This window comes from Aristolochia californica, unplaced genomic scaffold (genome assembly GCF_029961685.1).
Source record: "Aristolochia californica isolate CCGP_79_NKW_82.1479 unplaced genomic scaffold, dmAriCali1.0.hap1 SCAF_6, whole genome shotgun sequence".
Lineage (NCBI taxonomy): Eukaryota > Viridiplantae > Streptophyta > Magnoliopsida > Piperales > Aristolochiaceae > Aristolochia > Aristolochia californica.
This window is the reverse complement of record NW_027182257.1, coordinates 29,210,506-29,282,594: the sequence shown is the minus strand read 5'-3', so window position 1 is coordinate 29,282,594 and position 72,089 is coordinate 29,210,506. Positions and strand designations below refer to the sequence as shown.

The window sequence follows — 72,089 nt, the reverse complement described above, 5'->3', positions numbered from 1 at the left end:
AGAATTGAAGCCTTCTCTCTCTCTCTGTAAATCTATAGAGAACAATAGATATAAAAAAGGATAGAAGAGAAATCAAATTCAAGAGGGAACTTGAACCTAGAACTCGTCAAGGAAAACTCCAAACCCTAGAGCTCGTCATGGAGAACTCTTCAACCCTGTTTAACTTAAAATCAATACTTGCCTTCTCTTCATTCCTTTACCCTCTACATAGGGTTTGATGCAATTAGAGTTTAGGGTTTCATAATTACATTTCTGCCCCTATGGCATGCAGCCTTAAATACTTAATGAAAATATACTTAAAATAAATATAAAATATGAAAGTAAAAGAAATTAAATCAGTGAGTCAATGGCACCTCCTTTGGGTGACTCAGTTAGCTATTGAGTCCTCAACAAATTTTGCCTTAACCGTGGCATTCAAAAAACCAAAAAGAAGATAAGTGAAGAGTTCAAGACAAAAGATCTTGGACTACTGAAATACTTTTTGGGTATTGAGGTATCCAAGCATGAGATTATACTATCTCAGAGGAAATATGCCCTTGATCTACTAGAGGAGATGGGAATGATGGGGTGTTGACCACAAGATACCCCTATGGATTCAAATACTAAATTATCTACAGGATCTGAAGAAGATGTGGATATAAAAAAATGTAAAAGAGTTGTGGGGAAACTTATTTATCTCTGTGTAACAAGACCAAATATCTCATATGCAATAAGTGTGGTAAGTCAATACTTGCACAAACCACAACTTACTCATTGGCAAGTATTGGAAATAATATTGCGATATTTGAAAGGAGCTCCAGGAAGAGGGCTTCTCTATAAAAACCATGGTGACTTCAATATAGAGGGGTTCTTGGATGCAGACTGGTCTAGATCCCCGGATGATAGAAAATCCACTTTGGGGTACTGTACAATGGTTGGAGGAAACTTGGATACATAGAGAAGTAAGAAGCAAAATGCGGGTGCAAGGTCTAGTGCAAAAACAGAATACATGACCATAGCACACACAGGTAGTGAGCTTCTATGGATAAGATCCCTTCTCACTAAACTGAGATTTTATAAAGGAGTTTCTATGTATCTATATTGTGATAATCATATGGCGATTCATATCCCTTCAAATCCGGTCTTCCATGAAATAACTAAACATATTGAGGTGGACTACCACTTTATAGGAGAAAAATTCCAAGGCATCATATTATCCCTCAGACATATCTCCTCAAGAGGACAAGTTTTAGAAATTGTCACAAAACTAGTCACTCACAAAATCTTGTCCAACATTTGCAGCAAGCTAAGCATTTATGATGTTTTCTCACCCCTAGATTCAGGGGGAGTGTTAGAAGATGGGCTTAAGCTCACACGAGTATGAAGAAGGCCCACACGTCCAAGTGGAGTGGCATGATTGTAAATAAGGTGTCATCTCATAAAGATGGCAGAAGGATGTAATTAGTCAAGGACAACATGTCTACTTATGTCTTTTCTCATGTAAAACTTATAGCCCTAAGGGCATTGTAGGCATTGTAAATTCCTCTCAAAAACTATAAATTAGAGGCCCTTGGCTTGGGGTAGAGAATCAAGCTCACTCCTCTTCTCACAATTCGTTCAAGACTCTCTCTCTCTTAGCCTAAAGGCTTTCTTTCTCTATTTTCCCTTCTCTCTTCTCTACATGAGTTCTCTCTTTGCTCTCCTCATTTCTTCTCTTCCCTTTCCCTTCTCTTCTCCCTCTCTTATTTTTCTCAAGGTTCTAAGCTTAGGGTCCTAAATTCAACATGAAATCAAGTAACCCTTCCTCATTTGATCAAACCTTGGCATGGCAAGGTCGTTCCCCTTCTCAAGAGAATTGAAATAAGTTGTTGTAAATGTGGGAAGAAGTTGACAACCTTTGTTTGTTATTGTTCTGAGCTATTAAGTCCTTGTGAAGGTAGGTGTTGCTGAAAATCCCTTGATTGGGTATAGGCAGGATTGTTTAGTATGTTGTTGTTGAAAATCCCATTGCAGGTCTAGGCCTTATGTGCTCTGCATACTACTTAAAATTCCAAGTGTGGGACTAGGCTCAGTTGCCTAGTGTCCTACTGCAAATATCTTGGCTAGGTCGAGGTTAGAATCCTAGTGAGATGCTATAAAGTAAGTGATGGTATGTTGTTGTGATAAATTAAGTGGTGAAGTCCTTCTGTGGCCACATTGTAATTGACCTTAGAGGTAATTTGTTGTAGTTGTCTTGGGGTGGCATCGAGTCGAGCTAAGCTCGAAACTGTATATGTTTGAGATTGGCTTGATTTAAATATTTCGAACTCGAGCTCGAGCCGAGCCCAACCTCTAGCCTAAAATTTTAATCTAGCTCAAGCCTAAGAATTTTAACTAGGTACGAACTCGAGCAAGGTTCGAGTTCTAACCTACATTTAAAAATTTGCATAAAACACATATCAAATAAACTGTATAATTTTTTTTATCATGAATTTTTATGCACACAATAAAATTATAATTATAAATTTTTTATTTAATTTACTTTATTTTATTTCAGTTTTAAGCCACAAGGGTATTTTTGGAATATTTCATTTATAGGGGTATTTTTGTAATATTTATCTTAAACCTTGTAAGGGTGAAACCTATTTAAGGGGAAAGAGTAATGAGAAAGACATGTATTTATTTAGGTTAAACAGGATTTTGAGTTCTCCTTAACGAGCTCAGGGGTGTGCGTTCTCCTTAATGAACCTAGGGTTTTCAAGATTCCCTTTGGCTTGATTTTTGTCTCCCTCTTCTTCCTCCCTACAAATCCATGTGTCAAATCTGAGACCATAACAACTGGTATCAAAGTGGGAACACAATGAGCTATTCTTCATTCGAAGAAACATGTATTACCATGCTCGATTCATTGGAAAAAATACTTGCAGGACTTATAGAATGGAAAGAATCTTTGCGAGAGGGAATGTGTAGAACTTCCATTGAAATTTCTGCAATTAAGAGGGATCTCGATGCCGCAAAAAATTTCACCGTCTCCGAGCACGAAATAAGCACTGAACGAGTGGCAGCAAAAGCTGTCTCAAACGGGCAGAAAGGTCAAGGGCCAGGAAATTTCAATATTTTCGAGCAGATCATGGAAATCAGACGACAGGGCACGTCCACATCAGAAATCGAAGTCGACATCAAATCCAAAATCGGCCTCAAAACTTCCGAAATCAAATGGCAGGGACCCTGGAAATCCAAAATTGGAGGGGGGTGCTACCAAAACCTCATCAGTAAGGGTTGATTTGGGTTCGACCTCAAAAAATCACTTCTCACAGCCAGCAGAATGTCTCCCAGAATAGCAGACGAAAAAATTCCGATCTGACTCTTTCTCAGCGAATTAGTTCGGTCGTCCCTCCACTGTCTCGGAAAATATACAAGCAGCAAAGTCACAAAGGGCTGCTATTTGTCACCAGAAAAAAAGGAGGCACCGTCGGGAACAAATCCGGTGGGATTTGGCTGTTGGATTCGACTCTCAGTGTCAATCTCGCTCTCGGCAGGCCAGTGCGGAAACAACTTCAACGCAATTGGGGGTAAGCTTCTGAAACACCCTCGATTTTTAGGTCAAATCGGTTGTTCCATAGTGTTGGTGGGGCTCCATGGGCCTGAGCAGTAGCAACGTTGCTCAAAAATTGGGGACGGAACCAGTGTCCAATTGCTGGAATTCCGTCTTGGGTGTATGAATTTCGAGATGAAATTTTTCTAAGGATGTCGGGATTCATAGAAATAATTTTTTGGGAAATTTTTTTTGGAGGGCTTTGTTGTTCTGTTGATGCGCACATTACCTGTGGGTATGTTCATTGCCAAATTGAAAAGGTGGGGCTTAATTTTTTGGGTTCAATCATTTGTGGTTTTCCTGGTGAAGCAATTGTGGCAATTCACGCACAAGATGTTAATGTTGTGCATGCTCCTACAAGTTGTGTTGAATGGGCTCCACAAGTATATGTAATTAATGAGACAACCATGAATTTAGCAGCAGAATTTCAAAGGTTCCATATGCGAGAAGTATCCCTTGAATGGGCTTATAGTGGTGAACGAACTAAGGTTCTTATAACTATAGACTTTCTCTGCAGTCCTTCGGAGTGTTTCTGATATGTGGCTACTTATGAAAACGTAATCAGGTTGAATATTTTCACTTTGAACGACTACAACATCCAATTTGTGTTTTTCTTCATTCATAAAAAATTGCAGATTGCACTTGGGTTTTTGGCTGCGAATGTTTTCTCAAATGTAAAATCTGCTTCAGTTATGGGCTATTTGTGGTTCTTTGGATCTGGACTCTTGGGAGGCTCTCTATTTCATTTTTTTGTTGAAGATACAAGCTTCTCAAGAGACTGGGGTTTAGTGATGGAGATCTTTCTTGGTTTTTCTTTATACTGAGGTGTATATGAGTTTGCACTGTATGCCTTTACTGGAAATTCTATTGGAATTTCTAGAATGCGTTGGAGAGATTTGAATGTCGTGTCCTGGAATGCAATGATTTTGGGACACTGTATTCACGGATGTCCTGTAGATGGTCTCACTTTAGTTGCAGAAATGGTGGGACAAGGTTCCAGCACCAAACTAGGTGCCAAGACAGCATCGAAAGATAAAAGTTTGACCGCTGAAGTTAACTTTATGGGTCTGTTAGGTGTTTGTCCAGGATTAATGTTAGAAGGCCAATAGTATTTTCAAGAAATGTTGCCTAAATATCACATCAGCCCCAAGTTTGCACCGAAAGGGATCCAGGAGTACATCACCATAATCAACTTCCAATCATTTGCTGAATTGGCCGGTCGAAATGTGGATGTTTGGCATGCCATGATAGTCGGATTCTGCCAAACGAGGAATGTCGGGGAAGCACGGAGTGTCTTTAAGGAGATGGAAAAACAGCAGGGGAGGAGACAGGAGGAAGTTGTTGCTATTATGGTGCAGATATGGGCTCCAGTAGATAGTCAAGTTGGAGCTACTTCAGCGGTGATAAGAAAATTGGAAGAGGACGTGCAGTGGTATGGTGATATGCCTTGAAGACAGGGCGAATACTTCAATTTATTGCTTAGCAGTTTGGGTTTTCTGGAGTTGGTCACAGAGGCTATAGATGATGCAAAATTAGATAGTGAGGTTTCAGACTTTGCTGCTATTAGAGAATTGATCACTGCTGATACGAGTTCGGAAATCAACAATACAATTGATTCCCTTGAGTGTGTGGTGACAGTTGTTGATGTAAACACGAGTGGTTCTGTTACAAGTGAGGCCCAAATTGGCAATGCAAATGCAAAATGTTTTGTCAAAAGTGGGGAATTGACTTCTTTGGTTGTGACAATATTTGTATGTCAAACTTCAGATGCTTCTATTATGGAGGCATTGCAAACAAATACAGGAAAATTTTTTTTCGAAGAAGAAAGATTAGATTCTGCTATTAGTGCTGGAACTACTGATGGCTGCTAAGAAAGGTGAATTAGTGCTGAATGATTCTACTATTAGTGCTGAAATTACTGATGGGTCTATTGTCTCTGTTGATGGTTTTGGGTCAAAGGCCAACTTTCAAAAAGACAGTGTGTAATGCAGTGAGTATAAGCCTCTTGCACTTGTTGCCGATGTGAAGGTGGAATTTGACAGTAATGCTACCAGTGTGTTTGCATATGAAGATAGCTTGACCAACAGAAATGGTGATGTAAAACTTATTTCTGAAGTTGTTGGAGGGCTTCAAGAGGATTGTACCGCTGCTTCTTTGGTTGCACAGTGGACATTAAAGTACGAGACAAAAATTACGTTGGGACATTGGATTCGGGCATATCTTGCAGCATTTGGGTTCCTCCATATATCCTTTTGTGCTACTGCCGTGGCACTGTAGCAACCAGTGCTGCCACAAGTGGCACATCTGAAACCAGTGCTACCACCCAGCCAAGCAAACAATGCTGTTGTGGCAATCCAGCATACATTATTGCTAGGCAGCCAAGCCAAGGTGCTTCTTGAGGATGCAGATGGCTATTTTCATGCAATCAAGGCACTAAACCAGAGTGCTGGAAAAGGGAAGTATGATTCAGGACCTCTTACATTAGCAGGTGCTGAAGTTGATCAATCTGTTGAAGATGTTCTGTTGGGTTCTCTCGCCATGGATAGAGTCACCCGACGATCACCTCTAGATTCCAGATTGAATGGCGATGTTGAAGACGATTTGGAATGCTTAGAATGACCTATTGTTGTAATAGTTTGAGCCTTTCGAAGAATGTCAGCCACGACCTCGTTAGAGAGAGAATCCAACCTCCTTTACTCTAATTGATCAATGCTTGATTCATTCATAACCCGATGTCCCCATAAAATGATTAGGGAATGACGCCAACACAGGCCAAACAAGAGGCCATAAGTTTGAAGGAAATTACATCCAAAACCTGCTACTGGAATAAAGCTGGAAATTACATATCCTACCCTCTGCGTCTACTAATTACTCTCGAAGCTATGGAGTCCATAACATCACCCCCTCCTGGAGAAAGAGCTTGTCCTCAAGCTCAAAAGTGGGGTAGAGGGCTTGGAAGGCCTAGAGTGGTTCCCAGGAAGCTTCAACCAGATCTGCATCAGCCCACTGGTCTAAAACCTCCCAAGATCCCTGGACATGGCAAGCATGCAGTACCTGCTTTGGAGTAGGAAGAACCCGTCTATCTTGTACTGGTGGCAAAGGTGTGTACAGCAGCGGAGAGTCGCCCCTGAAGGGCTTCAATAGAGAAACATGGAAGACGTCATGGAGCTTGGCATCTGGTGGAAGTTGCAGGCAATAAGCCACACTGCCAATACGGTTCAATACCGGGAAGGGACCATAAAATTTGGGAGAAAGTTTGCGCCATTTGGATGTTGCAAGGGAAAGTTGGCGGTAGGGTTGAATTTTAAGCCATACATAATCTCCCAGCGCAAAGGAAAGAGCACGATGGCCCTTGTCATAGGTGTGCTTCATAGTGTCTTGAGCTTTCTGCAAAAGAGTTTTGACCTCTGCGAGCATGGTATCCCGTTCCCCAAAAGCCTGGTCGAGCGCAGCTACCCGTGATGACCCAGGTTCATAAGATAAGAGACGAGGGGGGTCTCGCCCATAAACCACCTTGAAAGTTGTGGTGCCCAGTGTTGTGTGGTAAGATGTGTTATAACAATACTCGGCCCAGGCCAGCCATTGGACCCAACTGTGGGGAGTGTCCCCTACAAAACACCACAAATACATCTCTAGAGTACAGTTGACCACTTCAGTTTGCCCATTGGTTTGAGGGTGGTAGGCTGAGGAGAAGGCCAATTTGGTGCCATGTAATTTGAATAATTTGGTCCAGAAGTAACTGGTAAATACTGCATCTCGGTCACTGGTGATGGATTCTGGTAAGCCATGAAGGCGAACAATCTGGTCCATGAAAACTTGAGCGAGATGGGTTGCTGTATAAGGATGTGCCAGGGGCATGAAGTACCCATATTTGGAGAACCGATCCACCACTACCAAAATAATAGATTTGCCTAAAGATTTGGGAAGGCAATCTATAAAGTCCATGGAGATATCTGCCCATACCTATGAAGGAAGCTGAAGAGGTTGCAACAGGCCAGCTGGGTTTAAAGATTTGGCTTTGTTCCATTGGAAAACCTGGCACGTAGCTACATATTCAGCTATCATCCTTTTCATGCCCATCCAATAGAAGTCACGACTAATACGGAAATAGGTCTTCTGTTGGCCTTCATGAGTGTTGTCATGAATGGAAGAGATAATGCTGTTGAGGAGGGCAGAAGTGTGATGGAGATAAATGTGATGCTTATACAATATGAGGCGGTCCTGAATTTCCCAGTTGCTATACATAGTGCATTGCTCGATTTTTTTATACAATTCCAAAAGCTCAGGATGTTGTTGAATGTCATCTCTGATGGAATCGAGCAAAAGTGATCGGGGTTGACTAATGGCGTGCAGCTGTGGTTCCAACATGTCCCGACGGGACAAGGCATCAGCCCCCCGGTTAAGGTGTCCTGGATTGTACTCCATCTGAGAATCAAAACCCATTAGTTTATTCAGCCAATGTTGCTGCGGTGGAGTAGTGATTCATTGCTCCAACAAATATTTCAAACTGCAGTGGTCTATCCAGATCATGAATGGTCGACTCCAAAGATAGGGCCTCCAATGCTTCATATGCAGCTAATTTGTGGTGGTGTGGGGTGAGGTGGCGGCTGAAATAGGCGATGGGCTGGCCCTGTTGCTGTAAGACCGTGCCAATGCACCCTTCGGAAGCATCACATTCAATAACAAATGGTTCTTCAAAGTTGGGAAGGTGGAGAATCGGGGTAGAGGCTACGGTTTGTTTCAATTGCTGAAAAGATGAAGCCGCAATCTCGAACCAATGGAATGCATTACGCTTGAGTAAGTTGGTAAGCGGCGCTGCAATCTAGCCATAATCGCGAATGAACTTCCGATAATACCCGGCCAAGCCTAAAAATCCCCGTAAGGCTGTGACTGAATATGGGGTAGGCCAGTCAATCACTGCCTATATTTTGCTAGTGTCCACTTTAACCCCGAAGGCTGATATAACATGATCCAAATAAGCGACCTTTGAAGTTCCCATAGCGCATTTGGATTGGTTGAGTAGGAGATGATGGGAACGCAGGAGGGTTGGAGATGGTCTTCCCAATTCTTGCTATAAATCAAAATATCATCAAAGAATACCAGGACATATTTTCGTAAGAGTGGACGAAATACCTCGTTCATAAGGCCTGAAAAGTGGAAGGCGCGTTGGAGAGCCCAAATGGCATAACCAAGAACTCAAAATGACCATGATGCGTACGGAATGCAGTTTTTTCCAGATCGACAAGGTGGACACGGATCTGATGGTAGCCTGATTTCAAATCCAACTTGGTAAATAATTCTGCTCTGTACAATTCATCCAAGAGTTCTTCCACTACGGGTGTGGGAAATTTATCCTTGACCGTATGAGCGTTGAGCTCTCTGTAATACACACAAAAGCGCCAAGAGTGGTCATGTTTTTTCACCAACAATACAGGCATAGAAAATGGGGAGTGGTTGGGCTGAATAATGCCTTGTTGTAACATATGCTGACATTGGCGCTCTATCTCATCTTTTTGCAAGTGGGGGTAGCGGTATGGCCTCACCACTGCAAGCTCAGTGCCTAACTTTAACCGTATCCGATGATCACAAGTACATATAGGTGGAAGTACAGTGGGCTCCTGAAATAAATTAGCAAATTCTATCAGGAGTGAATTTAACTTACCGTGATCAGAGCCCATCCCTTGGAGTTGATGTAGAGTGCACAGTAACTGAGCATGAGTCCCATGAAGGGTGAGCTGGTGCTGGTCTTGTGTAAAACTCATGGTGAGGGATTTGAAATCCCACAAAATAGGCCCCGGTTGCTGCTGCCATTTAATACCCAACACTGAGTCAAATCCAGTGAGTGGAATGACTAAAAAGTTTGTCACAAATGTGTGGCCTTCAATTTCAAAAGGTACAGCGGTGCAAACTCCAGCACTGGAAATTTTCTTCCCATTAGCTACCCAGACCGAAATTCCATTGTTCTTTTGGATCGATAAGCCGAGTTGGTGTGCTGCTGGTTGGCTAATAAAGTTGTGGGTACTGCCCAAATCCACTAAGGCCAGCAACTGTAGGTGTTGGAAGGCAGTTCGGACCTGCATATATGTTTGTGTTGTGCAGCCCGGTCATAGCATGGAGGGAAATTTTAGGTTCTTCCGGCTCAGTTGGACAACCTCTTCCAATGGTGTAGGCTCGTCTGAATTATCCACGTCTAACTAGAACAGGCGTTTGCATATATGACCCTGTGTGTATGTCTCATCACAATTATAACAGAGGCCTTTGGCCCTCCGTTGTTCCATCTCTGGTCTGGACAGGCGATGAATGTATTGTGGTGGGAGTGCCTTGTCCGCCTCCGATATGGAAGAAGTAGTAGTGCTTGGCGCTGTGGTGATGCAAGGGTGGGTGGGGCAGCAGGGGCCACCCGGCCTGGCCATGGAGGCCTACGCCCCAAGGACTCTTTTAAGACCTGTTGTTTAGCATCTAAAGTGTGGGCCAAATTCATGGCATGTGCTAGTATCTGGTGGGTCATGTAATTCCACTTCAAGACGAAGGGCCTCAACTAATCCAGCAGTGAATAAATGCACATATTGAGTAGGATGCACATACCTACTGGCGTGGGCCAGCCGTTCCTGAAATTGTTTTTTATACGCCTCGATGGAACCGGTCTGTTTTAAGTTGACCAAATCGCTCAAGGGATTGCTACGAGCGGGGGGGACCGAATCTTACCATACAATAATCGTTGAAAATCTCCCAATTGTGGATATGATGCTCTGAATCAAACTGATGGTACCATAGCTGCGTTTCGTCAAGCATGTCAAAGGCAGCTAAAGGTACCCTATCCTCTACTTGTGTTCGTTGGTTCCAAAAAAATTGGTCACATCTATGTAACCAGACCAGAGGATCGGATGAGCCATCATATGTGGGAAAATCTAACGTGGTGGGGCTGGGGCCATGGCCACCCCCGGCGGTTGGGTGTGGTGGATGCCTGGGCATATGAGGAAGGGGTGGATGAAGAGGTGGTTGTTCAGTGGCTCCGTTAGAGCTTCCTGGCAGAGCAACCTCTCTATTATGAAAAACTGATGACGATAAAGAGACAGTTAATCACACGACACAAAATTTTACGTGGTTCGGCAAATTGCCTACGTCCACAGGAGCTGCAGAGGATTTTTATTTCTTCAATTAGAGGAATCACAATGCAAATGGGACCAGTATATTTCTTTTCACCTTTTAGACAGCGTCGACCAGCAGAGACCCTTCTCTGTAGTGTCGACTAGCAGAGCTCGTCGGAACCGTCGACCAACAGAGCTCGTCGGACCGTCAACCAGCAGAGCTCATCGGAACTGTCAACCAGCAGAGACCCTTCTCTGCAATGTCGACCAATAGAGCCCATCAGAACCGCCAACCAGAAACATCGGCAATGGCGTTGTCCAGCAGTACCGGCAATGGCGTTGTCCAGCAGTACCGGCAACGACGTCGTTCTTCTCGAGCCTCGCTCTCTACCGAGAGCTTCTCTCTTCCGACAAAACCCTTCTCTGCTCTGATACGCACTCTCTATTTTTTGTTTTTCGCTGTTGCTCACTGTTTGTCCCAATGATTAAAGAAAAACAACATAGAGGGAAAATTTATGTTTCCCTTGTGTGCAGTACACGCATTGAAGATGGGAATGGGAATTGTCCTCCACGCCTCCCCCCCCCCCCCCCCCCCCCCCCCCCCCCCCCCCCCCCCCATGGACCAGACTCCACATTACTCAACAATTCTCCCACTTGGAGACTGGTAGATCCACTGCATCACCTTCTTCCTCAAACATGATATCCTCCACCTCTGCAACTCATTGCCCCTGTCTTTATCTAGAAGACCAACTGAAGTTACGTACAACTTCAGTTTCTCAAGTGTAACACCCTTTGTCAACATATCAGTAGGGTTCTTACTTCCACAAATTTTCTCAAGTACCAATTGTCCATCATCTAACAGTGATCGTATAAAATGATACCTAATCTGAACGTGTTTTGTCCTGAAATGAAGTGTTGGGTTCTTGGCAAGGAATATGGCACTCTGACTATCGCTGTAGACAGTGCCCTTCTGATTTTTCTTGCCCAATTTCTCCAAGAAGCCCTCTAGCTAGATCATCTCCTTTGTAGCTTCTGATACTGTAATGTACTCAGCTTCTGTGGTAGACAAAGAAACTGTTTTCTGTAGATTTGAACCCCATGAAATTGTAGTACCACCCAGAGTGTAAACAAACCCTGTTGTACTTTTTCTGCTATCAATATCTCTAGCTAGATCAGCATCAACATAGCCCCTCACCTCTAAGCTCTTTCTTGAGAAACACAAGCATGTATCTGAGGAGCCTTTTAAGTTACTCATGTATCTACTCACAACTCCCACTGCATGGGCAATATCCGGTCTAGTGCAAACCATAGTATACATAAGTGAACCAATGGCTGAGGCATAAGGAACCTTACTCATGTAATCTAGTTCCTCCTCTGACTTAGGTGACTGATCCTTGTTGAGTCTGAAGTGACTGCCCAAGGGTGTGCCAACTGGTTTGGCCTTATCCATATTGAACCTGTTGAGTATCTTTTTGACATACTCAGCCTGCGAAAGTCTCAACGTGCCTCTGAATCTGTCTCTGACAATTCTCATACCAAGGATTTGCTTCGCAACTCTCAAATCCTTCATTGCAAAGTGCTCTGACATCTGCTTCTTCAGATTATTGACCTCATCAATACTAGCCCCTGCAATAAGCATGTCATCCACATACAGTAACAGAATGATGTAAGAATTGTCAAAATACCTGACATAGCAACAGTGATCTGCCTGACATCTGATGTAACCTGCACTAGACATAAAGCTGTCAAATTTCTTGTACCACTATCTAGGAGCTTGCTTCAGGCCATACAAGCTCTTCTTCAATCTGCAAACTGAACCTTCCTTTCCATGTACTGTAAACCCCTCAGGTTGGTGCATGTAGATGTTTTCTTCAAGGTCTCCATGAAGAAAAGCTATTTTCACATCTAACTGCTCAAGAAATAAATCTTTAGTAGCAACCATGGACAATACTAACCTAATGGTTGTGATCTTCCCCACAGGAGAGAAAATCTTAGAGTAATCAATACCCTACTTCTACTGAAAGTCCTTTACAACAAGTCTAGCCTTGTACCTCTTACTGCCATCATGCTTAGTTTTCACCCGGTACACCCACTTGTTGTGCAATGCCTTCTTCCCTGGTGGAAGTTCTGTCAACTCCCATGTCTGATTTTCTAACAAGGAATCCATCTCTTCCTTCATTGCCAACTCCCACTTGCTAGAATTTTCATCTTGCAAGGTTTCTTCATAACTCTGCGGTTCTCCACCATCTGTCAACAGAATATAATTCAAAATAGGTGAGAAACGCTATGGAGGCCGAAGAGTCCGAACTGACCTGTGAACTGCAGCTACAGGAGTGGACGGCTTTGGATCTGACTGAGGAATAATAGGAGTGGGTGCACTGGACCCACTCTCCCCATCACTCACATCTCTGCACTGCACTGTGGCCTCTGGTAGGTCATCCAATCTCACGAACTTGGACTCCTGAGGAGCTGCTTCAGCAACTATACTGGACTTGTCCTTGTATACAATCTTTTCATTGAAAATCACATTCCTGCTTCTTGTAATCTTCTGACCCTGATCATCCCAGAAATGATAGCCAAATGCCTCGTCTCCTTAGCCAATAAAATAACATTTCTTTGACTTGGCCTCAAGTTTACTACGAGCATCAGAATCAACAAGAACATAAGAAAGACAACCAAAAAGTTTAAGATGAGAAAATTTGACCTCTTTCCCGCTCCAGGCCTCCTCTGGCAATCCACAATCCAGCAGAACTGATGGTCATCTGTTGATCAAGTAAACTACAATACTGACTGCATCAGCCCAGAAAGTAGGTGGTAATCCAGCGTGCAACCTCATGCTTCTAGCACGCTCATTGGTGGTTCTGTTCATACGTTCAGCAACTCCATTTTGTTGTGGTGTCCCAAGAATGGTCTTCTCCATTCTGATACCTTGAGCTGCACAATATTCTTTGAACCCGCCATCAATATACTCATCACCATTATCAGACCTCAAAATTTTCAGTTTCAAGCTTGTCTCTGTTTCAACCATGGCCTTCCAAATTTTGAACACATTGAATACCTCAGATTTATGCTTCAAAAAATAAACCCATACCTTCCTACTATGATCATAAAAAAACATGACATAGTAACGAGAACCTCCAAGGGATGCCACTGGGGAAGGTCCCCACACATCTGTGTGCACAAGGTCCAGTTTTTCTTTCTTCAGTGTTCTGCCACCCTTAAAAAAACTGACTTTCTTCATTTTCCCCATAATGCAACTCTCGCACATACTGAGATCAACTGATTTCAGTTCTGGTAGCTTGCCTCTGGACAGCAGTTCTATCGTGCCCCTCTGACTCATATGGCCAAGCCTGCAATGCCATAAATCTGTTGTGCTTTCTGCAATGGTAGTAGCAATAGTATTAATCAAACCAGTAGTCGAATAGAGTGTACCAATTTTCTTACCCCGAGCCAGTACCAATGCTCCTTTGGTGACTTTCCAGGTGTTATCTGATAACACCACTGAATGACCATAGTCATCAAGTTGCCCAACAAAAATGAGGTTCTTATTCAATTCAGGAATGTGCCTAACCTTTTGCAAGGTCCATTTGTTCTTGTTAGGGAGTGCAATGTCAATGTCTCCCATCCCCACCACATTCAAGGCCTCTCCATCAACCAGATATACCTTTCCAAAGTCACCTGCAATATAGTTTTGCATTATCTCTTGATGGTAGGACATATGGAATGAAGCCCCTGAATCCAGTATCCAGTCATCAATTGGACTATGAACTGCATGCAATAGTGCATCTTGTACTTCTTCAGTTACTGCATTTGCACTATCATTCTCAGTTTTCTTAGGGCTTTTACAACTTCTCTTTAAGTGGCCAGCTTTGCCACAGTTCCAGCAAGTTGCCTACTGACTAGGCCTTGACTTACTCTTGCCCCGGTACTTTGACTTTGATCTGTTTCTGTTTGAGTTCCTGTCATGTGATCTCCCCCGAGAATTAACATTCAATGCGGAACTCAAACCCGAAGTCTCGCCTGAATCCCTCCTGCATACCTCCTTAGCCAAAATCAAATCACGAATGTCATCATATTTCAACTTTGATTTATCGGCAGAATTACTCACAACCATTCTCATGGTTTCCCAACTATTTGGCAATGAAGCCAATAGTATCAATGCATGTATCTCATCATCAAATTCAATTTCAACAAATGACAATTGATTTGTGATAGTATTAAAAGCATTCAGATGTTGTGCAACAGATGTACCTTCTACCATCTTCAAATTGAATAACTTTTTTATCAAATAAACTTTGTTATTCATTGAAGGCTTTTTGTACATACCTGACAAGACCTCTAAGAGACCCATAGTCGTCTTCACCTTACTGATGTTGTGTGCAACGGATCTCGACAAGGTTAGCCGAATAATCCTTAGAACCTGTCGATCCAACTGATTCCAATCGTCTTCCTCCATTTTTTCCTGTTTCTTCCCCAACAGTGGAAGATGGAGTTTCCTCCCATGGAGGTAGTCCTCTATCTGCATCATCTAGAATCCATAGTCCTTGCCATCGAACTTCTCGATCCCCAATACCTTCACTTCGTCTCCAGCCAGTCGTTATGAAAAATCGATGACAATAAAGAGACAGGTAATCACACGGAACAAAATTTTACATGGTTCAGAAAAATGTCTACGTCGTCGGGAGCTACAGAGGATTTTTATTTCTTCAATCAGAGGAATCACAATACAAATGGGACCAATATCTTTCTTTGCACCTTTTACACAGCGTAAACATGCAGAGACCCTTCTCTACATTGTCGACAGTAGAGACCATCGACCAGCAAAGACCCTTCTTTGCAGCATTGACCAGTAGAGACCCTTCTCTACAGTGTCAACCAGCAGAGCCCGTCGGAACCGTAGACCAGAAACACCGGCAACGGCGTCGTTCAACAGTACCGACAACGACATCATCCAGCAATACTGGCAACAACGTCGTTCTTCTCAAGCCTCGCTCTCTGCGAGAGCTTCTCTCTTCCAGCAAAACCCTTCTCTGCTCTGATACGCACTCTCTATTTTTCATTTTTCGCTGCTGCTCACTGTTCGTCTCGATGATTAAAGAAAAACAGCATAGAGGGAAAATTTATGTTTCCCTTGTGTGCAGTACACGCATTGAAGATGGGAATGGAAAATTTCCTCCATGCCCCCCCCCCCCCCCCCGTGGACCAGATCCACATTACTCAACACCTCTCAAGCAAAACATTCCCCAATCCAAAGATTTATCTGCATGATTGCATCTTTGAGTTCCATCATTTCATTTCGGAGGGCGTCTGTGCGAGTTTGGCCTTCTAGCCGAACTTCTTCAATGAGATTTTGGAAATCAGTGGGAGAAGATGAATCTCCGATAGTGGTCCTATCTGATACCAAGTTGTTGGGTTCTCTCGCCATGGATTGAGTCACCCGGCGATCACCTCTAGATTCTAGATTGAATGGTGACGTTGAAGACGATTTGGAATGCTTAGAACGACCTATTGCTGTAATAGTTTGAACCTTTCGAAGGAGCTCAGCCTTGGACCTCGTCAGAGAGAGAATCCGACCTCATTTATTCTAATTGGTCAATGCTTGATTCATTCATAACCCGACGTCCCTATAAAAGGATTAGGGAACGACGCCAACATGGGCCAAACAACAGGCCATAAGTTTGGAGGAAATTACATCAAAACTTGCTAATGGAATAAAGCTGGAAATTACATATTCTACCCTCTGCGTCTACTAATTACTCTCAATGCTATGGAGTCCATAACATGTTCCTTGTGGAAAAACAATTGCTTATGTTGAATTGGATCAGTTCATTAGCAGAAATGCTACTTCGACTGGAGAGAAAGATGTTGATGCTCACCCAATTCGAGCCATGAAGTTCTCTGTGTCCCCTGTTGTGTGTGTTGTTGTACAATGCAAAGTTACTTCAGATCTTCCCAAGGTTGTTGAAGGTTTGAAACGGCTGGCCAAGTTAGATTCTTTGGTTGTTTCTACAATTGAAGAGAGTGGTGAAGAGCTGGAGAACTCCATCTTGAGATCTGCTTTAAGGATTGCTAGATGCCTTCATGAGTGGAGCTGAAATCATTGTTTCTCCTCCTGTTGTTTCATTTTGTGAGACTATTCTTGACAAGTCCTATCGTCCTGTAATGAGCAATTCTCCTGACACACACAATCGACTTTATATGGAAGCTAGGCCAATGAAGCTCTGCACTCTTCCTTTGGATCCAAATATTGGAAAGATGCTTCTCATGGGATGTATTTTTCAGGCATTGATCCTGCATTGACAATTGTTGTCACCATGTCAAAAAAGTGGGGGCAGTACCACCTAGCAAAAAAAAAAAAATTTGCTTCTCTGGTTGGATGCTCTAGTTTTGTAGTCCAGAGGGTTGACACAGATACCTCGGTTGATACTAGAGAACAGATGGAGACGTCAGCACGGGCAAACAGACCTACCTTCGAGCTTGAGGACAAACTCTTTCTTCCAAGGGGTGTAATGTTATACACACAATAAAATTATTATTTTAATTGTTTTTCTTTAATTTACTTTATTTTTTTCAGTTTTAAGTCATAGAGGTATTTTTGAAATATTTTATTTATAGGGGTATTTTTGTAATATTTTATCTTAAACCTTGTAAGGGTGAACCCTATTAAGGGGTAAGAGTAATGAGAAAGACAAACAATGATTTAGGTTAAATAGGGTTTTGAGTTCTCCTCAACGAGCTCAGGGGTGTGTGTTCTCCTTAACGAACCTAGGGTTTTCAATCTTCCCTTTGGCTTGATTTTCGTCTCCCTCTTCTTCCTCCCTTCGAATCCATGTGTCAGATCTGGGACTATAACAGGATTAAGTCCAAAAGATGGTCCTATGAAAGCTAAATATGATGAGAAGATACTTGTTCTACCTTTTTCACATTTATGCTTGAACAAGTATATCTTCTAAAAAATGTTCAACTACAAAGCAAAAGGCACGAAAAGGTAAGCATAGTGAATAAACCTATTCAGGACAATTTATGCACAAAATAAACATATCCAACACAAAATAATTTAGAATTAAAAAATAAAAGCAACCCTTGCATAATAATCTTTCCAGACCTTGTGAGCAATCTGGTGTCCTCCCAAATCAAAGGTCTGAAACTTGATTTTCCAATGCTCAATTCCTCGGACGTAGGATATTGTATAGTTTGATGCTAAAATAATCTCTAATGAAAACCAGTAAAAAGAAAAGGAAAAGAAAAAATCAAATGCAATATAGAGATTAAGGAAAGCATAAGAATAAAAATCAAATTCTAGAAAAAAAGGAAAAAAACCAAGAAAAGAAGAGAAATTAATCAAAAGAGGAAATAAAAGATACAAACCTCGTCTTTAATTATGTGAAGCAACGTCGTCTTTCCAACATTATCAAGCCCTAAAAACAAGATCTTGACCTATTTCTGCCACAGACCATGAAAAGCGTGAACACCGTAGAGCCAATTGAGAAGAAACATGATTTAACGGCGGAAGTCCACTTTTGATCCTATTGAAAGATATGGAGGACTGCCATTTTATACGAGAAGATCCTATACATCATTTGCAGCAAGCTGGGAGTTCATGATGTTCTCTCACCCCCACCATACGGGGGAGTGTTGGAAAATGGGCCCAAGCCCACACGACGAGGAAGGCCCACATATCCAAATGTGTTGGAAGATGGACCCAAGCCCATAAGATATGGACCCACCATGATAACACAAGCTGGTGGGACCCACCATGATCACGTGAGGTGTCATTACAAGTCTTACACAATAAGAATTCTTACAGAGCCACAATTATTATGGCAGGAGGTCTCACAGAAGAGTTTTAGTTTAAAGGTGTTTTAGTCATGTTAGCCTTCTATTTATATTTTGTTATTTAATTATGCTAGGATTTATCTTTAAGTGTTAGATTTTGGGTGTAATTGGGACAAAGATTGTTTAATTGTAATTGGACTCTACTACCTTCCTCTATTATAAATAGAGGTTCATGTACTCCAATTGCATTAAGTCAATGAAGTATTTATCTTTTCCATAAATTCAACATGGTGTCAGAGTAGGTTCTATGAGTTGACTCGGTCAACCCATAGAGGCAATGTGATCCAATTCTGATTTATTATCTTTAGTAGTTTAGGTTCGTATTTTTCTTTTTTTCAGTCCCTATACCCATTATTTTCTTTAAATTTTCACCTCTATAATGAGCTTTTCATATTGCATATTATATATTTACGAAAATATATTTGAGTCTACTTTCCAATAAAAAAATAATTTTAGAAATTGGAGTTCTCTACAAAGAGAAATTGATATTTGAAGCAACAAAGGTCAGATCGCAAAAGAAGTTCGTGTAGTAGCAGAAAGCTTCAACTTCCAAGCTATTTTATGCTATCAAGAATGAGACTTTATATGGAGAATTATATATAAAAATTAATATCTATAAGTTTATTTTCTTAACTATTCAACCAATTCTAGATCTGAGTTTTTTATGGAGATATTGATCTTGGAAGAGTCATAGTCATGCTAGAAGAAGGGGAAAGAGTACTTAGTTCAGCAAAGACTGAAATCTATCAGATTATATATCTCAATAGAAGTATATTTTTTGAAGAGAAATTATACTTGGATGAAAGGTACTTAAGTCTAGTTTCATAAGGAGAAAATTTCATGTCAATATGATCTATATTTAAGGATATATTCGTATTGGAAGAATCAAATGTCATATTGGTATCCTGTTGCATTGAAAAATCCGAATTTAAGCCGATTGTTTTGCATCATTTTTTGAGTTGCTATTATTGATCAACTATATCAAAAAAATATCTCACTTACCCCTTTTTTGGTTACTACGTCTATATTATTTGGTTCAAGCTGGGAACATTGTCATTACCTCCCAACTTGAGAGGGAGAAGTAGAAGAAGTACAAGAAAGAGGTATTTTATTCCATATGTTGTGGTAAGTTTTATGTGACCATAATATTCAGGAAAGGGGGAGCATAAAAGATGAAGTTTTTTCAACTAAGAATAAATTTTTTGCAACAAATAAAATTGAAGATCAAGAATCCTGACTCACAGTAATAATTGTGATAATTATTGGTGATACTTGACTCGGCTCGACTCAATTCTATTTCTCTGGCTGGATTGTTATTTTGATCTATTCACAACATATTCCTTGGTCAATATATTATTTGGTGCAGATACTCACATCAGATTACTTCATGGGTCATTTTACAAGGATTTTAATATTTTGGTTAGTGTTATATGAGCCTAGGCCCATTTTAACTGTTGTTATTGTGTCTCTTTGGATGAGACATTATTATTGAAGAAGTGGTGGCCTCAACATCTTATCTTCCTCTTTACCCACTACCTATTGGTTATTTGGCAGCCTTTCTCCTACCAACCTTTATTTGACTCTCACATATCTTTGGGCCAACTTTTTTAGTGTTGCTTCGGTTGGGAGTTTAAGTCCATTGCGTATATGGGTGTTTTAAGTCCATTGAGTCTTTTTTATATATGTTGGAAAGATAGGGCCCAAGCCCACATGACCAAGGAAGGCCCACATATCCATGTGTATTATAAGGTGAAGCCCAGCCCATAAGACCAAGGAAGACCCATGCATCCAAGAGATATAGAAGACGGGCTCAAGGCCCACAAATCAAAGAGAAGGGCCATAGGCCCACATACATTGATGGCATGATGGTAAATAAAGAGTTATCTCATAGAATTGGCAATGATGTAATTAAATTAAAGTTCTAGGGTTAAAACTCTAAACCCTAAACCCTATGTTCAGAGGTATTATTATAATACAATAGTTTCATTAATCTATAAATAGAGCTTCAGGAGGAGGGTTAGGACATAACCTCTTCTTCCTCTGGTTTTGTCCCAATAGGTCTCTCTCCCTTTTTCTCTATGAGCTAAATCCATGGAGTCCTGAAAATCAAGAGCTTTGATTTTTCAGGATTCCTACTATGGTTTTTTTCCCAGGTTTCATTCATTTAATTTTTTTTCATAGTTGTTGAATATTAGTTTTTTGTTTTGTTGATTATTTTCTCTTATTGCCCAGCATATCTATTATCTTTGAGCCTCTGCTAATCGATGTTAATGCTTCAACTGAAAAATGGAGCATCACTACGCTGTAGTGTTGGGCATCGACTAGAGACCGATATGCTCTATTTTTTTGTGTTTCTGGTGTTTCTAATATTGGATGATCTTGTTTCTAGGAGTTTTAGTATGTGGTGATACGCCTACTACTCCTTTCTGGTTTCTGGATATTCGCTTTATAATCTCTGCAATGATATCACCCTTCACTTCACAAATCCGTATCTCGACTCCTCTCTTGATCCGGTCACCGTAATCTCTTCACAGAATCATACTCAATTGTAAAGCCAGAGCCTCTGTCTACTAATCTCGGTGTTGTATTCTCGACATGGGGGGCAGAAGTCTTTTTAGCAATCTGGTATGTGGTGGTCTTGGCACCACTTTGAATTATGATTGTTGTCCCTGCTGATCGTCGTCTCACACTGGAGGTTGGCTTGTCTCTGTGGCATTATCATTCAGCTGATTTTTGCCTTGTATCTTTGCTGGAAGTTTGCTGAATGACGACTCTGCTCTGTTCCAATTCTGGCCGAACCGTATTTCCAGTTTCGTGAGATCTTTTCTCCAACACTGTTTCTGGAGTTGTTTCTTATTTCGGACACTCTTTTCATTGCCGGCTACGCCTCTTTGGTTTTCCGCTCTGTTCGAAAGCCAACCTTAGCGAAGATAGAATCTTATTCTTCATTGGCCTTTCCTGCGCCAGATGGGTTTCCGTTTTGGGAGGATGAAGATGACAACAAGATTGATTTTCCATTTCTTTGGTGATGAACCAGCACCCTAGCAAGTCTCGTAGCTATCTGGAAAGTTGCCTTCCAAATAGCTCTGATTTTTCGCTCTTCGGGGAAGAAGGCACTGTTGCAAGAATTAATGTTTACTAAGTTAGGAAACGTATTAAATCCGGGTTGAGGGCTTGCTCCAACCCATACTGGACCAAGTTCCCAACTGACCCGAGGGCACTTATTGCTTCAGTACCATCCAGTCCGAGTTAACTCAGACCGAATCAACTCGGTCTGGGTCAATCACTTATTTTTTTGCCTCAGTATACGTGTCTAGACCAAAGCTTATACATATTTTTGTCACGGCTCAGATATATCGATCTACTATTTGACTCAGTGTAACTCGATAAATTTTTCTTTGGATGGATTATTATTTTTGAAAAATTGACAGATTATTTCTTGGTCAGCATATTATTTGGTACAGATATTTGCATTGGATTATTTCTTGGGTCATTTTACAAGGATTATTTTGTTTTGTGTTAAATGGGCCCAAACCCATTTCAGCTATTGCTATTGTATCTCTTTGGTTTAGACATTATTATTGAAGAAGAGGTGGCCTCATACCGACAAAAATATAAAAAATATTTGGGGTTGGGATTCCATGATGGAGGAACTTAATACCCCATCAAAAAGATCAAATATGTCAATGGTTTGGATTCCATGATGGAGGAACTTAATAACCCATCAAAAATATCAAATGTCAAAGGTTGGGACACCATGACAGAGGAATTTATTCTTACATTTATGTTACTACCCCCCATTAATGTCATATATTACTCTACCACTTGAGAGTCGTTGTCCTGTGGAGGGACACGGTGGTAGAGGTGGATACTTCAAAGCAATGCCGATAGATACACTACCTACAGAAGATGGAGTGTGACCAACATCCAGCATGAGTTAAAACTGGAGTATGGAGCAATGTCTTAGTGGCTAGGAGTGATTTACTCTCACTGATATTATGCCAGTTGGGCCTCATGAACGAGAGCACCAGCGTGAGGGGGAGTGTTAGAAGATGAAGGCATATTGGAAGATGTGTCATTTTATACAAAAAAGATTTTATACATTATTTGCAGCAAGATGGGAGTTCGTGTTGTTCTCTCACCCCCAACTTGAGGGGGAGTGTTGGAAGATAGGGCCCAAGCCCACACGACCAAGGAGGACCCATATCCAAGTGTATTAGAAGATGAGCCCAAGCCCATAAGACCAAGGAAGCTCATACATCCAAGAGATATAAAAGATGGGCTCAAGGCCCACAAATCAAAGAATAGGCCCATAGGCCCACATACAATGATGGCAGGATGGTAAATAAAGAGTCATCTCATAGAGATGGCATTGATGTAATCAGATTAAAGTTCAAGGGTTAAAATACTAAATCCTAAACCATAAGTTCAGGGGTATTATTATAATACAATAGTTTCATTAATCTATAAATAGAGCTTCAGAGAGAGGGTTAAGACATCAAGTCCATAACCTCTTCTTCCTTTGGTTTTCTCCCAATGGATCTCTCTCCCTTTTTCTCCATGAGCTAAATCCACGGAGTCCTGAAAATCAACAATATATATATACCCGTGGGTCTTTTATCACAATCTTGTGAATGACAGGCATTATGTTATGGTCCCAGATCTGACACGGCGATTCGTAGGGAGGAAGAAGAGAAAGACGAAATCAAGCTTAAGGGAAGCTTGAAAACCCTAGGTTCTTTGAGGAGAATGCACACCCCTGAGCTCGTTGAGGAGAACTCAAAACCCTTGTTTACGCTAATTCAATACTTGCTTCTTGTCATTACTCTTATCCCTTAAATAGGGTTCACCCTTACAAGGTTTAAGATAAAAAATTACAAAAATACCCTTATAGATAAAATATTACATAAAGGCCCATGTGGTTTATCAATTCTTTAACTGAATTAATAAATTAACTTAAAGAAAAAAATAATTTAATAATGTTATTGCGTGCATAACATTACACCCCCCCGGGAGAAAGAGCTTGTCCTCAAGCTCGAAGGTAGAGTCTGTTTGCCGACATCTCCACTTGTTCGCAAGTAGCATATGCGGTATCTATGTTTGCCCTCTGGACAACCAAAACTGGAACATTCCACCTGAGTAGCAAATTCTTTTTTTGACCCTGCCAGCATCACTTGTTGTAACACACCCCAATACTGATAAGCAACCAAACAACAAGTTGAACTATCACCTACGCCAAATTGGCAACTTCTGCTTTGACATTAACAGCCTTTGTGTGATCTGCCCCAATGGTTGCCTCATTGGAAAAATACCTCATGTCCCTGGTAACCTTAGTCTTTGAACCTAGTCCATGTTCAGCAAATTGCCCAGCATTCTTGACTAAAGTACAATTAGCGTAAGCACGAAGCAGACGTATGTAAGTGACCTCATCTAGTCCAACTCCATGAGGTTCCATTGTACCAAATTGTTCTAGTGAAGTTGTGCATAACCCATGTGCAGCAAAACCAGCAGCTTCATCTATGGATCCCTTACTCTCCATTACAATGGATTCATTCACATGTATGAGGCTTAACTTAATAAAATCGTGTCCAAAGCTTCCATACCTGATGAAGTTTGCACAAACAGCAACATACTTTTGTTGTTGAAGCCTTTGCTGCAGCCGCAGCCAAATATGGTGTAGGCCTGTGTTGGTAGCAGCAACGTTGAGGTAAATCTGCTGAAAGGACTCACGAAGAGCAAGTAGTGCACTCTGGTGAATTTCTGTAGCAACAGCGTGGAAGTTGGCATTCCTTGCCATGTATGTCATTGCTATTGCTGTCAAATGAACAACAAGGATTGCTTCAGCTGCCTCAGCTGCCCCAAGGTGATGACCAGTAGCTTCCTTTATTGAAGACAATGAATAAGCCACTGAAGTTGAGAAGTTCTACTCAGTTGTATCCTTTCTACCAGTGTGTATTTTCTGTTGTGGTTCCCCATTCTGCACTGCTACAGCAGCAGCAATTTGAAAAGTCATCATCAGCTCAGTTGTCATGTATCTTGTTGAGCATGCCAACATGTATTGGCACTACAACAATAGCAGCAAGAAAAAAAAATTGACTGGATCCATCCCACTCGTTTCATATACATCCAATAACATTCCCCATTATCCTGGTGAGCAGCATCTAATGGTCCACCGACATCACCCATTTTTTCCACCAATGAAATAAAGTCACTTTCCAAAAAGAAGAACACGTGCTACCTCAAAAACCTTTCTCTCAGGTTGCATATTCTGATGTTTGGCACCTTTATTCACTGCAACACCACCACCACCACCGAATAGCAGAATTGGTATATCATGTTGAAAAATGTGGTGCAGTACTATTTTTGTGCACTAGTTTCTGCACTGTCACAACAACTCTGCTTTCTTGGTTGTTTGGCAGTACTGTTTTCAGTAGTGCCACTATTGTTGGCACTGGTTTCTACAATGCCACAACAACAGCACAAAAAAATTTGGTGAAGAACTCGTGTGCTACTTCAGGTGGCCTGTTATGTGCATACCCTACTGTACTGAGAACAGCCACCCTACAGTCGCAATTTTCATTCGTTGGAGCCAGTCCAAGTGCCTCACATTGGCTAGTACCCAGATTATGTATTATGACAACAAATGGTACAGAAGAGAATTCCAGTTGTGTGTCCAATGCAGTAGGCTTGACATTTGAAGGTCCTTCTACTTGGATCGATGATTCATGTTGCTGTGATACCTCAATTCTATCAATGCCATTGATGGAATGCTCACCAGGCACTTTAGTAGTGTGAGAAGTTACAACAATCGATTAATTGCAAGCATTGCCCTTAACTTCTGCAAATACAGTTTGTGAGGTGACCACGGAAGACTCCCTAATATCACAATCTACCAGTTGTGTACAGTTTTCAGCAAACTTGTATTGAAGCTCACTGGAAATAGTGTCCCCACCCCTTGACTCCTTTCTTTTTTTACCTGGAATAGTATCCAAAACTGAAGCACTTATATGCTGTCTAGGCGCCTAGAATTTAATTTTTTTCCCTTCAACAATCATAAAAATCATTCTCCACAATATATTTTCCACCATTTCCAGAAAAACCAAACTACTAAGCATAAAAATCACTATTTTCAGCAGTGGTTTCTAGTTGTCTAGTAGCACTATGGTCTGTACTGTTAAAATAGCTCTGTAAAAACCAGCAATGCATTGGATTGAGCTGGAACAATAGGTGGAACTTTTGCATAATCCATGCGCTGGTGCAAGCTGTCCTAGTTGTTCTTTTAATCTTGGGGCAGTAGCATGCATAACCTGCTGAGACAAGATTCTTTGTCTGAGATCCATCAGGTTCATTCTAGCTCCATCATTTTCATTAATACTATGATTGCCTCCATAAACATAACCAAATGCCCCCTTTGTTGGTATACACATGAAGAACATTCCAAACCAAGCTATTTTCTGAGTTTCAAGTGCATTGCCATCAATAAATGGAGCTGCAAGACTTATAAATGAAGCTTCTCCAAAGCCAACCAGCATGCAGCATATTGCAATGGACCAAAAGTCAAATGAACAACTACAACCAATATAAGTAGCAACATGTTTTATTTTTTCTGTTGAGCCCATTTCTGCATTGCCATAGTAGCAACAAATTAAAAAATTGGAAGTGTCTCTCCTGTCCAACCCAAGATTGCAACAGCAGCAGAAAATTGGAATTTAATCAGATTGTTCAACCTAGCCACAGAAAAATAATGCATCACCACAGAAAAAAAACCATCTCCAGAACTCCCATCTGGTTGACGAATTTTGATAAACAGTGGACGAGCATTATACATATCATCCAAAAAATTAAACACAACATTCTGAAATGGACTGTTACTACTGGAAAAATGACCATAAACAGACACACTGTTGCTGTGTTCATCCACAACAATAGAATGCGTCCCATAAAAAATGATATAATTCATCGACAAGATCATTACCGGCACACCCAAAAACATTTTATCTTTAGTTTTTCCCAGGTTGGCTACCTTCTCATATTTAGAACTCCCACTGAAATGAAAAAATTCCACGAACAGTGCCCGAGCAACAAATATGGAACCCAAAAACATTAAGCCCAATGTTGCAAAATTGATAAGGAACAAGCTTACTGCTACTGTTCTCAAAAATAGAAAAATCATTCATCCCCCATAGAATTTTTATTATCAGTCCCGGAATCCCCAAAAAAATCCCAACTCGCATTTCAAACACAAAAACAGGAATTCCATCAAAATGGTTTTGTTTGTCTGTGTAGAAGTTAACCCCATCAGAATGACTCTAGGTTAACGTGGAACAAGAAGGAGAGAAGAGGGAGAAGAGGGAGAAAGGAGAAGGACGTTAGAGAGGAGAGTTTGGATTAAGGGAAGGAGAGAATGCGTCAAGGGAGAAGAGAGGGTGGTTGGATGTTTTCTCAAAGAGAGGAAAAGGCTTGAATGCTTTACCTCTTAGCCAATGCTCTTATTTATAGTGTTACAAAACCCTTAGGGTTACAACTCAATAGATTAAAAGATATATTAAGACAAAATATTTACATCTTCATGCCATCCTTATGGAACATACCATAAATAACCACTTTGCCACTCCTTTGACATGTGGGCTTCTATCCTTGAGTTTGTGGGCTTGAACCCATCTTCCAACACTCCCCCTCAAGCTGGAGGAGAAAATACATCATAAATACCCAGCTTGCCACCTATATAAGATAGAATTTGGGATGTTACTGGTTTGGTGAGGATATCAGCTAATTTCTCTTGAGATGAAACACACTTAAGAGAAATTATTCCTGTTTGAAACTTTTCCCGTATAAAATGACAATCCACTTAAATATGTTTAGTTCTTTCATGGAAGACTAGATTTGACGTAATGTGAATAGTTATTTGATTATCACAATGTAGGCCCATAAAGCCTCCTTTAAAAAATCCCAATTTGGTAAGAAGAGTCTTCATCCATAAAATTTCAGTTACAGTGGGAGCCATAGCTCAGTATTCTGCTTCAGCACTAGATCTTTTAATCACATTTTTCTTTTTACTTTTCCATGTGACCAAGTTCCCCCCAACAAGGGTACATTACCTAGACGTAGATTTTTTATCATCGGGTGATCTAGCCCAATCTGCATGCAAGAAGCCTTCTATATTGAAGTGACCATGTTGTTTATATAGCAATCCTCTTCCTGGAGCACCTTTTTAAGTATCGTAGTATTCTCTCTAACGCTTGCCAGTGAGTAATTTGTGGTTTGTGCATGAGTTGGCTTACCACACTCACAACATATGATATATCTGGCCTGGTTACCGTGAGATAGATCAATTTTTCTACAAGTTTTTGATATTTTCCAGTGTCAACATCTTCTCCAGTTGTGGCACACAATTTTTCATTCGCATCCATAGGTGTATCAACTGGTCTACAACCCTTCAGTCCTATTTCTTCAAGAATATCCAAGACATATTTTCTTTGAGATAATACTATTCCATGATTTGATTGCAGGACTTCTATACCCAGAAAATATTTGAGCTTACCCAAATCTTTAGTCTTGAACTCTTTACATATCATATTCTTCACTTCTTGTATACTATGAGCATCATTTCTAGTCAAGATAATATCATCAACATACACGGCCAATAATATCTTCCATTTGATAGTATCTTTAACATATACTGAGTGACCAACCGAGCACCTATGAAAGCCAAATCGTAGAAGCGCTTGACTGAATTTATCAAACCAGGCTAGAGGGGACTGTTTAGACCCATATAAATATTTCTTTAACCGACATACGGACTCCCCCTCAACCACATATCCTGGTGTTTGGACCATATAAGTTTCTTCCCGTATATCACCATTTAAAAATGCATTTTTTACATCGAGCTGATATACTGGGCAAGATGAGTTAGTAGCAATAGAGAGGATGATACGTACCAAGTTCAATTTTGTAACTGGAGAGAAAGTCTCTTCATAATCTATCCCATAGCACTGAGTATAACCTTTTGCAACTAGGCGTGCTTTAAGGTGAGCAACCGACCCATCTAGGTTGTGTTTCACTAAAAAAAATCATCTGCAACCAATCGGTTTTTTCCCTTTTGGGAGCGATGCCAATGTCCATGTTTGATTTTCATATAATGCATGTATTTCTTCATCCATAGCTGCCTTCTATACTAGATGCTTCAGAGCCTCTTGATAGGATTGTCGTATGGAAACAGATGAAAGAGAAGTAAGAAACTGAACACACTCAAAAGATAAGCGATTAGAAGACATAAAATTGGTAATTGGATGAGAAGTAGTACAAGAATGGGTTTCCTTTCGTAATGAAATAGGTCGAGTATCAAATTTAGGCCCAAACATAGGAGGAGGAGAATGGCTTACCTCAGGTGGATTGGACAACTCCACAGGTGAGGGGACGACTGGTGCTTAAGGGGGTCGAGTAATATCTTTATTAAATGGCACAAGCGGGCATGGAGTGGTAGGAGGAAATGTAAACCCTGGAGGAGCCTCATGTGAAGAGTAGAAGGAAGCGCTTTCAAAGAAAGTCACATCCCAAGATACCATCAACCTCCGAAGTGTAGGATTATAACAAATATATCCTTTCTGAGTTCGAGAATACCCCAAAAAAATACACCTCAGAGACCGAGGATCAAGTTTACTTTTATGTGGTGAAGTATCATGAACAAAACATGTGCAACCAAATACTTTAAGAGGAAGAGAAAATGGATCTTCACCATGAAACAAAACAGAATACGGAGTTTGATTTCTAAGTACTGATAAAGGTAACCTATTGATAAGAAAGCATGTTGTAAGAATAGCATGAGGCCAATAAAAGTAGGGTACCTTCATGGAGTAGAGGAGGCCCTGAGCAACTTCAAGGAGGTGACGATTCTTTCTTTCAGCAACACCATTTTTTTGAAGGGTATAGGTACATGATGTTTGACGAAGAAGCTCATTACCCTCACAAAAGGATTTAAACTCATTAGACAAATATTCCTTAGCATTATCGGACCGAAGAATTTGAATTTTTTTTCCAAATTGTGTTAGGACCATTGCATGAAAATTTTTAAAAATAGAAAGAATTTTTTATCTTTCTTTAAACAAAAACAACCAAGTCACTCGAGTAAAATCGCCATCAAAAGTAAAAAAATATTGAACCTGAGAAATGTTAGAGACCTTTAAAGGGCCCCATACATTAGAATTTATTAATGCAAATGGAGCAGTACTAGTAGTTGTAAGACGAGGAGAATATGTACTCCTAACACGTTTACTTAATTGACATGCCTCACAATTAAAATTAGACAAAGATTTGAAGAGATGGAACTAAAGAACGAAGTGATGAGGTAGATGGATGACCACGCTGGTTGTGCCACAGTTAAGCCTTGGATGTAGTGGATGAAATAGCAGCTACTGGTGGAAGAGTAAAATAGTATAAATCCCATTTTTCATGGCTGCCACCAATCACCTGTTTCGTAGTTAGATCCTAAAATATTCACGAAGATGGTGAGAAAGTGATAGAACAATTCAATTGTTTGGTTAATTGACCAACAGAGAGAAAATTTAACGGAAATTGAGGAACAAATAATACATCTTGGAGAGGAATAGATGCGGTAAGAGAGGAGGAACCCTTGCCAAGCATCTTGGTTTAGGAACCATTAGCAATGGTGACCAATTTATGAGGAAGACATGGAGACAATGAATGAAGCATGTGTTTGTTACCTGACAAGTGTTCGAAAGCCCTGGAGTCAATGACCCAAGAGGAAGGGGTTGAAGCAGAAGAAAGCATACCTGAGGCAATGGTATTGGCAGCAGTAGGGCCTGGTGGAGTAGAGGACAGATCCAATAAGGATTTCAGCTTCTAAATTACAGCATAGTCTTCCGCAGAAATAGTCACATTCCCGGAATGAGAATCAGTCCTATTCTCCTTTTTCTCAACATTAACTGAGGTTGAATTGGATGTTGCCCAATCAGGCTTACCATGGAGTTTCCAATATGAATCCACAAGGTAGTTCTGACTACCACAGTAAGTGCACAATCGAGGCTCAGTGCGGGAATGGGTCGGACCCGTTCGACCACCTCTATTGCGGCCTCCTCTTGTATTTCTATTGCGTCATCGAAATGTGGGATGATGTACCCTGATTACTAGATAACATAACTGATGGAGCATCAATTGGAGAAGGAGGAGATGGATCAAGAATCTGTAACAATGTAGCATCGATGTCATCAAAAAAGGGAAGGGCAGAGGAACTAAGAAGATGAGTCTTAGCCACCTCTAGATACGGCTTAATATTGGTAAGGCAAATAGCCACTGCCAGATCCTCGTGCTGTTTTTCTTGGACAACAAACAACAATGTCAGTAGAGTATGGTTCAGAAATTTTCCATTCTTGGAGAAGGCCACGAAATCGGGCCAAAAATTCATGAATATTATCTCCTTGTTTGGTAGCCAACATACTTTGGAAAACATCATATACTCTTTGTAAGGAGGTGGTACTAGAATAGAGCTTAACACATGTGTCCCAAATATCCCTGGAAGTTTCCAAGTGGACCACATTATTAACGACGTGTTCTTCAATGCTTTTAATAAGCCAACTGATAACCATGTTATCATTTTTGACCCATTTACAGTAGATTTCATCTTCTTCATCAATCAGAGGAGGGATTTTGATAACATGACTGAGAAGATTAGGAGTAATGAGAACCTTCCGTACCGATTGTGACCAAGTAAGGTAATTGGAAAGACCTCTTAGTGTGATTATAGTAATTCGGAGTATGTCACTCTTATTACTCATATGTCCACTCTCCATGTTGACGCAAATCAACTAGTAAGATCAATTGTCAAAAGGGCTCAAATAACAATTACACAACGTAATTTGAAGCACCCGTTGACCAAATTAGCCACCAAAACTAAGTAGAGAATATTTTCATGAGAATAAACACCAAATCATGGAAAAATTGGTGCTTTTGTCAAGTGATAACAAGAACCAGCTACTACTCAACTTCTCATATATTTATAAAAAAATATATAGAGAAGAGAATAGATGCAACTTTTATCTTTAATCCAAACTCAACCACAAAACTGAGAGCAACTTTAGACAAGGCCTTTCTTGGCAAACCGAGACCAATTTCTTAGTAAAATAAATTTCAATTCATGGGAATACTTCAACACAAATAAAAAATTCAATTGCTGAAGTTCAAATGCAAAAAAATAATAGGGATCAGTGAGTTCTGGAATTTCATCAAACATATAACGGGCATCTAACAACACAACACACTCCCATGAGTAACGTTAGATTATAGAATTGACAATAATATATGCTGGAATCCCATATCAACAAAGTTAGATTCCCGTCACATAAAGGTAACTGAATCCAAATAACAAACCAAAAAAAACAATCATTGATCAATCATGTAATTTTGCTACAAGATGATCAAGACTACAAATCCTTTTAGTCATACAAGATATCTTCACAATGTTTATGAAGATTATCTTGCCTTGACGTGAATCAAGAATTCAAGAAGAGGGAAAGAAAAAAAATTGAAACTATAAAGAGAGAATATGCAAGCAAAAAAAAAAAAAAAAACAGATTTTACCTATCTCTTCATGGCAGAACTCCTTCTTCTATACACAACTTCTTGAATGGATGACATAACTACTTGAATAGGGATCCCAACCTCCAATCTCTGATACCAACCCCATGAGAATGACTCTAGGTTAACATGGAAGAAGAAGAGAAAAGAGAGAAGGGGGAGAAAGGAGAAGGACATTAGAGAGGAGAGTTTGGATTAAGGGAAGGAGAGAATGGGTCAAGGGAGAAGAGAGGGTGGCTGAACGTTTTCTTAAAGAGAGGAAAAGGCTTGAATGCCTTACCTCTTAGCCAATGCTCTTATTTATAGTGTTACAAAGCCCATAGGGTTACAACTCAATAGATTAAAAGACATACTAAGATAATGTATTTACATCTTCATGCCATCCTTATGGAAAATACCATAAATAACCACTTTGCCACTCATTTGACATGTGGGCTTCTATCCTTGAGTTTGTGGGCTTGAGCCCATCTTCCAATACTGTTTCATGGAATAGAAAACCACTAGGCCAAATATTCGAGCAGTGTCGCTACTGCTAGCCCCTTGGAGCCCCTTCACCCCCATGGAAGAATCGTTTGAGCCCCTTGGGACACCATGATGGAGGAGCTTATTACTACATATATGTTACCCTCCTTAATTGGCATTTATTACTCCTACCACTTGATAGTCGTTGTCCTGTGGAGGGAGACGGTAATGGAGGAGTTTTTACTACATTTCTGAGCGCTGTATATAGACCCACTGTCTGCGAAAGATAGGAGTGCCACTACCTGCGAATGATAGGAATGTGCCCTACATCCAGCATGGGTTATGACTGGAGTATAGAGCGATGTCATAGGACTTGGAGTGATTTTACTCTCATTTATCTTATGTCAGCTGGGCCTCATGGAAGAGAGCACCAGCATGAGGGGGAGTGTTGAAAGATATGGAGGACAACCATTTTATACAAGAAGATCCTATACTTCATTTGCAACAACTTGGGAGTTCATGATATTCTCTCATCCCCAGCTTAAGGGGGAGTGTTGGAAGAGGGGCCCAAGCACACGACCAACGAAGATCCACATATCCAAGTGTGTTTGAAGATGGACCCAAGCCCATAAGATATAGACCCACCATGATCACACAAGCTGGTGGGATCCACTGTTGGAAGACAGGGCCCAAGCCCACACAACCAAGGAAGGCTCACATATCCAAGTGTATTAGAAGATAGGCCCAAGGCCATAAGACCAAGGAAGAACAATGGATCCAAGAGAAATAGAAGATGGGCTCAAGGCCCACAAATAAAGGACAAGGCCCATAGGCCCATATAGATTCATGGCAGGATGGTAAATAAAAGGTCATCTCATAGAGATGGCAATGATGTAATTAAGTTAAAGTTCCAGGGTTAAAACCCTAAACCCTAAACACTAAGTTCAGGGGTATTATTATAATATTGTAGGTTCATAAATCTATAAATAGAGTTTCAAGGGGAGGGTAAGGAAGAATCAATTCCATAACCCTTCTTCCTCCAGTTTTCTCCCAATGGGTTTCTTTCCCTTTTTCTGCATGATGTTGATTTTTAGGACTCCGACTATGGTTTCTCAGGTTCATTCTCCATTGTGTTCCTTTTTTTAGTTGATATTTTTTTTTTATGTTTGATTTTTTTTCTACTGCTATTCTCTTTGTGAACAAGTGCTAGTTCGTTAATATTTTTTTCCTTCCTGCTCGTTATTATTTTTGTCTTCCGTCCTTGAAAACTTGTTTGAATTGCTCTACGGCCATGGCTTCCACCTTGGTGTAGATGCCTGCGACTTTCCAGTACGCCACACAATTCTCTATGACTTTTTCGGAGTACTATTGACCGGTGAGAGGCAGAATTATTGTCACTCTCGTAATTTCTCAAATGGCCCAGTAACGATGTCTCGGAAGAAGTCATTGCTGGAGTTGAGGTCGTTCGCCATCTTCTTTTTCTTCTTCTCCTTCGACCATTTTCATATGCGTGTTCTCTTTGCTTTTGCTTTCGGCCAGAGACTTCGGCATCGACATACTATCAGAAGAAACGCTGGGGGATATATGAGACGCACTCCTACACCGTCTCCTTGGCGTCCTTGGATATCTTCGCGTTCACTAGCAGCGCCTTCTTCATGATCCGACTCACGTTAGCGATCGGAAGGAACCTGTCCACCCTCGACGAGAACTCGCTGTTAACGTTGCAATTATTCTATCCTCCAGATTCGTTGTCTGAGTCTGCCATTTGGAAACATTACGGCAAAAGAGTCTCTATTGGATTTTCCAAGCCGTCTCTGTTGTCGTTGTGATCTCGTGCTATTAGGGAGTGTACTGCGGGGAAGATGATATTTTTCGGAAAGTCCTCTCAGTTCGAAATTGCTGTTGGAAAGTTTCCTCCCAAGCCCAGCTTTGTTGCCACCGAGCTTCCCGAGTGCCAGCTATGCGTTGTTGTTTTTGGAAGTTGCCGTTGTCGATGTTCGGCTTAAGTCCCGGTGATGTCTCTTATTTTGGAAAGGTTCTGTTTCGATTTTGTCATCGAGATTTCTCTGCGGGATCCTCCGTCCGAACACTACTGCTATTCAGAAAGGAAAGTTTCCTTGTTTCAAGCTGTTCGCGGGAGGAAGAAGATGATTAAATATTTCCTAAGTTAAGAAATATTATTTCAACGCCCAAGTTCAGAAAGGTTAATTGAGCGCAATCTTGACTCGCCCGAGTCAACTCAGCGAGCCCAAGTCCAGCCAGGGCGAGTTAACCCAACCAACCACTCTTTTGTTCTAGACCGAGTCAAGTCGGACCAACCCGGACCGGGTCAACTCGGGTCTGAGTCAACCTGACACTGGCCCCTTAATTTATGCCTCGATATGTGTGCCCAAGATTTGAATTGAATATGGCTGGATTATTATTTTTGAAGAATTGACAGATGATTCCTTGGTCAACATATTATTTGGTCTAGATATGTGCATTGGATTATTTTATGGGTGATATTACAAGGATTATTTTGGGTCGTGTTAAATGGGCCCAAGCCAATCCCATTTAAGCTGATGTTATTATCTCTTTTAATGAGACATTATTATTTAAGAAGAGGTAGTCTCATACCATTATTTATTGTCAACCCCGTCAAAAATATCAAATTTATTTGTGGTTGGTTATGGTTGGAAGTACATGACAGAGGAACTTCATCACCGTAAAAAAATATCAATTTTTTGTGGTTGAAAGTCCATGACAGAAGAACTTATTGTAATATTTATGTTACCACCCCCCATTAATATCATATATTACTCTACCACTTGAGAGTCGTTGTCCTATAGAGGGACATGGTAGTGGAGGTGGACACTTCAAAGCAATGTAGTAACAGCTAGGAGTGATTTTCTCTCACTGATATTATACCAATTGGGCCTCATGAACGAGAGCACCAGCATGAGGGGGAGTGTTGGAAGATGAAGACATATTATACAAAAAAATATTTATACATCATTTGCAGCAAGCTGGGAGTTCTTGTTGTTCTCTCACCCCTAGCTTGAGGGGGAGTGTTGGAAGACAGGGTCCAAGCCCACACGACCAAAGAAGGCTCATATATCCAAGTGTATTAGAAGAAGGGCCCAAGCCCATAAGACCAAGGAAGAACCATAGATCCAAGAGAAATAGAAGACGGGCTCAAGGCCCACAGATCAAGGACAAGGCCCATAGGCGCATATAGATTCATGGCAGGATGGTAAATAAAGGGTCATCTCATAGAGATGGCAATGATGTAATTATGTTAAAGTTCCAGGGTTAAAACCCTAAATCCTAAACACTAAGGTCAGGGTTATTATTGTAATATTGTAGGCTCATAAATCTATAAATAGAGCTTCGGGGGGAGGGTAAGGAAGAATCAATTCCATAACCCTTCTTCCTCCAGTTTTCTCCCAATGGGTTTCTTTCCCTTTTTCTCCATGAGCTAAATTCACAGAGTCTTGAAAATCAACATCCACCATGATCACGTGAGGTGTCATTATGAGTCTTACATAATAAGAAGTATTACATAGCCACAATTATTATGGAAGGAGGTCTCACAGAAGAGTTTTAGTTTAAAGGTGTTTCAGTCATGTTAGCCTTCTATTTGTATTGGGTTATTTAATTATGCTAGGACTTGTCTTTAAGTGTTAGAGTTCAAGTGTAATTGGGACAAATGTAGTTTAATTGTAATTGGACTCGACTACCTTCCTCTATTATAAATAGAGGTTCATGTATTCTGATTATATTAATTCAATGAAGTATTTCTCTTTTCCATAAATTCAATAGATCCGAACAGGTAACTCGGAATTGAATTGGATTGGAGAATGAATTTGCAAAATTCAGTTGGAGAAAGGTACCATATCAAGGATCAAAGGTCTCACTTGCTCCTCCACTCAAACATAATGCCTGTAAGCCTTACCAAGATCGTGCAAAGACAAAAATTGGAGGAGATAGATCGGAGAGAAAAATTGAAACCCTAGGAAAGGCAGAGAATAAAAAACTCTTGGGCCAGAGAGAAGACGTATCCGGGTGATTCGAGCATTGGGTAACCGATTTAGCAGGGAGCTCTAGTGTTCGAATGTTTCCCATTGGGTTTGTATGTCGCCAAATTGGCAGAAGAAGATTTAAAGTTGCAAGAGATGCGACTCCCCATGTGGACGATCTCTCTCCTTTTGCTGCCCTCCGGGCTCCAGTAGTTGCCAAAGTCCAAAAGGCGAAAGGAAAGAGGATTTATCTAGCAACCCAGTCGGCTCACGTGCTCACGAATTGAACCGCTACTCCCTGGAGTTCAACTCGGTTACTTAAACGAGCATGAACCACAACTCAAACTCGATTTGAAATACTCTCGAATCGAGTCGAACCAAGCCGAGTTCGAGCTATTTGCGAACCGGCTCAATTCGATGCCACCGCTAGTTGTCATAGGGAAACTCCAAAATGCAAAAAACACTTGAAATGGATTAGAAATCCAAGATTGGATTTTGAACCACTATACGTTCTATGTATAATTTATTTTATTGTTTCCACATGTACTTTGATTATATGTGTTTGTATCTTGATTGTAAAATCACATGTGCACATTGCCTAAATTAAATTAAGAGATACACACTAAAAGATAACAAACCTGTTCAAACCACAACTCAAACTCGATTTGAAATACTCTCGAATCGAGCCGAACCAAGCCGAGTTCGAGCTATTTGCGAACCGGCTCAATTCGATGCCACCGCTAGTTGTCATAGGGAAACTCCAAAATGCAAAAAAACACTTGAAATGGATTAGAAATCCAAGATTGGATTTTGAACCACTATACGTTCTATGTATAATTTATTTTATTGTTTCCACATGTACTTTGATTATATGTGTTTGTATCTTGATTGTAAAATCACATGTGCACATTGCCTAAATTAAATTAAGAGATACACACTAAAAGATAACAAACCTGTTCAAACCCCTACCCTCCCCTCTTGTTTTTTTTCCACACAGGAGCTAATAGAGTCAACTACATCCCCTCAATAGAAGTTGGCAAGAATGAAAAAGGATTTGAGGGCATTCAATATAGTCAACCAAATGGTTTAGAAAATTCAAATTCTCATCTTTGCTATCTCAAATCTGAGGGTTGTAGCCTCTAAAAATTGTATGTACTAGAGTGTTCAATAGCAAAAATAAAATTTACTGCATAAATTAAGAATTTTTAGATATATGTAGTTTTGCTAAATGACAAAAATGTTAGACCTATCTATTTATTTTTGTAGATTTTTCATACTTTCTTTATGTTAATATACATATATGGATCATATATATTTTTATTTTTTGATAATATAACTTTATCTAAACTTTCTATGTGTAATTCATTTTTTCCCAATATTCTATGTTATTACACAACTTACAAGGTCAAATGCACTTTTGCCATTATGTTAAAACAAAGAGTTTTCTACCATGGATTCTAAGGCTACAAATGACCTTCTAATGTTAAAATCCAGATAAGGTCCTTTTGTAGAGATATCTAGATATTAGAATATCCAAAAAAATTATCCAAAGATAGAAATGTGATTCATCAAATAGTATCCATATCCGAAATTATAAATTAATAAGTAAATTAAATTAAGAAGTTGTTATAAGAAATCCTAAAAAAATAAAAATTGGAAAAAATGAAAAGCTAACGTGTAAAACTGACTAAATTTTGGGGAAAAAACTTAAAAAGTGACAAAAGCATTACAAAAGGAAAATTAGGGCTTAATATAAGGTGACTTAGGTTGGGTTGCCCCATTTGAATAAAGACTCACAAGTCTGGTAAGACTCAAACGACTAACTTTAAATAAGTCGGACCCTAACCCTGACCCTTACCAAATCCTCAGCCCCGCCCGCCAAGTCGCCTGGGCAAGTTAATAAAAAACCGGTTAAAACTTGTGGAGCTAGGTGCTACATGACATGTCTCGGCTCTCACGGCGTTTGTGGAAAATCATACGCGGTTTGGCTGTTCCCGCGGGGCGCCCGATCCGTTTTTCCGGATGAAACGGGGTGGACTCTCATTTGATAGCTGAGCTGGCACCCTCCACCAATTGTCTTCAACAACCAAGTTCTACTCTTGCCGTCGTGGACTTCAACGCTTTCCTTCCGCCTTCCTTCCTTTCTGGTGATATCTTCCCTTCCCGGACTACCGTCAACATTTCTCTCCAATTTTCTTTCCGACGGACTAAAGTAGGCTTCCGGAAGTTTTAGTGTGATTTCTCGGTAGCTGGCAGAGGAGAGCTGTACGCCATGGCGTCGTCGCAGGAATCTTTGGAAAAGATGAAGCTCCGACAGAACTACCGGAATTTGTGGCACACCGATCTCATCAGCACTATGAAGGCTGATTTTCCTTGTAATTTTTTTCATTGACTTCTTCCTATGCCTTCTATCCGTTCGTGTCTTGAATTTGTCCCTTTTTCTCTTTGATTTGTTTACAGAGGACTTGAGTTTGTGATTTAAGTGACATTTGGTTTGCTTCTTTGCAGACTGCTGTTTCGCCTTTTGGTGGTAAGCACTCGGATCTGATGTATTAATTCACTGATGACGACTTTTTTTAATTATTTGCTCATTTTAATGTATTAGTGATGAATGCTTGTTTTCCTTGCACAGATATTTTGAGCCAATTATTGTAATCTTATTTGCCTGCGAAAAGAGAATATACTTGACAGAAAATTATTCGTCTTTCCATGTGTGTCGCTCAGATCCATGGATCCAGAAAATGCAGTATAGAAAGAACTTTGTCCACTTCTTTGACTTATATAAATAATCAGCATTTGAAGTGCTGCTAGTCGTATTGTGGTTTTTGGAACCATGTACTTTAATGCCGGTGACTGCACAGTGGAAGTTGCGAAAGAGTTAATTTTCTCTAGGAAATTGGAAATATGAAAAGTGTCAGGGGAATTCAGTTTACCCAAAATGGTCTGTTTCATGCCTGAATGAGAGAAAGTGAAGCACCCTACAAAATAGTTTGAAATGGCTTTCTTCAGCAAAATTAAGTAAGATATGGTGCCGGGTATTTTTATAAAATATACAAAGTAAGCTCTGGTGCAGTGTTTTTTCTTTTTTCTTTTTATTTTTTGAAATGATTTTTTATTTTTTCTTTTAAAAAAATCCAGATTGATAAATTTATCAAAGAAAGAGCTACAAAAGCAGATTGCATGCTGCAAAACCCACTGTAAACATACCAATTTTTGCAGTGGGTTTTGCATCACGGAATCTACTTTGTGGTTCTTCTTTGACAATTTCTATCGATGTAGAGTTTTTTTTTTTTTTTTGAAATAGTTCAAAATTTTATTAAACAACAAAAGGCGATATAAGGAAGACGGGGCCGAGGTCTACAAGCATAGAATTTACAAGTCACTACATATGATCAAACTAGACTAAGATGACCAAATCAGGCATAGTGATGCACCAAAGAGTTGGCTTCATGGGGAATATGGGCCCAGGTGATGTTCAGTGTTGCTGATTATTCCCTAACTTGAACAAAATTTTGGTCAAATCTCCAGTTGTGAGAGGAGGATAATTGGCCAGGCAATGACTGTCTTAGAGTCACCCTCAACAATCACTAGATGGGAGAAACACGTAGAGCAGATCTAGGCCATAGAGGGATGGCTCCAAGTGGCACTGTGCTTTGGCTTGAAGTTGATGAGAGAGGAGACCATGTGATACCAGTTTTTCCTATTGTAGGCAACAAGGAGCTCTTGAAAGTCGGACCATTGGAGGATGTCATGCATAGATTTCTCAATCACTCTTTTTAGCAAATAGACTTCAGAGGAGAAGGTGCAAGCGGAAGCTGTTTGAGCCAATAGGTGCTAGGCTCTCACATTAGTGGACATGTGCTAGCGAAGTTTTCCCATTTTGAGGAGAGGGAAGAGAAGTTGTCGAAGATGAATTCAGATATGCTTCCCAAAAAAACAAAAGGACATGCCGAAGCACCTCAAGTAGGAATTTCATACCTTGCAAAGGTTATCAATACGCTTGACTTCAGAATTGTAGAACTTACAGTTAGGGTTAGGGATGATAATACCTCTGCATTTAAGTTGATCACAAGTGGGGATTCTTCTTTTCAAGAGGCACCAAATGAAAAACCTTACCTTTTGGGGAGCCGGGAACTTCTAGGCCAGTAAGGGAGTTTCGGTGGTCATTGTCAGCTGCTCTCGAGGAGGTGATAGTAGGAGGCCACCGTTAAGAGGTCCAATGTTGTACCGGGCCAGGCAGGCTGGTCCATGCCAGTGCCAAATATGTGGATGTTTTCATGCCTGTTGAAAAGGTTGTCCATCTAGGAGAGCCCCCTATCTAAGAGAGGGTGACAAAGATTGAAGTTCCAAGATCCACCATAAGCAGCAGTGTACATCTGGTAGATCCGGGTTTGCTTTTGTTGGACTATCCTGTAGATTGATGGGAATTCATTGACTAGGAGGCTGTTTCTAGTCCAGAAATCTTTCCATTAATGAATTGTTGCTCGCGAATGGTGTCCGAATTTAGAATGCTGTTTAATGAATTTTGTGAAGGAGCAAATAGATTTCCACAGGGCTGAGGAGGAGTTAGTTCTATTGGTGAAGGGATTGGTGCTGTTAGCAGGGATATTGTATTTTGCATGGACAATTTGTCTCTAGGCAGCATTATGATTGTTTCTAAATTGCTAAGTCCATTTCATAAAAAAAAGCCTTATTAATTTGATTTATCTTATGAATGCAATGCAACCACACTTTTTAGCCACACAAACCTCACTCCAATTTACAAGATTGTATCTGAAGCTGCTCGAATCGCCACGCTAGAGGAACTTGTGTTATAAGGAAGGCTTCAATGTTTTGAGACATCGAGACTGGGTAGGAGAGGATAGAATGAAGGTACATGGGGATGTCACAGATAAGTGTGATAAGTTTGAGTCTACCGACTTGGGTGGGGAATCCGCCCTTCCAAGTAGAAAGGCGCCATTCAACTTATTTGATGGCCTGGGTCCTAGTGACTCGCGATAGTTTGACTTCTGGAAAGGGGAGTACCAAGATAGGTTAGGTGAAAGGTACTTACCAAGCAACCGAGGAGTTTAGCTAGTGAATTGGGCAAGATAGTCAGGAATATTGATCCCAACAAGCATGGATTTGCTCTAGTGAACATATTGGCCTGAGAGTAGCTCATGGATGGCAAGAATTACTTTGACATTCAGAATCTTATCTTTGTTGCCATCATAAAAGCAGATGATGTCATTTGCATTTTGGAAAATGGGAATGTTTAGAGGACAATCTTTTGTATCGTTGGAGATCCAACCTTTTTCATGAATAGTAATGAAGAGATGGTTCAGGGCTTTGCTGATGAGGTTCAGGGAGATTTGGTCTCCTTGATGGAGTCCCATTTTAGTCCCGAAGTAGCGATGGGCAATGCCATTAATTAGAATGGAGTATCATGGAGAAGCAACGCAGCTGGTGTTCTAGTGGTTCCAAGTAGTACTAAAGCTCATCTTGTTGATAATCTTGTGTAAAAATGCCCAATTGACCTGACCAAAAACTTTTCTGAGATAAAGTTTGAGGACGATCTTGGGTGATGAGGCATAGGAGAAGTGGTGAATGAGCTTGTATGTAAGTAATGCAGAATCAAGAATTTTTCGTCCTTTGATGAAGGCCATTTGCTACATTGAGTAGCTCGTTGATGACAATGCACAGACGGTTGGCCATAACTTTGGTGATTAACTTGAAAGTACTGGAGATTTACGCTGATTGGTAGGTAGTCAGTAGGCTTGGAGGCACCCCCTCAAGTTTCGGGACAAGGCAGGTGAAGGAGGCTTCAGTGGAACTATTGATGAGGCCAAACTTGCAAAAGTCATATAACATGGCCAGCACATCACTCGTGATCATCTCCCAGTTAGACCTGTAAAATTCAGTGCAAAAGCCATTTGGGCTGGGCACCTTGTCATTCAATAAGGATTTTCGAGCAACCTCAATCTCTTTGATAGAGAAGGGGGTCTCAAGGGAGTTTGCTAGATGGGGAAGGAGAGAGCAGAAAGCTAGGTTGACAACAGTGGGTTTGAAAGGAGGTCTTCTTTGTATATATTGAAAATGTGGTTGATGAGAGCACTAGTGATTTGAGGGGGTTGTGAGATGTGCTGGCCATTAATGTTTAGTGATTTGATGAAGTTTCCTTTCTTCCTTAGAGAAGCGACAGCATGGAAAAAGGATGTGTGTTAGAAAATCTGTATATGTTAAAGATTTCCATGTCATCTTACTTTACATGTTTTGTTATGTCTATATTTTGAATTTTATGTATTCTGGATATGTTGAATGGGAGATACAAGGAGTTAAGTGGTTAAGTGTAAGTAGGGCTATTTTTGTAATTTGGCTAATCAACTTATTAAATAGAGATTTCAGATTTCTCTTTTCTCCTATCTCTCTTCTCATTCTCTCTCTATTTTCTCTTCAATCTTTACATCTTTTCATGGTACCAGAGCAGTAGATTGCATCTAGGAGGCCTTATTCATCATAAATTTGCTCTCTTGAAGGGTGAGAACTCCTAGAAGATGGATTCCTCAAGTCTTGTGCCTGATTGGTTGGTAAAAAAATTGGTCTTTCTTGTTCTTTCTCTGCCATAACCTTAGGTTCAATGGTTCTACTATCTATTTAGGTGTTTTAAGGTATACTATTTCCTCATGAGGGTTTATTAGGGTCACATTGCATATTTCTTGGAATGTGCACCACCTTACACTGTCCCCTTGCCTGTGCCTTCCTGCAATATGCTGATGTCAGCCGTAATTGGGTTGTATTTGGATTAATTGCTTGTAGATTGCAGTAGTTGAAGTTTTTGAGATACTTTGAAGTGAACACATCAGGTTATGACCTTTACCCTAATTTTTTGAAGTGGCGCCCACATACTTGGTCCACGCATATTGATTTTGGAAGTGAAATTAGGGTTATTTAGAGCATTATTCTACTGATATGGACGATTCAGGTGAGGTTTATACTCCATTAAGGGAAGTTAGTAGTTTTGATGGAAAAGATATAGTTGTCATTACTTCTACGAAGTTGTATGGTCTAAATTATCTGAATTGGGCCAAGTCAGTTAGAATGTACTTGAAGCCCAAGAGGAGTCTAAATATATACGGGATAGTCCTCCAGTTCCTATGAATGATGATTGGGAAGCTGAAGACAGTCAGTTTATGACTTGGATTGTCAATAGTGTAAATTCCAAATTCAGGAATCAAGTCATGAATTTGAGACTACAAAGGCCATGTGCTTGTCGTTAGAATCATTTTATGCACAAGATAGTAACTTGTCTTGAGTGTATGAGTTGTATACAGACTTCTTTGGTCTTAAGAGGGGTAATAGATCTATTACCAAGTACCACAACGAGTTTCTGGAAGTTTGGCAAGAAGTTAATGTTTATCATCCATTCACTATGAACTCACTAAGTCATCCCTAGGGCGACGATGCGAGAGGAGCGACAATGTGGCGATGCGAGAGGAGCGACAATGTGACGATATGAGGGAGCAAAGACGCAACGGCGAGCGACGACGCGACAATGCAAGCGCAAGGGACGAGTGTGCGTACGAGCAAGGAGAACTGAGTTCCAGAGAAAAAAATCGAGATTTCGCAAACGATGGAAAAAGGGCGAGGGTCTCCCCGGGTGTTGATCGCGGAAAGGGGATATATGACGTGCATGCCCATGCTATCTGGTGGAAAAAACATGAAAAACAAAAACGAAACGAGCATGGGGACTAGAGGCTCTCCGATGGCAGCTCCCATTCTACTTTGCGACAGGAAGAGGAAGAAAAAGAAATTTCTTCTTTCTACGGTGGCAAAAGGCTTTCCCCGACAATCCTTGCCATCGGCGATGACGATGCTAAAGTTCACGGAAATGAAAGAGGTAGCAGAGACAACTTCTCAGACAGATGGACTGTAATACAACGAAATCAGAAAGGTACGAGAAAATCTTCGTCGATGGTCACCCTCTCTTTCGGTGACTCGGAAATCTCACTGAGGCGACTCCGAGAAAGGACTGGAGTTTCGATTCTAATCACAATAAGAAATAAATTGAAACACGCTTTCATCTTGATTCCAGAGGCGGCTAAAATCGACTTCCTTCAATGTTTCAACTCTATCACCACCAAAGGGCCCTCCTCTCCTCGTCAAAGTGAGTTTCGATCCAACTCCATAACCTATTCCCTTTCGGTTTTTAAATACCATGGAGCCAGAGAATGTAAAATCACCCAAAGAGGATGATTGATCATGGCACAGATCTACATATCTGAGAAATCAGGTCCCTCTTTCAATTGGACAATCTTCCGAATTCCCTTTCCTCCCTATTCCAGAACACCCACGTAAACACCCCCCCCCCCCCCCCCCCCCCCCCGCGCAAAAAAAAAAAAAAACAACTTTTTTCGTCACCACCCCCCAAAATCACAAACTGAAATTTCCCCCCTCCCCTCCCTCCCTCCCAAAAACTGGAACAGTCCCCCTGTCAACCACAACACCACCACCACCACCGTCACCTCCCTCCAACCTTCCTCTCCCCACTCTCAAAACCCTCCAAAACAGCATTACAAACCTTCCATTTGACTCTCTCTTGGAGGGCCAAAAATTTCTAAAAGCGGCGGTGATTATGGATGAACTATCCCTGTACTGGAACGGTGAAGACTTATGTCACTATGTTGGCGAAAAACTCAAAACTAAACTACCGTCCAGCCACCTCCTATTTGGGCCATTCGAAGTGGCTAATCTCCTTTCAATCTTTGATGGACATGGAGGCTGCCCTTCACCTCTCGCCAACTCATCAGCTCAACTTCTTGGCGATAAGAGTCTGGCCCTCAACCCCTCCCGGAAGCCACTACGGCCAATGGATTTCCTTTCTCGAAATCCCGGTGGAGTTCTGGTTAGAAATGACCCTAAATCAGCTGGCCAGAAAAGTAGGAGAGCTGATCAAATGGGTGAAGGAAACAACCAGCCGTGCTAGATTAGACATCGCAAAGGTGTTCGTGGCCCCTTCATCTCCATGAATGGAAGATTTCTTCATCAAACTCACGGTCAGAGAGTTTTTTTTTCTGGATTAAGGTGGTGATCGGAGAATTATCCACGATAGACTCGCTAGAGCTCCCCTCCCCGACTGAGTTATTCCTCGGCCGAGTCGAACAAACCAAACCACAAAATCAGATTCACCTGAGTCAGCCAGAAATATATTGAATTTGAATTCAAATTCAAATTTCAAAAACTTGATCATTCCAGCTTTTTCTGACACGTTGGAAACCCAAATTGCTCTTCCCAATGCCACGACCTTCTCAAGCAGCCACATCAGCCCCCCCTTTCCCTTTTCCCACACGCCACCTCTAGTCCTGACCTCGAAACACCCACCCCCCCTTTCGAAATACACACCTCCTCCCTCAGATCTCGACTGGTGCGCTGGCTTCAGCGATGATAGCCAATCCTATCAATAGCCCCACTCAGCCTCGCCAAAACCACCCTCAACCCTCGATCTCCCCCTCGGCCAGTGTTATCCCCAAACAAATCTCGAAAACCAACTTCCTCCTCGCATACCACACCCTCGGTCTTCGTGCGTGCCTGCTGAACTCTACCTAGATTACCCCACCATCAGCATCCTGCTTCACCCTCAGACCTCGAGCACCTCAAGCCCAGAAAATGATCTCAGAAGCCCCGCCCCTTATCCCCATATGCCCGCCACCCTCTAGAAAAACCCTTGTCTCTTATCACCATTAGATAACCACAATTCACTCAAACAAGTCCCTGCCTTCCAAAATCCCCTTTTCAGCTACCATGAGGACAACAACTCCGATGGTTTCAGCCCTTGCCCAAAGACGATCTATCTCGAACCATGGCGAAATCAACCCCCCCCCAGAAAGGCCCTCGGCTCCACAAATTCTTCAAAACACCACCGTAGCAAAACAACGCCTAACCTCAACCCCAAGACTCAGAAATCAGCTGAAATGCCTCCCCCAATCTCTTTTCAAGATCCATAAAATACGTTGGAACCCGAGCCCAATTCTAGAACCACGCTCAGCTTGGATCTTCTATCACCTCCAATTCTTGCTACCTACCAAAGAAGGAAAAAGATTGGCCCCGCACGTTACCAATCAGGGGCTGCTTCAGTCAGCAGAACATCCCCCTCGACCATTTTAACCTTCCCCTTCCACCTCCAACCAAGAAGATGGCAGCAAAGCTACAATCTGAACAAAATCAGTACGACAAGGAAACATAGCAAAACATGATGAATCTGGCTTGTATCTTGAGAGAGGTTTTCCATGGCCAGAATCTAGGAAGGAAAGATGATGCAAGAGTCCAACAAATTAGTTCCACATGATTCTGATCTCTTGGAATGTTCTGGGAGTAGGGTCTTCGCGGAAGCAAGAAATAATCTGCCGCCTCCTATCACAATTCAAACCTTCTATTGTAGTGCTCCAAGAAACTAAATGCCAAAGTCAGGACGACAATCTCGCCTGAGATCTCTGGAGTTGCCCCTCCTTGCAATGGTCAGTTGTAAATTCGATTGGCCACTCTGGAGGAATAATGGTGTTATGGGATGCCTCTCTCTTCAATGCGATTAGCACCCATCACGGGACCTACTCGGTAGGGTTTCATTTTCGTGATCGCTGCTTTGGCTTTCAGTGGTGCCTCGCTGGAGTTTACGGGCCTAACCGCTATCTCGAGAGAACGAATTTTTGGGATGAGCTCTTTGACCTCCAACTCTAGTGGACCTTGCCATGGATTTTTAGGGGGAATTTCAATGCAATTCTTTACTGCGACAAAAAGCAACCTCCAGCTATCCACATCTCATCCTCCATGAGAGGCTTTGCTGACTTCATTCGTAGTGGGGAGTTGGAAGAGATTACCTTCTCTGGAAAGACCTTCACTTGGTCCTATGGATAGCAACATCCAATTCTCTCTAAGTTGGAACATTTTCTTGCCGATTCAAATTGGCTTCATCTTTATGATGATGTATCCGGAAGACTCCTCAATCGGGTAGGATCCGATCATTGGCCCATCCTATTATCCACCTCGAGTATGAGCAGAAGATGCAACCCCCCCCCCCCCCCCCCCCCCCCCCAACCACTTTCAGATTCAAAAATATCATGCTCACTGATGCTGATTTTGATGTGCTATTGAAGAATTTGTGGACTGGCTCCCAGGCTTGGGGTAGAACAGAATGGTCTCTTCCAATAAAGCTCAAACTCCTTAAAAAGAATCTTAAGGATTGGTCTTTTGTTAGGCTCTCTAGCCATGGATCGAGTCACCCGGCGATCTCCTCTAGCTTCCAGATTGAATGATGAGGAAGGGAAGGATTTGGGGTTCTTGGAACGCCCAATGGTGAAGGACGTGAGCCTTGAAAGGAGCTCTCACGTTAGGCCTCTTTTGAGAGAGAACCTGATCTCATTTAGACTAATACTCAATGCTTGTCTTCATTACTTCACTTGACGCCCTAAATAGGTCAAGGAAAACATCAAAGGTTCTATAATTACAATTAGACCCTTATGGAACTTCAAATTACAATTAAACCCCTAAGATATTGAAATACAAGTTTACTCCATCTATTCTCTTCTCCGGTTAGCCACTCTTGATGCTATGGAGTCCATAACATCACCCCCCTCCTGAAGAAAGAGCTTGTCCTCAAGCTCGAAAGTGGGAAATAGAGTCTGGAAGGACTCGAGGGTCTCCCAAGAGGCTTCTATCAATTCCTTGTCAGTCCACCGAACCAACACTTCCCAAGCGTTGTTAACTCGCCTGGCTTGAAGGATCTGAGCAGGCGTGGGCATGGACCTGCCATCTTTGAGAGGAGGCAAAGGGGTATGCAGCAGTGGTGAGTCTCCCTTGAAGGGCTTGAGAAGGGAGACGTGGAAGACGTCATGGAGCTTGGCGTCTGGTGGTAGTTTCAAACGATACGCCACAGTGCCAATACATTGCGTGATCTGGAATGGCCCATAAAATTTTGGAGAGAGCTTATGGCGTTTGATGGCTGCTAGAGAAAGTTGGCGATATGGCTGAAGTTTGAGCCAAACAAATTCTCCAGGTGCAAAGGTAAGGGGACGGTGTCCTTTGTCATAAGTATGCTTCATAGTTGCTTGTGCACGTTGTAACTGAAGGCGGACTTGAGCAAGCATTGCATCTCTGTCGGCCAAGGCCTGGTCCAATGCTTCTACCCGAGAAGACCCCATTTCATAAGAAAGTAGTCGCGGAGGTTCGCGTCCATAAACAACTTGAAAAGGGGTAGTACCCAAGGCGGTGTGGTATGAGGTATTATAACAATACTCCGCCCATGCTAACCAACGAACCCACAGTCGGGGCGTGTCCCCCACAAAGCACCGCAAATACATACCCAAGGTGCGGTTAACCACCTCTGTCTGGCCGTCTGTTTGAGGGTGGTATGCTGAAGAAAAAGCTAACTTAGAACCATGGAGCTTAAAGAGTTCCCCCCAGAATTTACTGGTGAAGATAGCATCACGGTCGCTGGTGATGGTCTCCGGAAGGCCATGGAGACGGACAATATTATCCATGAAGAGCTGAGCGACCTGTGTGGCTGTATACGGATGGCTGAGGGCCATAAAGTGGGCATATTTGGAGAACCGGTCTACCACAACAAAAATAACAGATTTCCCTGCAGAAGGAGGAAGACCATCGATAAAATCCATTGATAGATCTGCCCATACCTGTGAAGGAAGTGGAAGTGGCTGGAGCAAGCCGGCTGGTTGTAAGGATTCTGACTTATTCCTCTGACAGATCTGGCACGCTGCAACATACTCCACAATGACCCGCTTCATACCGCTCCAATAAAATTCCCGACTGAGGCGGAAGTATGTTTTCTGCTGGCCCTCATGTGTACTATCATGAAAGGAGGCAATAATGGCAGGAATGAGTACCGACGAAGGATGAAGATATATGCGTCCTTTATACAGAATGAGACCGTCCTGTAGTGTCCAGTTCTTGTCCTTGGAATGGTTTGCGATTTGAGCTTGTAACTCAAGGAGATCTGGATGATGGCTAGTATCCTGACGGATTGTGTCCAGCAAGGGCGACTTGGGGTGGCTCAATGCGTGCAAGTGTGACTCCTCTAGTTCCCGGCGTGACAAAGCGTCTGCTGCCCTGTTGAGATAACCCGGTTTGTATTCCACCTGAAAATCGAATCCCATTAATTTGCTGAGCCAATGTTGTTGTGGGGAGGTAGTAAGGCGCTGCTCCAATAAATATTTGAGGCTACAGTGGTCTGTCCGGATCACAAAAGGTCTGCCCCACAGATACGGCCTCCAATGCTGCACCGCTTTGGCCAAACCGATAAGTTCCCTTTCATACGTGGCTAACTTGTGATGGTGAGGAGCGAGATGGCGGCTGAAATAGGCAATAGGGTGACCCTGTTGCTGCAAGACGGCACCAATCCCTCCCCCGGATGCATCGCATTCTATAATGAAATGTTCGGCAAAGTTGGGCAATTGGAGAACTGGTGCTGACGCTAATGCCTGTTTTAAGTTGTTAAATGAGGAGTCTGCCAACTGAGACCACTGAAAGGCATGTTTCTTCAGTAAATTATGCAATGGTGCTGCCAGGTGACCGTAGTCTTTGATAAATTTTCTATAATACCCTGCGAGACCAAGGAACCCTTTCAAAGCAGTAACGGTGTGAGGTGTGGGCCAATCCATCACCGATTGTATCTTGCTGAAGTCTGGTTTCACCCCGGATGCTGATATCACATGCCCCAAATAAGCTACTTCGGATGTGGCAAAGTCACATTTGGCACGATTGAGAAATAAATGGTGTGCTCGGAGAATGGTGAAAACCTGTCTCAATTGATGCAAGTGTGCTGCCCAAGTTTTGCTATAGACCAGTATATCGTCAAAAAAAACTAAGACATGCTTCCGTAAGAAAGGGCGAAATACCTGGTTCATAAGCGCTTGAAAGGTGGACGGGGCATTGGATAGCCCAAATGGCATCACCAAGAACTCGTAGTGACCATGGTGGGTGCGGAAGGCAGTTTTTTCGATATCCTCTGAATAAACCCGAATCTGATGGTAGCCTGATTTTAAGTCCAACTTTGTAAATAATTGAGAGCCGTGTAACTCATCCAATAATTCATCGACCACTGGAATTGGAAATTTATCTTTGATGGTGCGAGCATTGAGGTCACGGTAATCCACACAAAAGCGCCAAGATTTATCTGATTTCTTTACCAGTAATACCGGGGATGAAAAAGGAGAACGACTAGGCTGAATAATACCTTGTTGTAGCATTTGTTGACATTGACGTTCTATCTCATCTTTTTGCACATGGGGATAGCGGTAGGGACGCACTACCACTGGTTCTGTGCCCATCTTCAAACGAATTCTGTGATCACACACTCTGATAGGAGGAAGGTCGGCAGGTGCCTGAAATAAATCAGCATATTCGGCCAACAATGAAGCTAAGTTATCCCCTTTTGAAGTATCCACCGAAAGTGTGTGGAGGCTGCATGGCCTCTGGGCGCTATTGCCATGGAGGGTGATCGGATGGGTGTCCTGGTTAAAACTCATGGTCAGGGATTGGAAATCCCATAAGATCGGACCCAAGCGCTGTAGCCATTTAATGCCCAAGACAAGGTCAAACCCAGCCAACGGTATGACCAAAAAATCTGCTACAAAGGAGTGACCTTCAATAGTAAAGGGCACTGCTGAACCGAACCCCACGGTGGTGACCTTGTCACCATTAGCCACTGAGACTGATATGCCTGATTTCTGCTGTAGTGATAAACCCAACTGTTGTGCTGCCTGGCTGCTTATAAAATTATGTGTGCTGCCTGAGTCCACGAGTGCTAGCAGAATATGATGTTTCAAGGTGGCATGGACCTGCATGGTATTTGTGCTATGCAGGCCGGTCATGGCATGGAGGGAGATTTCTGGTGTTTCCTCCTCGGTTTGGTCCATATCCTCCTGAAAGTCATCCTCTGAGGGGTCTTCTATTTCTACCCAAAATAGTCTTTTGCATAGATGGCCCTTGACGAATTTCTCATCACAATTGAAACATAGGCCTTGAGCCCTCCTCTGATCAATTTCGGCTTTTGTCAGACGTTTGATAAAACCAGGTGGGGGTGTAAAGGCTGGTGGTGGTGGTGATGGTTGGGTGGGAGGAGGCCTGGGGTGAGTGGGATAAGGGCCATGGGGCTGTGGGCGAGGTTGCCAAGGAGGACGTTTGTTTAAGGACTCACGGAAGAGGCGCTGTTTGGTGTCCAATGCTCTTGCCAAATTCATTGCGTGGGCTAGGGAGGTGGGGGCTGCCAATTCCACTTCTAGGCGAAGGGGTTCTACCAGGCCAGCCGTGAACAAATTGACATAAAGTTCAGGTCGGACCAAATGACTTGCACGAGCAAGTTTTTCTTGGAACAATTTCTGATATTGTTCTATAGTTCCACTCTGTTTTAGATTGACCAAATCCCCAACTGGGTTGCTGCGAAGCGGAGGACCAAACCGTAGCATACAATTTTCTTTGAAAAATTCCCAATCATAGACCATGAATTCGTTTTTGAATTGATGAAACCACATAAGCGCTTCATCGAGCATGTGGAAGGCAGCCAATTGAACCTTGCCTTCGGGCAGAGTTCCTTGATTGGAAAAGAAATGATCACACCTGTGCAACCACATTAAAGGGTCGGAGGACCCATCATACGTTGGAAAATCAAGCTTTGTGTACCTTGGCACGGTAGGAGGGGCTGGATTGAGGCCCCCACGAGGTTGAGGTGTTTGGCGCAGGGGAGGAGGTGGAGGTGTTGGAAGAGGGTTGAGGGGATCTGCTGGACGTGAGGAGGATGCCATCTGGACTGAGAGCTGGGTGAAGCCTTCCTCCATGCGTGACAGCAACATCTGGAATTTTCCCTCCAAGCCATTGATTTGAGATTGTAGACCAGCATGGTTTTCTTCCACAAAATTTCGAATTTCTGCAGGTGAAGAGGAATCACCAAGGGTGGTCCTGTCTGATACCACGTTGTTAGGCTCTCTAGCCATGGATCGAGTCACCCGGCGATCTCCTCTAGCTTCCAGATTGAATGATGAGGAAGGGAAGGATTTGGGGTTCTTGGAACGCCCAATGGTGAAGGACGTGAGCCTTGAAAGGAGCTCTCACGTTAGGCCTCTTTTGAGAGAGAACCTGATCTCATTTAGACTAATACTCAATGCTTGTCTTCATTACTTCACTTGACGCCCTAAATAGGTCAAGGAAAACATCAAAGGTTCTATAATTACAATTAGACCCTTATGGAACTTCAAATTACAATTAAACCCCTAAGATATTGAAATACAAGTTTACTCCATCTATTCTCTTCTCCGGTTAGCCACTCTTGATGCTATGGAGTCCATAACATCTTTCCGGCATTGTCAATCAGCTAGAGCTAAGAAATCCTCTCCTCAATCGCATTGCCGATCTGGACTCATCAGAAGAGCAAAGGTATCTAACCCAATCTGAAATTTCCACTCGCCTTTCGCTTCAAAAGGATTTGCAGCTTATCCTAGTCTAGGAAAGAATTAGTTGGAAGCAAAGAGCTTGTTTTAAATGGCTGATTGATGGAGATACCAATACAAAAATTTTCCTCTCCATCGTCTCGACAAGGAAGAGATCCAACCGAATTACCTCTTTATGCATCAATAACGAGGTAACATCAGATAGGATCCAAATTACTAATGAGCTGCTCAGTTTTTTCACAGATTTATACACAGATGATTATCTTAATCGGCCCAAAATCCAGCAGCTTCACTTTGGCCGCCTCCCACACTCTGTTCATCTCTTCTTGAAGTTCCCTTCTCCCCGAAAGAAATTGAAAGGGCAGTCCTAGGCATGGCCTTGTGACCGGGCACTGGGTCCAGATGGATTCAATAGTGAATTCTACCATCGTGCTTGACCAATTATTAAGGGAGATATTTCTCTGATGGTTGAGGCGTTCTTCAAGAATGGCATCTCCTGCCGCAGTATGGGAGCCTCTTTCATTTCCCTGATCCCCAAGAAGAGAAATGTTGAAACCCCTGGTGACTTCCGTCCTATCTGTTTGATCTCGAGCACTTACAAGATTATTGCCAGACTCCTTGCAAACCAGTTCAAGACAATGCTCCCTCTAGTTATCAATCATGGTCAGCGTGCATTCTTGAAAGGCAAAAACATTTTGGACTCTACAATGGCGGCTCATTAGTTGATTGATCATTTTACCCGTTCGAAGAAATCTATGTTTGCACTAAAGTTGGATTTAGAAAAAGCTTTCGACCGGGTAAAATGGACCCTTTTGGACTATCTCATGACTCGCATGGGTTTCAGATATCGTTGGAGATACTGGATCATGAGCTGCCTGTCCTTTGCAACTTATTCTCTTATCCTAAATGGCACTGCTTGCAGGTGTTTTAATGGTTCGAGGGGATTGAGACAGGAAGACCCCCCTCTCCCCTCTCCTTTTCAACATTGTGGCGGAATTTCTCTTTGCTATGTTATTCTCAGCCAAAGAATGTGGATGGCTAAACCCAATCAACAACTCCTTGGCTTTCAATATCCCTATCCTCCAATATGCGGATGACACTCTGATATTCGAAGCCGGAACTATGGACAACATCAGAAGAATTAAGGCAGTTGTGGGACTCTTCAAAATTTGCTCAGGTCAGAAAGTAAATTGGGGGAAAACCTCCTTGATTGGGTTCAATATAAACCCAAACTCCCTCTCGGAAATAGCTGAAGTCCTTGGTTTCTCAATCTCATCCATCCCCTGCACCTACCTCGGTCTCCCTCTGTTTTCGGGCCTCATTTGCAAAGACCTTTGGACTCCAATTATTGAAAAGATGGAGATGCGTCTTGCCTCCTTGAAGGGTTGATTACTTAGCAAGGCAGGAAGGCTAACCCTTTTAAAATCATGCATTGCTAGCATCCCAAATCATTATCTATTCTTCTTGCCTTGCCCGACTTCTGTTTGCCTACAGTTGGAAAAGATGAAGAAGAGTTTATTTTGGAGAGGAACCAACTCAGAATTCAAGTACCATTTGGTCATTTGGGAGGATGTCTGCCTCCCAAAGACCTTTGGAGGCCTCAGAATCCGACTTACCAGAGACATGAATCATGCCTTGCTCCTAAAATGGATTTGGAGACTCAACTCATCTGCTCCAAACCCTTGGAAAGATACGATGCTATCAAAGCTCGGCATTACTTCGATTTGGTGAACCGAAGGGGGAAACAAAAGGCTTTTATCTCCTTTTTGGAGATCTCTATATCTCCTTATTCCTTTTTTTCCTTGGTTGTCCGATTCTCTATGGGAAATGGCCAAAATATTAGATTCTGGGAAGACTGGTGGTCAGGTGATATGCCTCTTCAGAACTCTTTTCTCAACCTCTTCAGAATTTCAAGATTGAGGAGAATTACCATTGCTAAAGTCACCAATAATGGGGGATGGAATATTCCACCTTGTCGTGGTCTATCGGAACTTGAAGCTCTAGAAGCCAGTCGCCTTTTGGAAGCCTTACAGCCGACCATAATGCAAGCAAACAAATCAGATAAATTAATTGGGTGGCTGGATAAGAGTCTCTTTCTCAGTCTTCTCCACCTATCTTGTCATTCAAGGTTGCACCGTGCATAATCCCAAGCATGTAGTGGAGTTCACATGGCATCTCAGCGCTCCCCCCAAAGTAAGATTCTTCATGTGGAGTGCTTGCCTCAACAAAATTCTCTCTGCTGACAATCTCAGATGGATTCAATGGGGAATTTGATCGCCGTTGCTAGCCCTTCATCAGAGACGACATCTCTGGCATGGCACACTCCTTTTATCACAATGGCATCAAATATAGGAGTATTGGAGCCTCTTTCATCGCCCTCATCCCTAAAAATGATGGGGCAGAGCTTCCATCCGGCTTCCGGCCGACCAGTCTCACCACCAGTGCATATAAGGTGATTCGCCTCCTTGCTAGCCGACTTAGAGCAGTCCTCCCTATTGCCATTCACCATGGCCAGAGTGTTTTTATTAAGGGAAGAAACATTCTTGATTCGGCCATGGCATGTCATGAACTTAGTCATCATTTCTAGGTCCGCAAGCTCCCCAAATTCATCTTCAAGCTTGACTTCGAAAAGGCATTTGACAAAATTAACTAGGAGTTTCGGACACCCTCCTGGGGAAGCTTGGATTCAGGGAAAAATGGCTCTTCTGGATCTAAAGTTGCATCTTCTCTACAAGCTACTTCGTCCTTCTCAATGGAACAGTTTGTGGGTATTTTAAGGGAACCAAGGGAATCAGACAGGGAGACCCCCTCTCCCCCTTTATCTTCAACGTGGTAGCAAAATATCTATCCTCCTTGATCTACTCGGCCAAGAACATGGGATGGCTCCTCCCCACGACAGATTGCACAACCTTTGATATTCCGATTCTCCAATTTGCGGATGATACTATTTGCTTCTGGGTTGGTACTATGGATCAGATCAGAAAACTGCGTGCTGTTCTAGGATGATTTGAATTGGCTTCCGGTCAGGACATAAATTGGGGAAAAACCACTCTTCTTGGCTACCACATTGATCCAACTGGGCTTGGGGATGTGGTGGACTACTTGGGATGCTCTATGGGAAATATGCCAACTACATATCTTGGGCTCCCACTTTTTGATTCTTGGCTTTTGGCGTCACTATGGTCCCCCCTCATTGAGAAATTTGAAGAGGCTAGCCACTTGGAGGGGTAAATTCTTATCTACAGCGGGGCGTCTCACTCTCCTCAAGTCTAGTCTGGCTGGGCTGCCAAATTATTTGTTATCATTTGTGCACTGTCCGACCTCCGTTTGCTCCAAAATCAATGCCATCCGTCGGCGATTTCTCTGGAGAGGTTCAGAAGACACCTTCAGATACCATTTGGTTAGTTGGAAGGATATTTGCATGCCTCATAATAGAGGAGTGGACATCCGCCCTACAAGAGAAATGAACAAAACTCTTATGCTCAAGTGGATTTGGAACTTCAACAACAAGCATAACAGTTTATGGAGGAATATGGTGAAATTCTACCTTCAGTTTTCGGGTGTCTAGTGGCGAGAGGGTGGCACCGCTCGCCTCCTTTCGCCGATATGGAAATCAATTTTCAAGCTCCTTCCAATATTCAGAGATGCTACCTCGTTTCACACGGGCAATGGAAAGACCCTTCTCTTGTGGTTGGATGAATGGTGTGGTCCCTGATCCCACTCGGAGGACTTCCTGGGGCTACATAGGGTGGCTAGCGACCTCTCATGCTCTGTGGTTGATTCATGGAGTGATCAGTCGTGGAGTCTCCCGTTCCATCGGGGACTAAATGATGAAGAATCGTTGGCTTTTTGCTGTCTCCTTACCAGAATCAGTAGTACTATTATCCAGGAGCATTAAGTTGATAAACTAATTTGGAAGCCCAACAATAATGGTCGATTCACTGTTACTTCTGCTTACTCCCATATCAGAAAGCAAGACTACATTATTCATGAGCACAAGGGGAATCTAGCTTGGAAACTCTTAGCGCCAAACAAAATCAAATTTTTCGTGTGGTCGGCCATCGGAGAACAAATTCTTACTTTGGACAACCTTCATAGAAGAGGCTTCACCGCCCCTGATCTTTCTTGTACCCTTTGTGGTGAGTGCGATGAGACAATCCAGCATGTCCTCTTACACTGTGGATTCTCGTGGCAAGTCTGGATGAAGATTTTTCAAAAGATTGGGCTCTAAGTGGGGCTACATCAGGACCTCTTTGGCACCTTTGAGATGGTTCGAGGGATTCTCCTTCCTCGGCTGGGCAAGTTAATACTTTTGGCCTATCTTGCGCATGTTCCATGGTGCATTTGGCTCGAGCGGAACAACCGGAGATTCAACTCAAAGCTTGCACCCCAGACAACACGACTTCTCATGCCGTGGGCCTCATCTCAAGCTGGCTTCATAAAAGGAAGGAATTTGCTGCTCTATCGGGTGTTTCCCTTCGGGAAAATTGGAGTTTGATTGGCCATATGTCTGGCCCCTACAAAACTCTGATTATGGTCATCTGGGATCCTCCCCCCTGTGACTGCATTAAAGCTGAATTTTGATGGTAGTGTTATTGGTTGTCCTCGGCCAGCTGGAGCAGGCGGTGTGTTCAAAGGTCACAATGGTGACCCTATTCTTTCTTATGCTGGTCTGGTGGGCATTGCTGATTCTAATGCTACTGAAGTTAGTGCTCTGTTGTTCGGCCTCCAAATTTTCAGGGATCATCTCCATGGCAAGTTAATCATGGAAGGCGACTCAAAGACTGTTATTAGTTGGTATTCCAAAGACAGTTCCCCCCCTTGGCGCCACTGGTCCATCACGGATAGTATTGCTGACATTATATCTTCTATTGATTGTAACTGGAATTGGAATCTCATTCCTAGATCAGCCAACTCTTTGGCTGATAAATTGGCAAAATTCAGAATTTTCCAACAATCTCTCATTGTTTGGGAAAACTTCCCTCCTTTATAAATTGCTCTTTTGAGTTTTTGTCTTAATAAAAATCAGCATCATTTAAAAAAAAATAAAAAATGAAGATGTTAAAACTCATCTAGTCAAACATTTTTTGACTAAGGATCTTGCTTCACTAAAATATTTTTTGGGCATTGAAGTGGTAAGAAGGAAGGTCTTGTACTGACACAAAAGAAATATGCAACAAATATGTTACAAGAGTGTGGTCTGTTGGGAGCTAAACTTGTTTATACCCCACTAGAAGTTGGACATGACCTTTATGATGATCAAAGTGTTGTACTTAGTGATAAGACTATGTACTGGAGACGGGTTGGCAAACTCATAAATGCCATGGTAACTTGTTCAGATATCTCCTTTGTAGTTAGTGTGGTGAGTCAATTTATGGGATGTCCATGCAAAAATCATTTAGAAGTTGCACATAGAATTTTGAGATATTTGAAAGGGTCACCTAAAAAAGGTCTCTTCTTTGGACCTAGTGATCATCTGAAATTTGAAGCCTTTTCTTATGTTGACTATGCTGGTTCTAAACTGGATAGGAAGTCTACCACCGGATATTGTGTTTCTTGGTGGAAACTTGATATGTTTGGAAAGTAAGAAACAAAATGTTGTATCTTGATCAGTCGTCTGACTCATTTTGGTTTCCTAAAGAACAAGTACCTGAGGTTTTTGAAGTTGGATAAGGTCATGGTGGTCTTTCTGTTGAGGGTGTTTAACTCTCAAAGATGTTGATCTGTGGAAACTTATCATATTTGCGAAGTAACATTTAACATTGTCAAATTACAAAAATAAAGTTGATAGAATAAGCTGGAATATGGGTAACCCAACCTTTATCTTCTCAGCTCTAGAAAATTCCTGGTTTTCAAGTTCTAAGGGAAGAACTTGAATATTTAGGTGCTGTTTTGTAACTAGCAGTAGGTAGCTCAAGAGAAAAATATACCAAGAAATTATTCTCAGCAAAAAAGAAAAAGAAAAAAATGGTGCTCTAGCAGCCAAAAATAAAATCTGTATTATTCTTGAACAACTTATGAAAATTTATAGCATATCTCCCTATTTATTGTCTCAAAAACAACCATGCCCTTTCCAAAATAGGCTACATCACTTAGGTAGCATTTTCCTAGAATTAGACTTCTAATTACAATTGAATTAAGACTTACTAAATTGAAACTGCTTGCTGGAAAAGAATTCCAATAATTAACTATAATAGAAACTACCATCAGTGAAAACTTAATGATTTTCCTAAATTTAAAAAAATAAAAATGACTTTCCTAAATTTTCACTTCCCTCAATAAAACACTCCTATTGGGACTTATTAACAAACTAGGAAACTAATAAAAATAGAAACTTGCTGATTTTCCTTTGATAGAAAGTACTAAACCATGGTACTTTCCAAACAAGTGACTTTCCAAAAATAGTAAGCTTCTATCTTTTTATTCTTCCTGTTTATTTTACTGCTTCCTCCTTCCATTAACCTTCAATGGTTTAGGATGACTTATTTTATCCTTATACTTTTCATCAGTTTCTTCAACATTATACTTATGTATTACATTTACCTTCCTGCCCATAGTTCCCGGAAGTTTTCTAACTTTATCGATCTTCATGCCAAACTCTTCTTCTAGGCTTAGGATTTTTTGTTTTAGCTCAGCTTCAGTCCCTCCGTTTCTGAGTGCACCATTCGATTGAGGAATGTCGAGGGGGGATCTAGATCTAGATTGGCTTCATAGGTGAAACTCCCCTTCATGGTAATAGATGTGTCTGCTTGGGGGCCTCATATCTCAATGGTCAAATGCATCCTTCTGAAGGAAGACTTGATCAATTCTGAAGTAGGAAGAGGGAGCATAGGGATTTTTTGAAGTGTAAATTTGAGTGATTAGTAGTCTGCATCTAGCCTTGGGGGCACGCTCATTTGGTGAGTTCCTTCTCTTTTATCTTTGTTTTCTTCATGCTTGGTGATCAAGAGAGTAACTTGCCATTGAGATTTGTAGTATTCATTCCAGTCTTCGCTTCTGTTTGGAGTTCTCGGACGAATTGATCTCCTGTATTTGGGTTTGGGGCGAGCAAGTTAGCATTGGGATCAGGCGAACGGTCATAATGGTGTTCTATTTGATGAAGTTTTTCTATGTGCCCCGTGATCTGGATGTTTCAGGGGGCAGGGGACCCGGTAGACGCGCTCAAGGAGAAGTACCAGTGTTAACTTATTAGGGAAGGTTCTTGGGTAGAGAGGAGCCACCCATTGTTGTCTGATCAAGATGGCCATGCTTCTCACCAGAAGCTGGCATTGATTTGGCAAATTTGAAATTCAAATGGTTGTCAAGTGGTCAAATCTGTCTATTAATTATCGATTATGGTACCTTGAGCATGTTTTGTTTATGTCATATCTCAGTGATTCAACTCATTAACTTGAGTGAGACTCAAGAGCTTGTAATGAGTTCGGTGAGTTGGATCGTCATTCCTAATGTTGTTGGTGCTTCGTCTGGTCGTGGTCGCCAGGGGTCGCCGATGGCATCGTGATGATCACTCCTTGATCTCATATGCTCAACATGAACGATGGAGAATTTTCCTTTAATTTCAAAGATAATGTCTTTTGAGTTGAAGGTTTCTAGAGGTAATACTTTCATCTTTGCTCTATTGAGACATCGTCCTTCATGGGTTTCAAGATCAATTTCAACTAAGGTTTCAACCACCTTAGCTCCATATTTTGATCCAAATATCTTTAACGATGAACCTGTTAGGAGGGTAGGTCAATGGGTGTCCAAGGTTGTAGGGATGAAAGCATGTGCCCCAAGCCCTTATCCAAGCTATTTAGTTGATCTGCTTCCTGAAAAATAGTTGATTTGGGGAGAAAATCGATTTTTGGATTTCAAGGCAGCTTTACTAGATCGTATGAGGAAATTCAGCCGTTATTACAATGACTGGGTCAACTGACTGCTTCATCTACCGCTTCTCAGACTATCGATACTCCTCCTTCCTCAGCAAGTGCCATGATGGCTAGTACAGGTATGAATGCACAAAATGTGTTTCATTCCCCTTCTTGGATCATTGATCCAGGAACCTCTACACACATGTCAGGTATGCCCTCTTTATTTCAATCCATTAGTCCCTCTCTTTCAACTTGATGATATGAATGAGATGGACTAATGGATTGAAATAAAGAAGGCATACCTGACATGTGTGTAGAGGCTCCTGAATCAATGATCCAAGAAGGGAAATGAGACACATTTAGTGCATTCATATCTATACTAGCCATCGTGGCACTTGCTGAGGAAGGAGGAGTCTCGGTAGTTTGAGAAGCAGTCAGTTGACCCAGTCGCTGTAATAACTGCTGAATTTCCTCATACGATCCAGTATGTGAGGAGACATCCTTATCCGTGACTATAGAATTGGCCTAGGTAAGTTTACCAAATTTGTCCCAGCATTTCTCAGAAATATGATTAGTCCTACCACAATAAACGCATTTTTGATCCCCCTGATCATTTCGGCCATGACCATGGGTTGTGTAAGAACGACCTCTACCTCTATTATTACCACCATGAAACTGACCGTTGGGCTTACCAGTAGAAGATTGAAGGTTAAGAGCAGCTGCTTCTGAGAGGGATCTACTTGACTCATTCTTATTTATAACTATGCCTTTAGCTAGAAGAACTCTGTTAAAAGCTTGCTCAAGAGTGGTCACATCCTCATTAACCAACAATTGGGCTCTAATAGCATCATACTCATGCCCCAAACCATCCAAAGACCGGGCTACTTGAATCTGATTTTCTTTCTTACAGATGTCTTTAACATTCGTAGTAAAAGGATGCAATGTACTAATCTCCTGTAGTACTCCCCTCATCTCAGTGAAATAATCTGTCATTGATCTACCTCCACGCTTCATATTAAAGAACTTCACATATAACTCATAGATCCTTGATAAATACTTTCTTGAGACAAAATGGAAGCCAATGTAGTTCACATTGCCTTAGCAGTATTGCAACTCAAAATCTGATCACTAAATTTGGATTCCATACTATTGACCAACCAGGTCATTACTAAATTATCTTCTGCCACCCAATCTTCAGTACCGGATAATAACGAGGGATCATCATTTATATATTTTGCCATTCTTCTAGCCCTCAAATACATCAAAAGTGATCTAGACCAGTTTACATAATTCAATCTAATTCAATCAGATTGTAGTTATCTAAATAGACTGAGAGAATTTCACATCTGAGCTCTTAGCAGTCCTTTGAACAGCAATCTGTGTGTTGGAATCAGCCATTAAATATCACCAAACACCACAATTCAGTACACTAGAGCGTCAATTAACCAAAGGGAAGTACTTTCCCAAATTTTAATATTTGCGTAGTCAAGTGGGCCCCACACCGAATTCAATTAGGGCAATGCAGCACCCAATTCATTCAATTTAGAACCAATATTGATCAATTCCAGCAATTGAGACCATAAATCAATGAAAGAATGACCTAATTGCAAGAAATCAAGATGGCGTAGGCTATATGGATGATGACGCAAGCATTAGGTTGACGACACAGGCAGATTTGAGAAATTTCCTCAAATTGGGCTCATTAAACACTTCTAAATCCAAACATTCAATCAAATAGAAGCATTAATCATTAGCCAATAGGCTAAGATAGGCAGAAAAAGGAAAAAAATGAAAATTTTACCCTACCAGTCCAGAAATGTGGGGAAAACCTTCAAGGAGATTGCTAAAAATGGAAAGAAGATCCACAAAATCTAAAGAAACTTGCCCAAGACTTGCGTTACTGCTCTGATACCTTGTTAAGGAATAGTCCCACATGGATTAGTGAGTACAAAGATCTTGAGTTTATTAGTTGGGAAAAAGGTTTATAAGTTGGCTAGTTATTTTGGGATGGGCCTTGGACCCAACTTAACACTTCCAATTAAGAGGAATTACATCGACCCAATGAAGGTGACATCGGGTGGATGATGAAGGCACTAGTGGGAGTTAGCCTAGTTGGCCAAATGTCTCGGGTCCTAGTTGTTGTGCTTCACAATTCTGTTGAGACAATATTTTAGGGGGGAGGGGGTGGGGTAGTGTTTCGCCGGTGGTGATCGATGTGGGGTTGAAGAAGGTTCTCTGCTTGGCAGTGTAGTATTTGCTGAAGTGAGTCGAGACATTTCGCTCCATTGAAGCCAAGATTGTCTTTCAGGGGGATGATAATACAACCTATTCATTTTCCCCTCTAGATTAGCTAATCTTCATCATATTGATGCCTTGCCGTCTTTGTGGTCAAAACGGAAATATGGAGTCACCAGTCCACAAGTCAGTGCAAACGTTTTCCTCCAAAGATTTCTGAAGCTGCAGTGTGGTAGTTTCAAGGGCTACCAGCGAAAATCTGAAGAATCTAGAGCAACTAGTTGCTTTGATAGTGATTTTAACTGCTTCTGCTGTTCCAGGAGGGATCACATCCATGACTACATGCTTGTTTTCATGTTGAAAGTGGAAAGAGCGATAACTTAGTGTCATCATCTTCTGCTGCTGAGCATTTCTTAGCCCTCATCGCAGCGACTGTATGGTCCATGGTCGACTGTGATTGTCATCATCTCTCTGGCAAAGACTGGGATGGTTGCACCAGTCTCAGTCGTAGAGTCGTAGGATGTTTGATAGAATACTCAATTGTCTCCCAAAAGAATAAAAAAGAAGAAGACCACCATACAGTAGAAACATGGAAAAGCACGAACTAAGAAATAGAAAGTGGAAGGGGGCGCCAAACTAGAAGAAAAACGGGAGTGGGCCTAAGGGGCAAAATTGAATTTTTTTCCAAATTTGCAGGGAGCACCAACTCAAGGGCAAAGACGGAATCTCTATAGTTGGTTAAAGCAAGTCTAAAGCAATCATGATTTTCTATTTCTTGTATTAATCTCTAGAGATAGGATTTTTTTTTTTAATTTAGCAGTCTCTTTCAATTTCCTGCAATTATATAATTTGATTTTCTTGATTGATGTAATTGAAAATCCTAATTGGAGTAGGAGTTTCCTAATAGATGTAAAGTAAAAACTATAAATAGAGAATGTTAGGATGAACAAATTATCCAAAGCTAAATACTTTATTTTACCGTCAACCCCTTCTCCTCTCTCTCTCTCTCTTTCTCAAATTCGTGCCCTATCACCTCTCTTCTCTTTTTTTCTTCTAGCTCTCTCTGTCTCCCATCCCTCCTCTACTTCACTTCTCTTTTTTTCTTTCTCTCTTATTCCAACCCTCTTAAAGTCTCTCTTTCAATTCCTCTTTTCAATTTTAAGAAAAAGATAGGACCTTCCCCAAGGGGGTTCTATCAATATCCTATTTTGTCTGAGTTAGGAGATTCCCCAGCATCTCTCTTGCTGTTGCTCTCTTTCCCACATCTCTCATATCAATATGGCAGTTAAACAATAAAGCTCAGTAGAAACTTAGTAAAGCTAAATTGAGACTTAGTTAAAATATTGAAGTTCACTGCATTATGTTGTTTGATTGATTGACATGTTTTTGCCACTTAATTTACTAAGTGTCTTTCAGGTCATAACTATGCTGTTTCTTTTATGAGTTGTAATTTCTGGTTATGTTTGATCTGAGAGGGCCCACATTGAGAGGTTTATTGTATAGGAAATAAACAATTTGAATCTTGAAGTGCATTGGATGTAAACTTGGAAATTAGAAAAAGAAAAAGAGAAAAGAGGAGAACAAGAAAAGGAAGAGAGAATTTTTTTTTGTTTGAAATTGCTGAGAGGTCGATCCTTGCTTTCATTCTCACCTATATGGTTGGGTTACAGTTTTTCATAATGATCAGACGACTCCTGAATAGAAGCTCCATATTCTATGCCTATGCCAACCTTCAATTTTCAAGCACCATGTAGCTAACCTGACTCTCAAACACCCCAATTCTTCTCATTACAGCCACTTATTTTACATTCCCGGTGTGTGCTACATCAATGCATTATAGCACTAATTTGTTCCAAAATAATAACTATTCCTCATTACCTTGTTATGTAATGTATTGCAGTGGACCATGTGTGTCATACTTGCTTCGTAAGCGAGCTCTTTATAATGATATGTCAAGGTAAGCTTCAATTTCCTTTCTGTGGTTGTTGGACAATGACATAGAGAGAAGTTTATACTTGTTTAATATATTGTTGTCTCTTTCTGTAGATATATTTGCTGTGCTGGGTATATGCCCTGCAGTGGTAGGTGTGGTGAAAGCCGGTGCCCTACATTTTGCCTCTGCACTGAAGTATGTCTATCAAAGTTAATTTTTTTGTACTGTTCATTCATTTTTTTCCTTTTTCCGTGAAGCCACATAATTGATTCATTAAGAAAATTCTTCTTCGTCCCTCTTGACAACATGACAACTTTGAGTACTTCTTTAGTCATGCTTCAGTGTCAAAACATGCATGTTACTTCTTCACATTTGATGAGGTGGTCTGTCTTCTACTCGAATGATATCATCTACACATGGTGCATGTAATAATTATCAGTGTTCATCTAATTCTTCTTATAGTTCCCTTTTCACTTGATGAGAATAGGATTTGTATTCATCCTTTATTGTTTCTTGACTTTCTGTAGGGTAGCCTGGTAGATACTCTGATGCCAGGAATCCTCTCTTTGACACTCAAGAAATCTTGTAATATATGAGATCGATGGCTAAGTTAGTGAGAATGCTGAGTCATGGCTTCCCATCATGATGGCTAATATTAACTGACCTAGTTGGTTTTCTATAACATGTCTTATTAATGTCTGTTCCTCGTGTATCCATAGTGTATTGATATTCCATTTGGATTTGATGTAACGTCAATTGGTCACCTGTCTTGGTTCTGGGTAAACCAGGCCATGATTATTCATTTTTGTCATGCTTGTCTGATTGGGTGAAACCAAAGGTAGCCATTTTTTTGGCCTTTCTTTGAGCTTCTGTTGTCTATAACTATTGAAAAGAAAGATTTTCCTGCTTGACCTATAACTTCTTAACATGATGTGGTGCGTAAGAAGATTGGAGTAGGTCATTATACTTGAGTGAGTCATACTTGCTTCGATGAAGATCTCAACTCATGCTGTCCTCCACTAAAGAGAGCAGTTTGCCACTTGATCGATGAGCCTAAGAATTAGTTACCCCGTACTTTACCTATTAAAGAAATCTGGGTGGGTAAAACCATCCTTTTGTAATGGTACATGTACTCCTCATCTCAGTTTAGTTGTTCTCTATCTCATGCTGTCCTCCACTAAAGAGAGCAGTTTGCCACTTGATCGATGAGCCTAAGAATTAGTTACCCCGTACTTTACCTATTAAAGAAATCTGGGTGGGTAAAACCATCCTTTTGTAATGGTACATGTACTCCTCATCTCAGTTTAGTTGTTCTCTAGAGAAATAGTTATACATTAGTCCAGGACTGGCAACATCTTATTTCTATTATCTAGGTAGAGGCTCCTCATTTCAACTAGTCATCTAGGGATAGGAGGATGACTTCTTCATAGTATCAAAATGACCTATCTGTATATGTTCTCCATGTTTTCAGCCATTTATATATCCTCCATGCCTTTAGCCAGTTTGTCTATTTATGCTTAGACGAAAGGGGGAGGGGAGGGGAGGGGAGGGGAGGGGAGGAGCGGTGGTTGGGTGGGTGATGTGTGGTCTGCTTTTCAATCTATTTTTTAAGAGTTAAACTTGTAGAAGAATGTTCCCATATGGGTTTGGGCATGAAAAGAAGCCTTGTAACTTGGGTATCTATTTTGGGATGGGCTCGGACCTAATTCCTATTTGAGATATTCAAATATAGGGGTTTATCTATTTACCTAATTACCCATTTGTTTTGTCCACTTAAACATGGATATAGAACAAAATCCTTACCTAATTAAAGATTTGGTTGATTTTAATCGTTTACCTATTTATCAATTATCAAATGGGAATGGATATATGTAATGATTATTCTGTACCCGAATCTGGATTATCCACAATCATTGAAGGATAACTTCATACTTTGATTTTTATAATATAAAAGTTTACAAAACCCTAACATTCTCTCCCTAATCCCTAATCCCTAATCCAATCTTGTTCTCCTCCGTCAGTTGCCATTCTAAAAATTAGCAAATTTTTAGGTATGAAGTTTTATTTAATTATTATTTTTTATGTGAAGTTGGAAATAAGAGGGCAGTGCCACCCCTTGTCAAGAACAAATAACAAGCATGGCAGAGGAACTGCACTTCCTCTTTCTCTTCAATCTCTGTAACCCAATGGTCAGGGAGAAAATAGGGAGGCTAGGCCTCCACCCTTTCCTCGCATGTTGGATCGGAGTGAGAAAAAAGGGGTGGTGCCTTCCCCTCCTCCTCGATCTCAATATGTATTAGACTTTTTGTTTTGAATGTCACATGTTTTTATAAATATTTTGAGATCAAATAATTTAAATGAACATTTGTGTTTTACCTATTTCTTTACCTTATTCACCTTTAAAAAAGTTATTGATTTACTTGTTGACCCAATTACTTGATTACCCATGGGGAAATGGATAAACACCCTTGCATCTTCTAGGTGAAACGGGTAGATATGAGGTAAAAATAGAATGGGTAGCAGGTGTACACCCTTAGTGATATTAAATCTTTTTCTTTAGCAAATAGAAGTACTTCTAACAAAAGAACAGTTTCTGTATGGAATTTGAGGAAGAGCTAATGTAAGCTATTGAGAATAGGTTCAGTTCATATTATTTTGAGTTTCCTCTAATCATGTTATCTCAAGCTAGAGTGTTTTTTTTTTTCAACTTATTGGCTCTGGAACCTAGTTTTGATACCTGTTATTGCTAACTAAAACTAGTGCTGTTTTGCCATATTCCACATTCTTTCCTTTTATATTTGTTCTTTTTACGGTCCATTTGGCATATCATCTAATTTACTCTGATCATTTCAGGTCTTTCTTTGCTTTGGAAACTCAGTAGCCTCAACCCGCTTCCTGCTGCAAGATGAGTTTAATATACAGACAACCCAGTGTGATAACTGCATTATTGTAACACTCTCTCTCTCTCTCTCTCTCTCTTGCTGTTGCTCTCTACTGTATATTTATAGGTATCTTTTGTAGGGTTTTATGTTGTGCCTCCAACAAGTTGCCTGCATATTTTCAATTGTTGCAATGATTGTTGGAAGTGATGAACTTTCTGAAGCTTCTCAAATCCTTAACTGTTTGGCAGATGCTGTTTATTGCTCGTAAGTCCTCCTTCATCATTCCAGAAAATTGCACAAACCTTTCAAGTGATTATACTGTCTTTCTTGTGCAGCGTGTGTGCGTGCATGCAGACCCAACACAAGGTAGAAATGGACAAACGAGATGGTATGTTTGGACCCCAGCCTGTAATGGTAGTGCCTCCCGTTCAACAGATGTCTCGCATTGATCAGCCTCTTCCTCCTCCAGTTGGCTACCCACCTCAACCTGCTTATGGCCAGCAATATGGGTACCCACCAGCTCCTCAGGCTCAGGGCTACCCTCCTGCTGGTTACCCTCCTCCAGGATATCCTTCTTCTGGCTATCCTCCTGCTGGCTATCCCAAATGAGGTTTATGAGCAGTAGCAGTAGCAGTAGCAGATATGAGAATATAGTGTCCTGTGAAGTTTTTGGCAGTAAAATCTCGTTTCTTGCAGGATTGATTATTCAGCATTCTCTAATGAGGTGGGTCATTTTGTTGTGACAGCCAAGGTTGGTGTTATTGTGACAGGCACTTGTTGTTACACAATGCTCAGAGACATCGTTTGTAATATGGTTCATGTAGATAGTAAACTCGAACTGACTGGAGATTTGTGTTTTAACGATGAGATACGACCTCGGTGTGTTTTTCTCTTATATAGCATTTATGATGGAAGTATTTGTACTTTTCCATTGCACTTTTATACTAGTGGGACTAAGAACAGTGCGTTAGAATACAAAAAGACAACAAGAGGCAGTTCCATTTGCCTAGTGGATTGACCTGAGCAGATTTGGTAAGTGTTATACAACTAAGATCGTTTTGGTCAGTTCGACAGAGTTCCAGGTCAGCAGGTTTTGGCCCTTGCCTGGGTTAATAAGATTGAAGTCTGGCATTAGAAAGAAATTTGATAAACCTGGCCGAATTGGCCCGGTGAACCGGCTACCTTGCCCTCTGTTGATGGTAAGGCTGGAGAACCTCCTGTTGGCATGAAAAAATGGGGAGAAAAGGGTCGGTTTTCCTATAATTCTTACTGATGGAGGGGACAATGACCCTCTCTTCTCACCTGTTGGGTCAAATTCCTACCAACGAGAGTCAGGATTACGACTCACTATTCACCAGTGGAGGGGAGGGGAGGGGAGGGAGGGGAGGGGAGGGGAGGGCAGATAGCTTCCCCATCTAATTCCTGTTTATTTGTTACTATTAAATAATTGTTGGATCAAGCTATGATAAAATCCCTCTTCCCCTTTCCTCTAATTTCTACCAATGGGGACGGGACAGCAACCCACTACTCACTAAGTCACTAGTGGAAGGGAGGGATGAAGGATTACTCATATCATGAATTTCTCATAAAACGTAAATAAAATTCATGAAGAACATACCTCCTGACATGGCGTCAATTTCCGTCGAATAGAGTGCCTCGTCTATCGTCTCCGACGAACAGAGTGTCTCGTCTATCGCAGCGCCTCATCGATGATAACGTTTTGGCTTGCCTCTGTTAGACCGAACCCTTTCTTATATTTCTCATTTCCATCAAAGGAGACCACCAACCGACGGGAAGGTGAGAGGTTGTAACTGTTGCCAATTACAACTGATGACCACTAGGAAGGGGAAACACCAAACGACGACGGGTCACTTAGGTGACTGTTCGTGAACCGTCTAATATTCTCCCACTTGACCCATGTGCAAACTTAATATGTATAATTGATTATTGATACATCTTCAAGAATGTTTCCTATAGATATAATATCCTTATACTTAAACAAAGAAGACTAAATTACATGAATCGTGGCGGTAAGTTCTTTAAAGCAAGTATTACCTTCCAGTATTACAATGCAATGTCTCCTTTGAATGAGAACCTTATGTGGTACAATTCTTATGAATGAAGTTTTATAATGCTCATTCAGGATCATCTTATATTGTCATTCTCTAAACTTTATGTATACAACCAAATAAGAAAAGACACAAATGACCTTAATGGAGTTTTTCGTTGACAAATTGCGATACAAACATAAAGGGAATCTCAATTACATAAATTACATAATAGAACTGAGTCTCTTATAAGCAACGGATGGTAGACCCTTCGTCAATGGATCAACGATCATTAATTCGGTGCTGATGTGTTCCACAACCACTTTGTTTACTTTGACATGTTCTCGAATAGCTAAAAACTTTATGTCAATATGCTTACTACGACTTCCACTCTTATTGTTCTTGGCCAAAACACTGCTGCAGAATTGTCACAATAAATCCTTAATGTCTTAGAAATTGTGTCAACAATTTCAAGCCCTGAAATAAAACTCCTCAACCATATAACCTGTGAGGACACTTCAAAATATGCTACAAACTTTGCTTCTATGGTAGAAGTAGCAATCAAAGATTGTTTTGCACTTCTCCAAGAAATGGCCCCTCCAGCTAATAACAAGATGTATCTTGATGTCGATTTTTTGAATCAAGGCAACCAAAAAATTCAGAGTTTGAATATCTAATCACTTCCAGATGATCAGATCGTCTGTACGTAAGCTTGTAGTCTTTAGTTCCTTGAAGGTATTGCATGACTTTCTTTGCAGCTTTCCAATGGTCCAAACCGGGATTACTTTGATATCTGCCTAATATTCCCATTATATATGTTATGCCAGGTCTTATGCAAACCTGAGCATACATTAAACTGCCAACTGCGGACGCATATGGAATGTTTTTCATTTGTTCTCTCTCTAAATTATTTCGTGGACCTTGTTTCAAACTCAATTTTTCACATTTCTCAAGAGGTGAAAATACTAGACGAGCAATTATTCATACGATATCTCTCTAGAATTTTGTTGATATAGGTTTCTTGAGACAATCCTAATGTCCCTTGGAATCTGTCTCTATCAATCTTTATGCCTATGACATAAGAAGCTTCACTCATATCTTTTATATCAAATTTCATCGAGAGAAATCGTTTGACCTCATAAAGTAATCCTAAATCACTTGAAGCAAGTAGGATATCATCTACATATAGGACTAAGAAAATTATTTTGCTCCCACTGACCTTATGGTATATGCATTGATCCATGATATTTTTCGTAAAACCAAATGAAGAAATAACATCATGAAATTTTAAATACCATTGACGGGAGGCTTGTTTTAGTCCATATATAGATTTCTTAAGTCTACAAACTAAGCGATCATTCCCCTCTGAAATGAAACCTTCAGGTTGCTTCATGAAAACTTCTTCTTCTAGGTCTCTATTGAGGAAGTCGTTTTCACATCCATTTGATGTAACTCCATATCATAATGCGCTACTAATGCCATAATTATCCGAAATGAATCCTTCTTTGAAACAGGAGAGAAGGTATTGTGATAATCAATTCCTTCTTGTTGAGTAAATTCTTTGGCTACAAGTCTTGCCTTATATCTTTCAATATTGCCTAAAAAGTTTATTTTGGTTTTAAAAACCTATTTACAGCCAATGGCCTTACCCCCTTTAGGCAATTCAACAAGATCCTGGACTTGGTTTTTAGCCATTAAATCTCTTCCTTAATGACATCATTCCATAATGTGTATTTATGTCCACTCACGACATGTGAAAACGTAATACGATCATCTTCAGCACATGTATCCATGTCAGATTCTTTAAAGTACACTTCATATTCTGGAGAAATTGTAGGTTTCCTAACTCTTGAAGATCTTCTTAATGGTACGTCAATATTTTCAAGTCGAGAATGTTGATTAACTGGATCTATAGGAGTATCTTCATGATGAGATAGTTCTTCAACTATTGGTTGTGCTTGAATAATCGGATCCTGCTGATTATCATGAACAACAACCAATCTATGCGAAGTTGTAGGAGTAGGTTGAGAACTTGTATGCTCCTCAAAAATTAAGTTTCGAGGTTGGCTACTCCCACTAATCTCATCATTCTTAAGGAACCTTGCATTCTTAGATTCAATAATCCACGAATACTATTCCCAATATGAGACTTAATAAACATCAAACTTAACCGATTGGGTCACT

General features: G+C 41.2%; 1 protein-coding gene across 1 annotated transcript; it reads left to right on the top strand.

Moving 5' to 3' along the window:
- The first annotated feature begins 38,585 nt into the window (after window positions 1–38,585).
- On the top strand, window positions 38,586–68,797 carry LOC137934003 (uncharacterized). Its single transcript, XM_068778174.1, has 7 exons — window positions 38,586–38,902; window positions 39,036–39,057; window positions 64,943–64,999; window positions 65,089–65,170; window positions 67,829–67,924; window positions 67,997–68,121; window positions 68,193–68,797. Exons 1-7 carry the CDS (start codon window positions 38,800–38,802, stop codon window positions 68,464–68,466), a joined length of 759 nt encoding a protein of 252 aa, XP_068634275.1. The 5' UTR covers window positions 38,586–38,799; the 3' UTR covers window positions 68,467–68,797.
- Window positions 68,798–72,089: the final 3,292 nt, after the last annotated feature.

Bases quoted from the DNA above. Each gene is read 5' to 3' on its own strand.
- LOC137934003 (XM_068778174.1), top strand. From the start codon at position 38,800: ATGGCGTCGTCGCAGGAATCTTTGGAAAAGATGAAGCTCCGACAGAAC. The intron at 67,925-67,996 runs GTAACACTCTCT...TATCTTTTGTAG, and splicing joins AGTGTGATAACTGCATTATT to GGTTTTATGTTGTGCCTCCA. The intron at 68,122-68,192 runs GTAAGTCCTCCT...TTTCTTGTGCAG, and splicing joins GCAGATGCTGTTTATTGCTC to CGTGTGTGCGTGCATGCAGA.